General features: G+C 38.1%; 1 protein-coding gene and 1 pseudogene across 1 annotated transcript; both read left to right on the top strand.

The window, feature by feature from the left end:
- Positions 1-33,094: 33,094 nt before the first annotated feature.
- LOC124244173 (S-formylglutathione hydrolase-like) lies at positions 33,095-33,938 on the top strand (annotated as a pseudogene).
- Positions 33,939-55,241: 21,303 nt separating this feature from the next.
- Positions 55,242-65,587, top strand: BET1 (Bet1 golgi vesicular membrane trafficking protein). Its single transcript, XM_046670708.1, has 4 exons — positions 55,242-55,402; positions 59,867-59,991; positions 62,590-62,646; positions 64,397-65,587. The coding sequence occupies exons 1-4, from the start codon at positions 55,384-55,386 to the stop codon at positions 64,550-64,552; spliced, it is 357 nt and encodes a 118-aa protein (XP_046526664.1). The 5' UTR covers positions 55,242-55,383; the 3' UTR covers positions 64,553-65,587.
- Positions 65,588-72,089: the final 6,502 nt, after the last annotated feature.

Raw genomic sequence — 72,089 nt, 5'->3', positions numbered from 1 at the left:
CTTTTTTCTCTAGTTCAGTTAGGTGTGCTTTAAGGTTGCTTATTTGAGATTTTTCTTGTTTGTTAAGATGTGCCTGTATTGCGATGAATTTTCCTCTTAATACAGCTTTTGCTGTATCCCATATGAGTTGGTATGGCATGCTATCATTTTCATTTGTTTCCAGGTATTTTTTTATTTCTTCTTTAATTTCTCAATGATCCATTGCTTGTTCAGTAGTGTGTTGTTTAGTCTCCACATCTTTGTGCCTTTCTCAGCTTTTTTCTTGTAATTAATTTCTAGCCTTATAGCACTATGATCTGAGAAGATGCTTGTTATTATTTCAATTTTTTTAAATTTGTAGAGGCTTACCTTGTTTCCCAACATATGGTCTATCCTAGAGAATGTTCCATGTGCACTTGAGAAGAATGTGTATTCAGCTCCTTCAGGGTGGAGTGATCTATATATGTCTATTAAGTCCAATTGTTTTAGTTTTTCATTCAGCTCCACTATTTCCTTGTTGATTTTCTGTCTGGATGATCTGTCCATTGATGTGAGTGGGGTGTTGAGGTCCCCTACTATTATTGTGTTGTTTTTAACATCTTCCTTTAGGTCTGTTAATAGTTGCTTTATGAATCTTGGTGCTCCTGTGTTGGGTGCATAGATATTTATAAGCGTTATTTCTTCTTGATGAAGTGTCCCTTTGATCATTATATATTGTCCCTCTGTGTCTCTCTTTACCTGTCTTATTTTGAAATCCACTTGGTCTGATATGAGAATTGCAACACCTGCCTTTTTTCCTTGCTATTTGTTTGAAGTATTGTCCTCCACCCCTTCACCCTGAGTCTGTGTTTGTCCTTGGGGCTGAGGTGTGTTTCCTGGAGGCAACAAATTGTTGGATCGTGTTCTTTAATCCATTTTGCCACTCTGTGTCTTTTTATTGGAGAGTTCAATCCGTTCACATTGAGAGTGATTATTGATGCATGTGGAGTTAATGCTGTCAATCTGTCACTCATTATCTTGTTTTCCTGTGTTTCTTTTCCTGTGTGCTTTAGACTACCCATTTAATACTGCAATTTCTTATGCTGGGTTTCTTAGATTTTTCCTTATTTATGATTTGTGACTCTGTTCTGTACTTTATTTTAGTGTCTACCTTGAAGTTTGTATTTAGAATCTCGTGTATAATATAGTCTATTCTCTGGTGGTCTCTTACTTACTCGACCAATACTGATTTAGACCCTTTGCTCTTCCCCTCCTAAATAATTATTTTCATTTTTTATTCCAACTCGTCTTATTAATTTGTAGTTAGAGTGCTAAGATCGTCCTTGCTTTGGTAGTTTCCTTACCTTTACCCTAATGCTATAGTTGAATATTTGCTATCCTGTTCTGGTTCTATCCATCGGTCTCCCTAGTCTGTGGATTGTGTCCCCTTTCTCCCTTTTTTCTTTCTTCAAGTATGAGAGCCTTCTTGAGGATTTCTTGTAATGGGGGGCTTTTAGTTACAAATTCTCTTAACTTTTGTTTGTCTGGAAAAGATTTAATTTCTCCCTCATATCTGAAGGAAATTCTTGCTGGATAGAGTATTCTTGGCTGAAGGTTTTTATCCTTTAAAGCTTTGAATATATCACTCCATTCTCTCCTAGCTTGTAGGGTTTCTGTAGAGAAATCCGCTGACAGTCTGATAGGGGCTCCTTTATAGGTTATTCTCTTTTTTTTCCTTACTTCCCTGAGTATTCTTTCCTTATCATTCCTATTTGCCAACTTTACTATTATGTGCCTTGTGGTGGGTCTTTTTACATTGACAAATCTAGGAGATCTAAAACCCTCCTCTACACACATTTCTCCGTTGATCCCTAGATTTGGGAAGTTCTCTTCAATAATTTCGTTAAGCACACTTTCTGCTCCATTTTCCTTTTCCATATTCTCGGGAATTCCTATGATCCTTATGTTCTTACTCCTCATTGAATCCATTATCTCTCGGAGATTTTTCTCATTTTTTTTTAATTCTTAGTTCTCTTTCTTCCTCTGTCTGGCGCCATTCAGCCTGTCTGTCCTCGATTATGCTGATTTGCTCCTCTGTGTTGTCTACACGGGCATTCAGGGAATCCGTATTCTGTTTTATCTGGTCCATTGTGTTTTTCATCTCAAGTAATTCTGTTTGATTCTTCTTTATGATTTTAATCTCTTTTGTGAAGTAACTCCAGAACTCGGCTTGTTTCTCTCTTTCTCTCTACCTCATTGAGTTTTTTGATTATAGCTGCTCTGAATTCATTATCACTTAGTTTACCTAATTCCAAGTCCTCAGGACTTAATTCTGTGTTTTTATTGTTTTCCTTCTGGTCTGGGGCTTTTATAAATTGCTGGATGGTAGAGGAGTGGTTTTTTCTCATGGTGGTAGAATTCAGTTGCAGTTACAGCCTGTCGCCACTAGATGGGGGTCGAGAGCGGCGTGTTAGCTCTCTGCCTTGGGGCAAGATGGCTGCGCCCACTGGCTTTGCTGGGGGGGAGGGGCTGTTACTCACACGCGCCGGTCTGGGTTCAGATCAGTTCTGTTCTCTGGTCTCCCAAGGCCCTTGATTTATAGGGTCCCCGGAAGGAAGCTTTCCCCCTGTCAGCGGGTCTCCACTGAATCAGCAGCAGGAGTCCCGGATGATCCCCCGGTTCGCGTGGCCCCTCCCCCGCTCCTTCCCGACCCACGCCGCAGCAATCACAGACTCTACGGGAGGGAGCGATGTTCTCTCCTACCGTTCCAGCACCTCCGAGGGTGTAAGGAAGGTTATGATCTCCGCCTTCTTGGTATTGTAGGTCTCTAACAAGCTGGCATTATGTTTATTCTCTGAAATTCAGTTCTTCCAATCTTTTGTTGTATTTTGGAGGGGAGAGAATCCCGGGTCAGCTCACCCCGCCATTTTGCTCCGCCCACCTCAATAGTTGTCCTGAGATACATTCTTTAGTCTCCTTGGAAAGATTCCATTCTCATTTCTCCTGGCCTTTCCAGTTTCAACCCTGTTTCATTGTGCCTTTCCATTCTTGTGGCTTTTACCAGTTCCACCTTCTGGTGTCACCACATGTTTATTGTGCTCTACTTTCTAATTACTTATTTAACATATATCTTATTTAACTTATAGTTATTGAGCAACTACTATGAGCAGGCACTCCTCATAGACAGACAACTGTAAATGAAAATTTACAGCTTTATTTTAACCTCATAGAATTATGGAAAACTTCTAAGGCTACCACAACTTATACTGTGTGCAAACAATTGTGCCAGCCAAATGTTCCAGGAACTTCTATAGGAAGCTACATTAGTTTCCTATGGCTGCTGTAACATATTATCACAACTTGGCAGCTTAAAACAACACAAACTTATTCTCTTACAATTCTAGAGAGCAGAAGTCTGAAGTTAGGTTTACTAGGCTAACGTCAAAATGTAGGCAGGGCAGTTTCCTTCTGAAGACTCTGAGGAGAAAATCTCTTTCCTTGGTTTTTCTAGCTTCTCGGGGGTTACCTGCAATCCTTGGCTTGGGACATCTTTCTTGCAATCTTTCAACCTCCTCCTTCCATCATCACATCTCCTATTTCCTCTTCTAGTCAAATCTCCCTCTGCCCTCCTCGTTTAAGGACATGTGCTTCTGCTTAAAGTCCATTTGGATATCCAAGATAACTTCTTCTGAAGATCCTTAATCACATCTGCAAAATTCCTTTGGCCATATAAAGTATCATTCACCAGTTCCAGGATGCAGACATCTTTGGCGCCATTATTCAGCCTACCATAAATGCCCAAATAAACTTATTTGTGTTTCTGAGTCAGATACCCATGTTCATGCTCAATTGATGCATCAAAAACACAAAGTATAAAATGATTTTAAATCTGCACATTCAAGAGATAAGGAAGTCAATAATGTGTTTCCTCTTTTAAGTAAAAAAGGCAGTCTGAATACAAGCAAGCACCATCATAGCTAAATTATGTAAGGAGCCATTTTTTCTTCAGTACCATTCCAAAGAAAATTTTAAAATGTCAGTGTTACCACAGTTCTCCATCTTCAACCAAAGTTTTGCAATTACCAGAGTGATTATGAAACTTGAAGATTTCTTTCTGGAAAAAAATGTCTCTTGACCTTTTCCTTATTTCTAAGAAAGTATGGTGGTTTTAAACATATCCATGAGTTCTTTAGCATGTCTCCCAGGAAGAAGCAAGCTTTCCCTCCTTTCCATCTCTTTGAACCTGGGTGGACCCTTGTGACCACATTAAAAACAGAAAATGGCAGAAGTGACACTGATACTGACCCTCATATCAGTTTCCCTATATTAAACCCAGCATATATGGGGTTAAAACCAAAACATTCATTCCCTGCTTACTCTCTGGCTTCCTGGCTCCAGAATCCACTATTCTCCATGCAGATAGACACTGCCAAGGACAAGCACCTGGACTGACTATCTCCTCCCTACAAAGAGATACAGGCTGGTGGGAAAGCTGCTGACCAGCAAGGTCACGGACTCCCTCCTCTCTGCAAGTAGTCTCAAGGCCAAAGACAGGTTGGTGGGAAAGCTGCGACCAGCAAGGCCATACGCTCCCCCTCCCCTACCTAAAACCCCAAATAAAAACCCTTCCTTTTAGCTTTTCAGGGAGTTTGGGATTTCAGCATTAGCTGCCCTCTCTCCTTGCTCAGCACTGTGCAATAATAAAATTCCTACTTTCTTCCACTACCCCTGGTGTCAGAGATTGGCTTGCTGTGCAAAGGGTGAGCCAACTCACTTCAGGTTCGATATCAACACTGCATGACTTCTAAGCCTAGGTTAGGAAAAGTCATGCAGATTCTGCCAGTTTTTCCTGGGGCACTCACTTTTAAGCCCTGAGTCACCATTTTAGAAGTGTAACCTGAAACTGCCACACTTGAGTGACCACGTGGAAAGATCACAATGAAATAGAAAGAGATGACTGAGGGACTGCAGCCTTCTAGCCCCAGCTGTCAAGTCCCTCCCAAGACTTCATGTCTTCGAGATGAGGCCTCAGACATTCTGGGCCAGGAGTCTACAAACTAGAACCTGCCAGCCAAAACCAGCCCACTACCTATTTTTGTAAGCAAGCTTTTATTGGAACACAGCCACCCTCTTTCTTTTACGTAATGTCTGTGGCTGTTTTCATGCTATAATGGCAGAGCTGAGTAGTTGTAACAGTCCTATTGGGTTTGCAAAGCCTAGAATATTTGCTATTTGGCCCTTTACAGAAAGCATATGCCAGTCCCTCTTATAGAGTATAGACAAACTCTCCTGATTATGCCCTCTCCAAATTGCCAACCCAAAGAATCTTTGAGCATAATAAATGCTTGTTTTCTACCAGTAAGTTTTGCAGTAATTTGTTGTGCAGCATTAGATAACTGGTACAGTTAGAGTGATATCACGGAAACATTTCTTGGAGTCTTTTTGTTTTTAAATTACATATATGCTCATTTAATATTACTGATTTTGAAAAAAAATCATTCCCATTAACTCATGTCTCTGTCAGCTATCACCTTGTTTCTTTGCTCCCTTCACTGCAAACTCCTTTGAAGGGGGCATCAGCCATCCTGCTCAGCTCATTCCAAGCAGGTTTTTAGTTTTTATCCTTACCACTCTTCCACAATGGCTATTATCAAGGTCATAAGGAATATTTTACCAAAGCCAATGTGTTAGCTTGCTCCACTCTAGAGTTTTTGTTTTTTAAATCTTGGTTGACCACTCTTTCCTTTCTTCTCTAAGTTTCCAAGATCCCCCCACACCTATCTAGTGTTTTACCTGACATGACTTGACATGTTTTTCCTATCTCTCTTTGGCTCTTCCTCTTCTAGTAAGCTTCCCATTGTTTCAAGTCTCCAGAGCTTTCTGCTGAATCCTCATCTCTTCATTATCTACTCTTTCCCTGAGTGATTTCATGAATCTCTGTGGCTCCAGACTTGAATAACCAAGTGTCTACTTAAATTTCCACTGAGGTATTTAATAAGTTCGAAACTTAACATTACCCAAATATAACTATTGAGTTTTGCTATAAAATATGCCCCTCTCAAAACCTCCCTCATCGTATTAAATGGCATCACCATCTACTTAATTGCTCAGGTCAAAATTTTAGTCATCCTTGATTTCTCTCTTTCTTATATACCCAACATTTAATCCATTGGTAAGTCTCAAGATGCTGTTTAAAAAAATACATCTCAGGGCTGGCCCGGTGGCATAGTGGTTAAGTTTGCATGCTCCACTTTGGTGCCCTGAGCTCGCAGGTTTGGATACCAGGCATGGACCTAGTACTAGTTGTCAAACCACGCTGTGGCAGCATCCCACAGGAAATAAAGGAAAATTGACACAGATGTTAGCTCAGTGACAATCTTCCTCAAGCAAAAAGAGGAGGCTTGGCAGCAAATTTTAGCTCAGGGCTAATCTTCCTCATACACACATACAAAATATATATAGATCTATCTATCATCTATCTATCTATCTATCTATCTATCTATCCAGCTATCTATCTATATCTATATCTCAACTCTTATCACATCATCTTCCAGCCACTATCACTTCCCACCTTCAGCTAGTATTGAATTTGTGTTTTTCATTATGCATGCATTATTTATCTTCATGACTAGGATATAAGCTCCTTGGGTGTCTAGAAGAATGCTTGGAACACGAAATATCCTTAGTAAGTATCTTTTGACAAGTGGCTAAATTATAAAGAAATTCAGCCAAAAGAAAAAATTTCTTGAAAAGATAAAAATAAGCATGTGAACAACAACGTCCAAAGAGGCTATTAATTCTGGAGTGGCACATGAGGAGATTTTGAGGCACTGCTTATGACATTCCATTTCTTGAATTAAATGGTGGTTATTACAGTAGATCACTTCAAAATTATTATTTAAACTTACAAATATGTCTTACAGCCATTTGTATGTATCAGGTTTGATCAAATGAAATGACGTTACAGGAGTAGGCAAACTAAGGTAAGGGGCCAAATGCAGTCTGCAGCCTGCTTTTGTGAAGCCCTTTAGCTAAGAATAGCTTTTACATTTTTAAAAGATTGTTAAAAGAAGAAGAAGAGGTGACAGAGACAGTATGTGGCCTACAAAGCCTAAAATATTTGCGATCTGGTCCTTTACAGAAAACATTTGCCACCTACATTAGAATATAGGGTTTTGGTGGATATTTTATTAGATTAAGAACTACTTATAAAATCCATATTTTAAGATTGGAATTTGATGAAGAAGGTAATGAATAAGCAAGTGGCCTGAAGCTCTACAGACCTGATAAAGACAATTCATAAAAAATCCATAAATAATACAAGTACTTGTAATTGACATGACCAGGGTCAATTAAATTTAATGCCAAAGGATATTAAGGAGAGACATAATTGTTGAATATTAAAGACTCGAGAGAAGAAACATTTATGATTCAGTGTTCATTTAATATGAAATTTATGGCATATATTTTAGAATAGAGTAATTTTCCATTTCCTAAGGGGTTTACATATTTTTAACCTTTTCTTTAGTTTGTAGACACAATTTCATACCTTAAGCTTAAATTGCTATTCCATCTCTCAAACTTAAAGACCAATTAAAATATTAAGCATTAAAAATATGAAATTGATTATATGAGGGAAAAACAGGTAAAATATTAATGGAAAGAACATTAAAATGTTTGGGGCTGTATTAAACATTTATTAGCTATAGGTTCAATAAATTAACAGTATTGCTGAAGTTTTTATTGTTGCTGCTATTAAAAGTGAACACCAAAAATAACCATTGCATTAGGTATGAACAAATTAACCTTTCAAATGAACATTATTCCATTTAATGAGTTTTATCTTGCCATCTTGGATATTTACATTAAACATTAACTTTTAGGTAATTTAGTGTACATGGCATAGTAGCTTAAGAATTTGGATAAGTTGACCACTAAAGTTACACTAAGATGCTTTTTACTGTTATTCTAAGCCTACGGCATCTTTTCTTTCAAGTTAAAAGAACACACTATATAAACAAATGTAAACAAATATATTTGTGTGCTTTTTGTACCAGTAAGCTACACTTCTTTTTGCGTCCATTTTATGTGTAGTGACATAAGGCTATTTTGAGGGGGAAGTCCCTCCAACCACCAGAAATTGTACACAGCAGCATAGGTGGAACTGTCAATACCTGCCCGCCTCCAATAATAGGTGAGTACTTGACCTGAGCTAGACAGGGTGGATGGACCCTGATCTCTTGAACAGAATAACTTACAGATGGAAAAGTAATTGGTGCTCAGGAGAGAGTCAGCCTGCTCAGGATGCCTGAGCTCTTCTGCTTTTTCTTCCCTCCTGGCCTGGCCATCAACTTTCTTTAATTTGGTGAGCTATCCTATACCTTGCCAATGGATTCATTTTTGGCCCCTCCCAACACGCACACATCTGGTTGTATCTTGAGTTATCCAGAGCCACTTTCTTTTGTTTGCTATACCCCATCTGAAAAATTCATTTGGGTTCACATGGCATGGAACTACAGCCCAAGGAGAAGTATAATGTTATGAACTGCATTTAAAAGATAAAAGGTGGGGCTGGCTCCGTGGCCGAGAGGTTAAGTTCGCGCACTCCGCTGTGGCGGCCCAGGGATTGGATCCTGGGCGCGGACATGGTACCGCTCGTCAGGCCACGTTGAGGCGGCGTCCCACATCCCACAACTAGAAGGACCTGAAACTAAGATATACAACTATGTACGGGGGATTTGGGAAGATAAAGCAGAAAAAAAAAAGAAAAAGATTGGCAACAGTTGTTAGCTCAGGTGCCAACCTTAAAAAAAAAAAGATAAAAGCTGATAAAAATTGGCACAAATGATTTCCCGGTATCGTAATACATATATTCTCCAGGTTTGTCTCATCTAAGCTGCAAAGACTTTTATACCATGAATGTCTTGTGTTAGTAGTGGGAGATGTTATCCAAATAGTTTCAGGTATATTGATGTTAACCCAGCATTCCAACATGACCACTTGGCTGGAGAAAGTCCTCCCCAGCCCTCTGAGATTTATTTGAATGGTGTGAATTCTCTTAGCTAATGTTGATTCAGGCAGACACCACTGACATAGAGTAAACACTAAGCAACACACCCACTTTATCATAACAAGTGAAAACCGTGTGGTTTGATCATAGCACCTTCCCCTAATATCCAATATAAGCAAATAAAAATTCTTTCTCTAATTTTCCACAGAGCTTTTTCTTTTTAAACTATAAATTTAGGAGATTATAGAGGGGACTAAAAGGTTTGGAAAAAGACTCATCTTTAAGAAACAATAATAGCTCCTATTTAGAATGCTTATTATTACTCATCTAAATCAGCCCTTGCAACAACACAAAGAGAAGGCATTATCTCTGTTACTTGGTGAAAAAACTGAGGCTCAAAGAGGAAAAATTGACTTGCCTGAGGTCACTCCTTATTTATGAAGGGACAGAGCTGAAATTTGAACTGAGGTTTATCTGTCAGCAAAGCCCATGCTTTTCCCCACTACACTATTTAATTTCTATAACACATTTTATACTCTGTTCATCAGTCCATGAAAGAATATCTACAGGGTGCAAGGGAAAAATTGGATACAATTTGTCACACAAAATAGCTTTGTAAAACCAACTCAGATAAGAGACTTGGGTAGTTTGTATTTGAAGAAAATAAAATGATAGCTTTGTAAAAGTTTATATATATATATCATAAATTCCAATCTCTGTTTTCTTAATCTACTGAGAAACCTAGAACTCTCAAGTTGAATGTATATTACTTATGGCTAGTAAGGAGACAAGTTCAGAGATCCAAAAGTAAAACTTGAAAAACACAAACGAATGAAAAACTTTAAGCATTAAAAAGTGAAGGAAAAGTGTCATATTTTTATTTAGTGCTGTCACAAATCCTGATGTGAAAAATGGGCATTAAAAATAGAAATTTCTGGAAACTAGTTTGCACAATTTTGCTCAGTGCAGAATATGGTGAGTGGGTATAGGGAACAGTGTTATGAAAAGCGAATGTAAACTCATGCTATATAAGAAAGAGATGTCCTCTAACGATTAAGGTGAATGAAAATTCAAACCCAGCCTCTGTTAGGTTGTCTTCTACAGGTATGGCTTTCAGGGAAGAGTTCCTGGACCGGCAGGATCAGCATCATCTGGGAACTTGTTAGAAATGAAAATTCTCTGGCAACACTAAACTTATTGGATTAGAAACTCTGGGAGTGGAGCCCAGAAACCTTTATTTTAACAAGACCTCCAGGTGATTCTGATGCATGCTCAAGTTTGAGAACCACTGCTGGAGGTACAAACTGGGTTCTAGATCCTGGATTTCAGGCAGAAGCACGTAAGTCCCTGCTGTCCGATAAGACCCAATGGAACTTTTCATGAAGGTAGAAAGATCTCTGAATAGTGTAGCTTTGATTTCAATATCTCCTTCTGATTTCAACAAGGGATCTCAACAACTGTCTAATTAACATAAGGAGCAAATATTAATCTTGTTCTATACTTGGGTGTGCAAGGAATATTATATATCTTTGTTCATTCGACATCTCACTAAGTTGGCAGGGAATCCAATCAGAGGCCACCTTAGAGCCTCCTCTCCCCACTGTTGTGAAAGAGGGTCTTTGATGGCATCATGGGTGAGGGTTAAGCCTATAAAGCTGGGAAGTATCAGGAAATCCTCTTAGGTTTTCAGTCCACACTGATCACCACTGAGATCCATTGTATCAGCCAGGAGGCCCAATAGGTCTGGCAATTCTGCCATTTTGCTGCAGGCTTGGGGCCCAGCACCACTGCTGAGACTAGGAACGTTTGTTCTAGAGTCTAGCATCTCCAGGAATATCATGCAATCAGACCTTTGAGGTCTTGTTAACACTCTAGGAGATTTCAGGAGGCTGAGAACAAGTTCCCACAACTTTGGGGACCACAGTTTCCATTCCCTTTCCATTCTGAAGGGATTGCTTTCTCTATTCAGGTACCCTCAAAAACATTCTCTACCAAGGCATATGGCAGCATTGCATCAGTGACCCCGAGCTTTCAAAGAAAACTGAAATAGGGGTTGTCTTTAGACACAGCCCCTGATTTCTAAGTTCCAAAAGTCTCAGCATTTATTGGTTCAATAAAAAAGAAAAAAAAGTGATTATGGCCTCTCAAACCAGTCGTTTCTATATGTTACTCAGACACTAGTGTGACTAGAGTTCATACCTTTGTAAACTCTCTCTTTGCTGGCTTCCCAGTCATAGGATTAGGCTTTTCATCCTACTTAAGGCATCTAAAACATAATTGGTAGGTGGTCTTAATAAAAATAATCTTCATACTTCAGTTTTATTTATTGAGCATCTGCTGTGTGGCAGATAGTATACTAGGAGATTTCTATAGTTTCTCTTGTTTACTTTCTCAAAATAGCCATATGAGATACTTCTAGTTTAAGTACTTGAAGCAGCCTGCCCAAGATGACACAACTTTTAGTTGGAGGGAAAGGCACCAGGATTCAGCTCCAGCTCTGCCTCCTCTCTCCAGTACCTGATGGAGATTAGGCTCCTTCCCTATGCGACACTGCCCCTTGCTCCACCCTTCTGAGGGCAACCAACCAACAGAACTCACATTTGGATCAATTGTCCGAGGTGCATCAATTCAGCCAAAGCATCTACTATGTGCCCCTTGGAAGTGAACAAAATGACTGATGAGTAATGTTTCAGATAAAACCTCTCCTTGGCGCTGTATGCTTCCTGCTCTGCCCCTGTGTAATGAGTCAGAAACACATACTGGGGAAATAAAGAATATTAGCTCCTGGAAAAAACTTTAGAAGCTCAAGGTACTCTTCTTCTGAAGTGTGAAGACTGAGCACCACGTATGCCTTCAGACAACACATCCTAATTAACTGGCTGGCTCAAGGGTCCAGACCAAAGAGGCTGTGAATTTGAAATAACTATTGGAGGGGGCTTAAAAAGGCTAGTATAATAAATTCATATTGATAGTAATCTTTATTTAGCATCTGTAAGTATCAGGCCCCATGCTAAGCATTCCAAATATTATCATAGTTAATGCTCTCAAAAACTCGTTGAAGTTGTTTTCTGTTGCCCAGTTATATCTTCTACAAGATGGGTATAATATTATCATCTCCTTTACAGTGTTATTGTGAGGACTAATGAGATGTCAAATGCTCAGGAGTAGACCCAGTACATAATACACACTCAATAAATGTTAGTTATTATTATTTCCTCCCTTCTACAGATGAGAAAACATGGCTTGGCTACACTGAACAAAGTTGCCTAAGGTGGCATGGTAAGTGTGAGCGTGAGATTTGAGCCTCTGATTCTGGGAGCCATGTTGTTAATCCCAGAGCACTCCAGCTTCCCTTTACTTTCTTTAAAAAACCAGGGAACAAGGCTTCTGGATCCCTCCCACCCCACGCTCCCAAAAGTACACTTGGTCCTCTTAGACTTGATTACCTTTGCCTACTGAAAAATTTAAAAAGACCATTTATCGAGAGAGAAAGTACGAAGTTTATTATCAAGAGTGTTAGGAATCAAGATAAACTTTCCTGTGAAAGCCATTGACACTTTCATTAAGGACTGACCTGCCTACTGAAAGGTCCTCTGACGGATGTCTGGCGTGGCTCCTCCAGAAGCCACCCAACTGCCTGCTACAGTAATGTAATCGGGTAACCTTTGTCTGTGACAAGCCCCCGGGCTGTGAATGTTAAAACACAAACAAAAGGAAATGACTTTTTGACTGACATGGCTGTTTGGTGGATTGGCCCCACTGATAAAAATCAGTCAAAACAAATCAGTTTATGCACCAACACATACTCAGAAAGATTGTATTTGGAAATTTCATGGAAGATGTGATCTCTTTTGCTTTTGCTTTTAAAGTCGTTTGTGTCATCTATCTTACGATAAGGGAGAATGTTAAGAAAGAGAGTTGACTATAGTTCTCAGTTTTTAATTACATAAGATCACACTGGGAGTCTGCTAAAAAGCAGCTTCCAGGGTCTCAGGAGCAGAAATTCTGATTCAATAGGTTTAGAATCAAGCCAAAGATTATATGTGTGTGTGTGTGTATATATATATTTGTTATTTTTTAAAAATAGTGCCAGAGGTGTTTCTGGGCCTTGGAGAAATTGGAAGATGAAAAAAAATGGTTGACATAATGTTTTTACATTAATAAAAGTGGGTAGTTAGAATATGAATTTCACATATACTCTTTTGAAGTGAATGACTATTATATATACAGTCTTAGGCAGACTGTATATTTCTAGAGGTGAGCACTGGACTTTTCATTTTATATCTCCAGTGCCCGGTACATGGGGAGTGACATTGCTAAATGAATGAAGGATGGATAAATAGTAATCTTAGGGCCTTGCCTTGTTTTGGTGTCCTAGGTTTGCTTTGCATTCAGTAAATAATCATTAACAGAGGGATTTCATATCTGCACAAACAGTATAAATGGAGGAACAAACTACTCTTTAAATAGTCCCCAAATTACAAACTCCCAGCTTGCGAATACCCTGATGGATGAATCACCCGGGTAGAAGACAGCCCATTACCACTGCTTAGAGATGGCCTTCCTGTCACCGCCATTTAGTTCCACTTCACAGCTACCCTCAGACACCAAACAGCCCCAGACAACAGAACAGCAACTAAGCCCCTAACCTCAAACTCTCTCCACATATTTCCAGAGGTTCTCCTACAGTCCTCCTGTTTGTCCTCCAACGCCTTCCCCTTACTCCACCAGAACTGTTGGGAGGCCCTGGCTGGCGCCCTCGCGGACCTTCTTGTCCTCCTCCTTGTGCAGTTACTTGAATTAGCTCTCAGGATGGCCTTCCTATTTAACGTTACTTTTACTCGCTTCACCGAATCAAGAAAACAGAAGCAATTGAAGACTCTTTCCAAGCCTGGTTCCCTAAGCCAGAGCTGAAACATGGGACAGACTGTGTTCTCAGGGTAGACTTCTCCCCAGCCTTTAGGAGGGCATCATAATGAAAGGAGTGGTGAAGGAATTCACTCCTGAGAAGCTACTCTGAGTGCACATTTGTGATCAAACATGATGGTTTCCTATTCTTCCTCCTCTTAACTTATACCTAAATAATTTCACATAATTTTAGGGGGTAGGAGTAGAGAGGAGAGGGTACCATCTAGCTAGGTATGTACAAGAAGGTTTTCACTGCCCATCTTCTCTTTAATTTGTGGCAACACTTGAGGTAAATATTAGTGTCTTCTTAAATATCAGCAAACTAAATCTCTGAGCATTTAGACAACTTTCCCAAAATGACACTAGTAGCGAGAGGCAGAGGAGAATTTGAATCCCAGCCCGATATGACAGCACATGCGCTCCATCCTCAAACATTTCCTCCCTAGTGGCAGAGAAGAATGAACAGATGACTGCAGGATGTCGGCGATATGCACCAAAGAGGCTCCCTGTCTTAAGTTTTGTGTTTTAAATTCATGCGTATTTTGCATTTTCACAATATATCTGTGTGACTGAAGGTAAAAGAAATTAGTTCCTGAGAACTTCAAGTAAGATGACACTCTAGGAAGATGAACCACTCTTGCCCCTTGGTTTTGAGACCTCTAGCTGATTAGAGGTGTGTGTCACTCAAGGCTGAAGCTTGCCTCCGGTGCTGCTGAATTCGCCTTACTATCCCAACCTAGAAGTGGTCTCAAGTTGAAACTGAAACTTTGGGCCACTAAGTATCAGGGAGAAATAACTCCATTCCCTATGTCAACATAAAATCCTCGCTTTGGTAGACATGCTCAGCATTCAACTCAACAGGTCAATTCATCCAGTTGTCTTTGGATGTGCCTTGTCTGCCATTACACTCAGATGTTGTCCATTAAGTCACTCCTTGATTCAAAGTTCAATGCAATAAATTCTTCTTAGAGACTGCTGTTGAGAAAAAGGTTGATTATCTTAGATAATGAGAAGTATACACTGCAATGCCTCCACCCACCCATCAGCTCTAGACTTCCTGAAGTTCAAGGTAGAAAGTGGAAGAGGACAAGATTTAGCTTATGAAATGCTTAATAAGATATTATATCACAATAGCAAAAGCAAATGTTTTATTTTCATTTTTCTTATGAGTTTTCAGGTCTCAATTTCTAAGTAGAACATTACTTTTAAATAAACGGTATTTTTTTGTGTCTTTTTTCTGTGGTGAACATGGGGATGCAGATATCTTTTCGAGTTACTGTTTTCATTTCCTTCAGATAAATGTCCAGAAGTGGAAATGCTGGATCATATGGTAATTCGATTTTTTTTTTTTGAGGAACCTCCATAATGTTTTCCATAGTGACTGTACCAATTTACATTCTCACCAAAAGTACATGAGGGTTCCCTTTTTCTCCACATCCTTGCCAACGCTTGTTATTTCTTGTCTTTTTGATAATAGCCATTCTAACAGGTGTGAGGTGATATCTCATTGTGGTTATGATTTGCATTTCCTTGATGATTAATGATATTGAGCACCTTTTCACACACCTGTCGGCCATCTGTATGTCTTCTTTGTAAAAATATTCAGATTCTCCACCCAGTTTTAATCAGATTGTTTTTTGCCATTGAGTTATATGAGCTGAGAGGCGTATGTTTTTATAAAACACGTTTAAAAAGTGCTTGGCCTTTTATATAACTCACCGCTTAGGCTCTATCTTCCTGCACCACAGTCTGAAAATTGTCTCCAGAAAAAAGCTTAATGAATATGGGACTCACCTCGTGTGCTCCCTCCCCCAGGATTGTGAGTCTGCTTTGGCTCCAGTCCTATCACTGCAAACAGTGATTTTATAAGTTTTCTCCAGGTTTTATAGTTATTTAAAGTGGGAGGGTAAGTCCAATACCAGCTACTCATCATGACCGAAACCATAAATTTATTTATATGGTCTTAGAGCAACACAAGTAAAAACTTGAATTATTTTTAAATTATCATTTATTGCTAGTCTTCTGACAGAGAAAAACCTCAGGGGTAACTTTAGCATTTCATGGATTTTTCTGAGGATTTATCAATTTAATTAAAATCTTTTTTGAGAATAGTCAGGTGACTTCAATCATCACAGTGAATGATCATTATAAAATAAAGACTAAAAGCTGCCCTGTAATTGAGTTTTTAAAAATTCAGAGTCCATTGTCCTATATAAACAATGTTGACCTTGGCAAGTTTATTTTACCTAAAGTTAACTTAAATTTAATAGACCACTTTTAGGATATATTATCATAATTCTTTGAGACAATAATGTCCCACGTGACAACTGGAAATTAAGAACTTCCATAAACCATTTCTGATCACTACCCCCTAACTAGATTAAATTTCTAGGAGAGAATCCTCCCACTGCCAAATTCATATACCTTCCTATCCACCCAATAACAGAGGAATTATCCCCTTCACCTTGGCAATTAATAGAGGAATCCTTCTCCTTTCTTGTATACCTGCCATCACGGTGATACTGATTCAAACTTAGATGTTTCAAGAGCCATAAGCTTCAGCTCCTATCTATTCCTTAACTTTAAATCCTCCCCAGTTGTGTGTGTGCTTGTGATCTAAAAGAATCTATTACTTTCCTGTTCCTTTCAGGAAGCTTTTTTGTGTGTCTGTATCTATGTAAACATCACATCCAGATGGGCAGAAGGTCATATGGAGTGAGGCAGAAGATCATAGCTATTACAATATATTTCCCCAGTGGAGACCTAGCCTTGGGGTACCCAAACGGGGGTTGGAAACAAATACTCTTTGATCTCATGTCATGTTAGCATGTCCAGTATGTAGCCGATGCCTGTGATCACAGTTTTATGATCTCATTGATAACCAAGATAGAAAACCAATTTTCTGTTTCAACCTGACTCCCAAATTGTCGTTTGAGAGTCACATGAAAATAGTTTTTAGGCTATGTAAAAAATATAGTCAAAACAACAGTTTTTTATCTTGTTTTTGCATGTATTTCTCCTGGTACTTTCCCCCAAAGCATATATCCATCTAACAGGCAGTCCCAGACAGCGCCCTGTATGTGGGGTGAGTGGTGAGTTGCTGGAAGAGAGGAAACTTCTGAGACATTCTCCATTAGTGGAAGTGATTTCTCTTTATGTGCTGGTCGGGAAGAGTTCCGGTTCTCACTCTTTGCTACAGAGAACAAGCATAATAGGACACTTGGGCGGAATGTACCGGAGAGTAAAGAGTAACCAGTAGGTGATCCACTGATCAAGGTGACCTGGGCCACTCACTCAACTACACTGTGGTTTCTTCACGTTCAAATGAGGTCTCTGAGGTCCCTTCCAGCTGTAACTTTTCCCATTCAAAACTTGAATTTGTATATACGATATATGTATTTTGAGTGGAATTCATTTTTCAGATACTATGTCAAGGACTAAGAATAATAGCCTAGTGAGGTTTTTTTTAAGCATAAATATCTAAAATTTTCTCATTTCATACTAGGCCAAATCAAGCCCATCTCCATGCCCAACAGACACATGTGCATGCATGTGTACTCATTCACGGAAAAATGCACATACACACAATAAAACATAAGATCTATATCAGTAATAATCATGACTGGATTATACTGTATTAGTATTAAAGGGTCCCAATGTATAAGCGGTTTAACTAAAAATATGACTAAGAAGAAAATTAATACACAACAGTATAATTAGCATTCTTCAAATTATATATCTACCCTTTGAAGGGAAAGCTAAAATTATCAGGATTTTTTTGATGATTCACAAAGAAATAACCAAATAAAAATAAAAGCTGGATGTGGGTGTGTTCATTTTCTTAAAATTTGATGAGATATATACTTCAGATTTATATTCCTATTTCAAGAAAAAGTTTAAACATTTTTTTAAAAGCTGGAACTCAGACTGCATCTCAATTACATTGATCAGTTATAAGATTTCTGTTCAGAGGCCATTGAAATATCAATGGCATCACAAAATCATATTATAGAAAGAGTTTGTGACATTCCTATTTAGACAGATATGAGAAGGCTATAGATAATGCAACAGAGCAATGAAATTACTCACTTGCAATTGGTAATTATGTTTCATTTATAGAATTATGCAGAGAAACTTAGGGGGTCTTTATCAGAAAGGTAAACATAAAAAAATTGCAGGGGGCCAGCTGAGTGGTTAAATTTCCCTGCACTCTGCTTCAGCAGCCTGAGGTTGGAGGGTTCAGCTCTCGAGTGTGGATCTACTCCACTCGTCAGCCATGCTGCAGAGGCATCCCACATACAAAGTAGAGGAAGATTGGCACAGAGGTTACCTCAGGGCTAACCTTCCTCTAGCAAAAAAAGAGGAGAATTGGCAATAGATGTTAGCTGAGAGTGAATCTTCCTCACCAAAAAAAAAAAAACAAAATTGCAAAGATTTCCACAAAAAATTCTCATTATAGACCATATTGCAAAAGCCCTGCCATACTTTAGCTTAACTAAAATGATTGTGTTTTGGTACTAACTCAAACAAGAAAATATTAAAAGTTTCAAACACTTTGGGCAGAGTCCTTGGCAAATTAAAGAGCCTCTCTGTTGGGCAGCTTCTTTCTTTTTTAAAGAAGGTTTGGAGAGGGGAAAAAGACCCATCAGTAATGTCGAGGCACTGCTTCTGGCCTCTGAAGGGCATTCTACCATGAGTGATAACTCCTGTCATTATCTGTAGGGAACATGGGCAGTGGAAAATTATGCCCACATTCTTTTGAACTCATTTGGGAGAACTATACAAGTCGGAAGTTACTACTAAATAGGCACAATTTAAAATTATGATCTAGAACGCATTCAATGTGGGTCAAACATACCCGTTTCTCAGGCTCCATTGGCCAGTGAGATCCAGACCAGTTTGGGGACTTGAGGTCATCTCTGTAGCTGTCAGCAGAGGTGCGGCTGCCCAGTCTGTAAAGGAACCTTCCTCGTCATCCTTTCTGTGTCTAAGCGTGGCGCAGCAGGGGCTTGGGATTGTTCTGCAAATGGCAAGAGAATGCCTGAGGTTCATTAGGCGGTGAGACATGACTGAGAGCTCATCAGCAGTGGCTAATCACATCTCACACGTGCTGGGAAACGAGAGGCAAGCCTGATGGGCTTGAGGTCCTGAAGCTGAGTTAATACCTGTTGAGACTGGAGGTCTGCAGTGCCTCCTCCTGGCTGGTGAAATGTCCCAAGAGATGCCCTTTGGTGGCTCTTTCACTTTATGCATGTGTATGCAGGAATGTAACAGGCATACGAGGGTTTTTGGTAAGTAGAATAAGTTTGCAAATGATGTCACAATGCAACAATTTTTATTTTGCTTTCCCTGAAGAGTGAGGCGGGGCAGGTCTCTATCATTATGCACAATATACAGAAGAGAAAACTGAGGGTAAGGGAAATCAAGTGACTCAACCAAACATCACAAGCCACAAAAAAAAGAAACTAATTGAAGAGACGATACATTTGCATGTTTATTTTGAAAGTAATGACAATCCCTGAATGCAATTTGATAAGGAGAGTGATCTAGCAGTGTTTCATGAGGATTAGTCTTGTAGCAAAGAAGGAGATTGGAGAGAGAAATTACTACCTATGTAATAAAAACTGGCAGATATTTCTCTTTGAGTAGTTACTATGTTGCAAAACCTCCACTATGGATTTTGCATGTATCGCCTCCATGTAAGCTAAAAGGGAAGTGATATTATTAGCTGCATCAGACAAATAAAGAAATCGTTGGCATAGAGAGACTTTGCAAGGTCACCTATAACTAAATAGCAAAGCCTGGATTCAAAGCCACATCTACAGCTTTCCAGTGGTCATGCTCTAATCTCCAGGGTATATTCCTAGGAAGAGGAAGCGAAGTTGGCCTTGAGTTGCAACCACTTTAAGTCAAGACGTCATCATCATCTGCCTGGAATACTATAGGAACCTCTGACTACTATTTCTGTTTTTACCTCCTACATTAGCTACCTATTACTGCAGAACAAATCATCCCAAATTTTAGTTGCTTAAAATGACAAATGCTATCTCACACCATTTCTGAGGGTCAGGAGTCTGGGAGCCATTAAGCTGGCTTGTTCTGGTTTTGAGTCTTCAGGATGCTGTCAGGGGCTATAATCATCTGAAGGCTTGGGCGGGACTGAAGGATTTGTTCCTAGTTTGGCTCCCTCATATGGCTGTTGGCAGGGCGTCCCAGTTTCTTGCCAGAAGGTCTTAGTTCCTCACAACATGGCAGCTGGCTTCCTTCAGAGCAAATAACTAAAGAGAGTGTGGTGGAGGTCACATTTTTTCTTTGACCTAGCCTTAGAAGTTATACGCTGTCACTTCCATCACGTCTTATTCATAAGGAGTGAATCGCTAAGCCCATTCCACACTCAAGGGAAGAAGAATTAAGCTCCATTTCACGAAGCAAGGAGTAGCAAAGAATTTGTAGACCTACTTTAATACTACAACACTCTCTTCTTTAATAGATTCTAGATACTGCAGTCACAATCTTTTACAAAGAAATCTGTTTGCATCTCTATTCTTATTAACCTTTCAATGGTATCTCATTGATGTGAAGATAAAAACCAAGCATCTTTGGTCCTACTTGATGTAGCCAGTTCCCCCCAGCCCCTTCAACATCATCTCCTGTTTTTCCCCAACTCTCTGTCCTCTGGACACAAGTTCTTGCTTTCAGTTCCTCCGCTATTCCAAATTCCTTTTGGTTCAGGGCCTTTGCACATGCTGTTCCTATAGCCAGAATGATTTTCCTCTTGCTTTCACTTATTCATCATTCACTTCTTGGTCCAAAGGATACTTCCTCAGGAGAGCTTTTCTGACTCACTAGCCTTCATCAGCTCCCCAGCTACAAGTTCTTGTTATAGTCTATACTTCTCATCTATGGAGCTAATCACAGTTTACAATTACTTACTCATCTGATTATTTGGTTATGGCTGTAAGAGTCTGTGTCTATTTTGTTCAGCATTGAATCCTAGTGTGTAACACAGGGTTTGGCTGGTGTTAGCGTGCAGTAAATATATCTGTACTAAATAGGTTAGTAGGAAAAGATGAATCGATAGAACAGATACTTCTGCCTTGAGACCCAAGTTAAAAGAGGTAAGAAAATATATCTTTATCTCTAATTTTAAATAGAGACCAAAAGAAAAACTTACCATAAATCTGCATAAAATGGGATATACCAATGATGAGGATGCAGCAGGGGAAGCACGATTAGAGGAAGACAAGAAAGGGGTACATTTAATCAGGATTCAGCCGCTGGGTCGCGGATCCGGCTAGGTCATTAAAGAGATGCAGTCCTAATTTTAATTGCATGAAACTGGAACAGCCTGGGTTCTGAAACTTTAGAACATATCTGTGCCTCAGGGTGGCTCTTCAGGTAGGAGGCTCATTATTCTTGGAAGTTTTATTCTGATGTTTTGCTCTATCATCTGCCTGCAACCCCGTCACCCATAAACTGATCTTAACAGATGCACATATGGCGGTCTCTGAGCTGCAACCCAGGGCAAGAGCAGCACCTAAAAAGCATCACTTCCCCAGTCTCATCCTCTTCATTAACATGCTAAGGGTGAGGTTCCTGGATCAGAACCATCCTAGGTTTGGGGTTGTCTTTTGCAATAGGAATAGGACCTGCTACTCATTTTGTCAGATCCTTTGTACTCATGGGAGCTAAGGTGCCTTCATTTCAGAGAATCCATATGCAGAGCATTGCAAGTGAGAAACAAAAATAGTTTGTTGGGAAATGAGTTTGGTCCCAAGCAGCACAGCCCTGAGCTGAGAGAGAGGACAGACAAAGCTGCTGCTAAGAATTGAAGCAAGTTCCATTTTCTCTCATTATGGTTTCCCCTGCTTGAGCCCCTTAAAACCTCTTCTACTGTGTCCATACTTGAAACTTTCTAGTGATCTGACTGCGCCTCTCTAATTGGGGGCTTGCAGTTCACCTTATTTTTCATTAAAAAAATTTCATCAGCACTATAGCCTCAGGAGGCCACGTGGACCCTGTTTATAAAGAAGTTTTTGTGTTTATTAGCATTACACAAAGCTCATATTAACATTACACAAAAGCCTCAGAAACTCGCCTAGCCTCAGCAAGCTGTGGTGCCAAACGTGAACACTCGCTGTAACAAGCGAGTCATTGCTAGGGACAGGCCCACAGGGCCCTGAGAGGGCTGTCCTCTCACTCAACACAGGTTATTTGAGTGAGGGGACTTTAAGAGGACATCCCTCCAAAAAGTCACAGCCATTCATTTTGGACTGAGACCGCAGAAAAGACACTCCATTCAAAGTAAAAAATCATGAAGCATCTACTAACCTACAGTGTGCCCAGAATGGTAGGTGATGTATATACGCCGGCCCACGTGCAAAAATGCGAGGGCGTGTGCATGTTCTCTTATTACCCACAATAATTTATGAGGTAGATGTGAGCTCCTTGTCTTACAAAGTCACTAAGGTATAGAGAGATTAATGACTTGCCCAAGGTCCTACAAGTCAATATTCAAAAAGATGCAAAACCTGGTCTATCTAATCTGGAGCCTCTCTTCCTCCTACCAAAATGTGTAGCCTCTGAACATAAATTACGGTTTACACAAAAACCCCTTTGAGAGTTTCATCCAAAACTAGGCCAGTGGAGTAGCGCAAAGAGGGCAAAGGGCTGGCAGACCTGGGTTTGGGCTCCGTGTCTGTGTCGGCATCACACAAGGTTACCTCGTGGGTTACCTGCTGGGTGGGTTTCTTCATGGGGATTAGGCTGGCCACCCTGCTGGAGGAAGACTGAGCACAAGGTATGCATCAAGCAACCAATATGTCAAGAACTAAGAAGAAATAATGTTCCACAAGGGTAAGCACAGCAAGAAGAAAACCAAATTAATTTCAGTTGCTGCCAGAGGAAAAAAAGACATTTCAGCAATTGATGCCAAACGCCGACTGTTATGAGACAGAGCACAAGAGCAAGTGACCTCAGGTTAAACCTGACCAGACTGATTAATAGAAACCAGCCTGTAATTGCCTACTAATAGCAGCTGCCCGAGAGGCACTGGAATGTGCGTAAGGAAGTCTCAGTTCCACTCAGCCCAAGCATTTCTCGGCACCTGAAAAGGAAGAACAGATTTTGTGACTCTATTAAATATATTTAACTATTGTTTTTAATTACTGCACTTGAAGGTGGTTGATTACATATGCTTCTTAGTCTTTTCCTCCCTCTCACACAATAGGTATGTAATAAATATTGAAGCAAAGAGAGAATGAAATGCAAGTAAGCAATGAGAGTGCAACCGGTTCACCCTATTCTGCCTCCGGAGGCAGAGGGAAGCGCATCTCACGAAGACAGGAGAGAAAGATTTTTACCAGTAAGGTGTAAAATGAGACATAAATGGGTGTCTGATTAGCCCAACATGCACCCAAAATTTGGGAAGGTAGAAATCAATTTCTCAAATATTCCTGGCTAAACTGAAGATTGACTTTTCACACTGTTTCTCTGTTTGAATCAAATAAAATTAATTTTTGAGTTAGTCATTCCCATAAATCATCTGCCTATAATTAAAATAACTGGTACATAGTTACTTATAAGTCAGAATAAACTCTTCCTTCATATTCAATCTGCTAGTTGTACGCTGGGAGACCATACACAAATATCTGACCTCAGTCTCATTCTGAGAAACAAGATCCTGGAGGCAGTTAGTGCAGAGCAAAGCAGCAAGTTTTGATTAGCATAGCTGTTATTTTAAGGAGTCTAAATCCATTTAAGTTTGTTCCAAATGTGGGTTTGCCTTAGGAAAGACTCAGAAAATTTTGTGATTTTAAACCAAGTTGGTGAACTATGGCCCAAGGGCCAAATGTAGCCTCCTTCACCTGCTTTTATAAATAAAGCTTTATTGGAACACAATGACATCCACTTGTTCATGTGGTATCTATGTCTGCTTTCAAGCTACAAGGGCAGAGTTGAGTAGTTTCAAGAGAGACCTACAATGCTGAATATTTTTACTATTTAGTGCTTTATGGAAAAAGTTTGTCCACTTGTGCCCTAAACTATGCCCAATTCTCGTTTAAATTCTATCACATAAACCCAATCAAGTCAACAATCCTCATTAAGATCCTATGATGGGTAAGCTGGCAAACTCACCACTTCCTGCGTAATCCCAGGTAGAACCTTTCCCAGGAATATCAACCAAAAGAGTAGAAATAACAAAGCTGGCTGCTTGCACAGCCCAGAGTTTCAGGGGCGTGGCCAAGATCACAATCTTTCAAGCAGCAAATATGACCTCATGGCCCCTCTCCCATGGCTGTCAGTGTTTTGGGTAAGAGGGGACATGTGAGGTCCAGATCATGCTATGACACAGCTGACATTCTGCCTGGATAAAAAAGACTTATAAGAAACTAACACCCAGAAGATTTAAAGTTCAGAATTAGCCTTGACAACAACCTATTTAGATTTCGGCAGGGCATCTTTGTTTACAGTTATGTGAAGCCATTCCTACTTAAATTCTTCTGGTAGTATAAGTTAGTAATAAAAATATACAAGATACATAAATTACTAATTATGTGTGATATCAAGAGGGCATGCAAACATGTTTGGCCCAGTCTATCAGTAAAGGTCCGGAACTGAAAGAGGAAGATGACAAAAAGCCCAGGCACATTAAGATCAATAGGGTGATCATCGGGCACGTTTCTGCCCTCGTCCACCGCACGCATCAGTATTTAGAGCCCCAGAAAGCTTGCTTTTTGAATGATACCTTGGTTACCAGGAAATTGATTACACCTAAGCAGGATATGATCAATACTTCATTTGATATTTGTCATTGTGCTATGAAAACATTTCTCTATAATGTTTTGATTGCACATTTATGAGAAGATAAGGGCTCTTGTGAGTTCTCTCAGAAAAAAGAAATGGACGTTTAAAACTTGGCAAGTTTTCGAACAGTAAGTATTCCATAAGGGTTCATGACATTTCCATGAAGCTGTCTGTAACACATCACCTATCAATTTCTTTGACAATATCTACACCAAAACATCCCAAAGGTGGTCAGAGGTGAAGGCTCTGAGGTCTAATTAACCTTCAAGTGTCAATTTTCAAATTTACTCCAGCCTGAGGATTCTAGGAAATTTCATATGTTCATTAATTCAACAAATATTTGTCAATTTTAAGGAATGTTAAGGATACAAAAATGAGTACGAACATGTCCTTGCCTCCAATACCTCGAATTATATTTCTGTCATAAGAGAGTGCTAGTTTGAGCTTGGTGGGCTAGAAAAGCCCTAACAAAAATTATTCAGAGCTTTTCTCTGGTAAATAAAATCTAGCCCGTTAGAAAATCATTTCCTAGGTGAAAAGGATTTTGCTAGAAGGAAAGATTTTGTATGCTGTCTTGAAATGGTTGTAGTTTTTTAAACTCATCTTCCTGTTACACTCAAGTTTTAAAATTTTAAACAAAAATATTTTAAATCTTATTGATTTTAAGTAGTTCAGCCTATTTAATGTAAGAGTTTAACACTATTTTTAAAAAGAATATGGAGCTGTTAATGACCTTTGATAATTTTGAAAGATCAAAGCTTTTAAAAATAGTAATGTTGTGTCTATTGTGTTATTTAAAGATAAAAAGTGAAAAGCAAAATTCTACAGCCCCTAAATGCAATTGGATCTTGGAACAGAAAAAGGTCATTAGTGAAATAACTAAGGAAATTTGAATGAAGTCTGTAGTTTAATTAATAGCATTGTGCCAATGTTAATTTTTTAGTTTTAATAAACATACCATGGTTATATAAAACATTAACATTAGGGGAGGCTGGATAGCAGAGTATATGGGAACTCTTGGTTCTATTTTTGCAACTCCTTGGTAAATCTAAAATTATTTTAAAACAAAACTACTAAAGAATAATGCATATCCCAAGTCATAGTTCAAAGCTATTTAGCTTTTCTCACATCTTAGTATAGATGTAAGAGAACTCAAATAGGAGCATCTGAAATTGGCTAAATAGATAAGGCATTATCAGGACTTATTTTTTCCTAAGTAAGAGCACAGAAATATGGACTTCCAGTGGCTCTTTCAAATGTGAAATGTACCACTCTGCTATGAGATTTGGAGGCAAAAGCATATAATTCTTGGTGAAAGTAGAACTGGCAGGATCTTAGGTTTATTCCAGTGCTTCTCAATTTATCCATCAATATATCCCTTATGGCCAGAGAGTTAAGGTGCACTCCAGAGCATGTGGAGGTTTGCCAGAAGCAACACACCTACGGGTAGAAACTATCTAGACAGTCTCAGGTTTAACTTCAAAAATTCATGTAATACTTTATGTTTGATATTATTTACTTATCAAACTGTTTTCCCAAAGTTCTTGTAAAACAGTTGCTTCAAAAACAAAAACAGATGCTCTCATTTCTTAAAAATATATTAGCTTTGGGGCCAGCCCCTAGTTGTTAAGTTTGCCACTCTGCTTCAGTGGCCGGGTTTTGTTCCTGGGCTTGGACCTACACCACTTGTCGGTGGCCATGCTGTGGTGGCAACTCACATATGTAAGAGAGGAAGATTGGCATGGATGTTAGCTCAGGGCAAAACTTCCTCAGGAAAAAAAAAAAATTAGCTGATTATACCATGTTGATCCGGGGTATCATTTAATCCTTGACACACCGCTATGAAATTTGATGAGGGGTTCGGGGAGAGGGGTGGACTGTAATCTCAGATGGATGGAGTTCCTGGCCTAATAGCATTGATGCAATTTGCTCAAGATCTCTACCACCTGAGTGAAGACCAATCACTACTGCTTGTGCATGTGAGTCTTGAGCATGTGGAATGCTACTCTCACTTTTCCAGCCACAGAATCCTTCAGTTGGGGAAGTTTTCATCCCAGATAATTCCTGAGGACTTTCCCTTTTTAAATTCCCTGCTTTTTTTGTTTGTTCTCTCATCCCCTGTCTTTTCCCCATATGGAGATAGGAAGAACCTTTTTCAATATATCAAATTCAGTCCATTTAGCAATCCAGAGGACTGGCATGCATTCTAAGTGCCTTTTCTTTCAACTTATTACTTTGATAAGACAGTTGTAACAGAGTCTGAAACACTGAATGGGAATCTGTGCCCTTCAGGGGCCCACTGCTGTCAGGCTTATAAAGCACAAGGTGAAGTGCATTCAATGGGATGACTTCAGGCAGTAAAGATCAGAGCGCAACTCTCAGGTGAGAAATTCCACCCCCAAATCCATTTACATAATGAAAGGCAGGCCAGTTTGAATTATTTAGATAATCCCCCATTTATGGATTGGATTAGCTTAATCGCTTGAGCTGACATTTATTACTCCGATACTATTTCCATAATCATTCAGGAAGTTCAAGGTTTGCCTGTTTTTCTCTTTATTTCCAGTTGATGACCAAAATCAGTATGGTAAAAACTGTTTTACCTAGTATTTTATCAATTAATTAGAACTGCAAAACAATGTATACTGATGTAAATTTTAATTAATCTGAGGAACTAAAAACCGTAAATATTAAATTGCATATCCATGTTCTAAAAATTGGAATGGGAAATTTAACACCCTATGTTTCTGTATATGGTTAATTTTGTAACCACAGCTCCAAAAGGCATGTTTTTTTCTTTTTTCCTTAGGGAGGCAATAAAAAAAAATCAAGTCAGCCTGTCTGGAAAAAAAAAAAAAAAACCTAAGAGTTTTAGCCAATTCTAACCAGTTCCTGGATAAGTCTGGGAATAACACCAAATCTGATCCTCATATCTCAAGCTTCCAAGAAACTTTATACAGATGCATTCAGTAGGGGCATGTTAATAAAAGTCATGAAAGAGGTGTTGGTAATGTGGCAGTATGACATTTTAGAATTGTCATTTATCTCCTCTTTTGTCACAAAGTAAGAGTGGTTCCTCTATTTTTCCACTGTGCCCTTTTGAATTCACTTCTAAACATCTTTTAGAAATTGGAAAATGTGTTTGCGAAGTTTATAATTTACTTGTTTTCATGGGTTATAAGTTTAAACTAGAATTGTCTTTCCTACATGATATTATTCTAATCCTAGCACATAGTTGAAAGGAAATTGCTGGATTTACCTATCCCCAGTATTCACAGAATATTAATGCATTGGATTTTTCTCCTCTGTGTTTCTCTTGAGTTCTTAGGAAAAGCAATACGAATTTTAATCAGACCTCATCATAGAGGAGGTATGAAAAATTTTCAACATTTTATGCTATTTGGTAGAGTTTATTCTTTTGCCTGGTATAATATCTAAAATTGCATTTGGAAGACATAAACTCACAACAAAAATCTCTCACTTTGATTTTTAATAGTCATGCTACAAAAGGCAACAGTGTACCTTCTGGAAGCTGAAGGTGGGAAAAATTATTCCAGTGACAGAAAATTGAAGCTAAACCATAAGACATCAACCTTGATTTTGTAGTCCAGACATTCCTTCTCCCCTCTGCCACCCAAATATCCCTCATTATATTAGTCAGGGTTCTCCATAAAACACAGAACATTATACACACATACGGAGGGAGAGAGAATAAGAAAATGGCTCACATGCTTATGGAGTCTGAGAAGTCCCAAGATCTGCAGGTGGCAAGCTGGAGGCTCAAGAGATCCAGTGAACCAGGAGAGCTGAAGGCAGGAGAAGTGGATGTCCCAGCTCAAAGACAGTCAAGCAGAGGGAATGAATTCTCCCTTACTCTGCTTTTTGTTCTATTTAGGCCTTCAACAGATTGGATGAGGCCCACCCACATTGAGGAAGGCAATCTGCTTCACTCAGTCTAGGGAGTCAAATGTTAATCTCATCCAGAAACAGCCTCACAGACAGACCCAGAATAATGTTTAATCAGATATCTGGGCACCACATGGTCCAGTCAATTTGACTTATAAAATTAACCATCACACTAATCAAATCATGATAGGATGTTGTCATCGGATAGCTTACAAGCTACCTTGGTATTCAGACTCAGAAGAGTTCTAATGGGAGGCAATTTGTACGTCAAATTGTAGCATCTGTAATTTCTATTGTGTGGCGTACTTCCCTTCTCCCATACTCTGATTCTTTGGAAAACACTCATTGTATGTTTCTGATGGGATATGAGTCATGCTTCAGCAATCCCAGTATGCCATTCCCTGGACACACTGAGTAGAAAGAGACAGCACATGATGCAAGCAGGGCCAATGGGATTGATACACAGCTCTGGGGAAGGGTGTTGTCAAACTAGGATGGTGTGAAGTTGTGGTTGCAAGTGGCCATCTCCAGCCACATGGAGGAAGCTGTCTGTAACGAAAAGTAACGAGACCATCATGCAGAGAGGAAGAGACAAACAGAAACATGATGCGGAGGGTAGGAGAGACTGTTAAAGGGAAGATTTGAAACTCTAGATCCAGTTGTGCCTGAAGTTTTCATTCCTGGACTTTCTGTTTGTTCATTTGGATTCTAACCAAGAGAACTCTAATACAAACTATGCTCCTATGTTAAATAATCGTTCTTTTTATTGATGGTCCTACCTGGATACTGAAGAGTGTCTGTTATTTGGGTATATTGTCCTCGTTGACCAAGTGTACAGCTTTGCGGAGGGATCATTAGAGCCGTGGAAGAGGATTAGGATACTTCACCTTCTAGCTGAACCATCCTGGAGAACAGTGGGAAGGCAATGTTAGGACAGATGACCCTCCTGAGAGTAAGTCATAGGATCGTAGGAAGGCTAAGTCTGTAACTAACTTTGCCTGAATTATAGACATTTAAAAGCCGTAAGTCAATGGATACTACATTCAAACTACAAGAGGAATGACACAGGATCATTCCATGACAAGTAGCAGTTCTAGGACACAAAATACTAACTAGATTTCCAGTAAGGCTCTTCCCTACAAGAGGTCTAAAAGAGCAACACAGATCCTCTTCAAAGTGTGATGAGAGATAAAACGCAAAATATGATCAGAGGCAAAAAAACCCTCAGGCACTGTCAAGACGCCCTGTGAACATAGGCCTCTGCTAACCTCTGACAAATCAGTGAACCTGTGATTTCACGGATATTTACTACATGAGAGCTGAGGCTGCATGTTTAGCAAGCAAAGCTGTTTTGATAGTTCTTTTGCTAATTAAGAATGAAAATAGGGGTTCTGAAAGGCATAGAATGGCATCTGGGTCCCAGGGATGGGTCACTGCCTCTTGCCTCCTGCCCCCTGCCCCACATACCCTGCATCGCAGCATGGCCTTCCATTCCAGCACATCTTTCCCAATGTCCTAATGTAACATCACACGACACAATGTCCTGTGAATGGGGGATGGGTTGGATTATACTTGTCAGAAATTTAACAGAACAAGAAACCAGAAAAAACATAAAAATAGCTGTATAATCTGGAGGGGGAAAGTCATATTCTATTCTGTCCTGGTAGAAAAACTGAAAAATATTCTCAAGATAGAAATTAAAGATAAAGGAAAATGAGGAATCTCACTTCATGGAGTGACCAACTTCTCATTACAGATTATGCCCTGTCTCATCCTTTTCAAATTTTTCCATGTCTCTGCCCAGAAGGTCCCTGCGTAGCCACAGTAAGGAAGTCAAAGCTTTTCTATCCTCTAGGTGATCCAAGTTAGTATAATATACTGACACAAAAAGGGACATTATTATAAGTCAGATTTTGGCCCAAAATTTTTTTCTCTCATTCACATATTTTCTTGGATCCTCTGGATTCACAGAATAACTAACCAAAACGCTGAGTCTCTCAGCCTTATCTTTCAAACAGAACTAGCAAAATGAGCAATAATAATCCCACCTTCTACCTGTTCATTGCAGCTCAGCTCCCTGTATACAGATAGGTCCCATGTTGAACAGCTGCCTTCTCCCATGAGCTCTTCAGACACAGTGCCAAACTATGGCATTCACTCTTTCCAGTGAGGTCCCTCAGCAAAACCACAGGCCCTTACCACCCATAAAATCTACTAGACTATGGCATTGAAGGAATGCTTTTTTAGGGATTCACTACAAGTGATTTTAGGGGAGATTTCTTCTGAAAACAGGAGGGCTTAGCTCCAAAAGACTTTGCCTTCCTTTTTGTAAACCTTCTCAGAATTTTCCTGTGGAAATAATCCATATAGATTTAATGTTCTCAGCATTTACTCATATTTGTGGATTTCCTTCCAACACCCACACACGTTTCCCACATCCTGCTTCTCTTGAGAAGTAGAATACTCTAGGTCTGCTCAGTGTGGAGCATAATGGAATAATTGTTTCACAGTTGCCACAAACTCTGCTTTCAAGTGAGTCCTCCAGACTCTGCCCCTCAACTGTGTAGTACTTTCTGCTCTCCTGTGGTCCAACCAGACTCTGAGATTCTTGCCGTCTTTTTACACGGCCGGGTGTCCAGGCCCTGGCCTCTACCATGTATGGCTCTTCTTTCTCCTTTCTTGTACTTTCCGATTGCTTCTTATGCTGTGTGTTCTGATCATTTGCCAGCTTATCACGCTTGGTTGAATTCTAAGCCTCTCCAGAGTGAAACCAATGGACGTGATCTGTCTTTTATCACAGAAGATAAATTATTTTTGCCTTAGCGTCAAATGTCTTAAATCAATAGCTACTTCAGAAACCCAAAGGGATAGAGGTAAAAACCTAAGCCAAAACCAACCGAACAACCAACAAAAAACCCAGAAACACTGTTACGAATAGCAATGCAAGGATCAAAATGTTGACCCTTTCTTATATTCCCCATATATTTGAATCCAGTTTGTTTTCTTGCAAAAGGTGGTGGAGCTTTTCACACTTAGTGGAATTTAATTCTAAGCTATTACAGTCACTGTTACCAAACATTGTAAATCCTGCTTTATGGCTTATATACATTATTTCATTTGATATTCATAACTACTTACACAGACCCAAGACAAATATTCCTTTGTTCAACAAAATATGCACTGATAACTCCTGATAGGCCAGAAGAAGGGACAGTGATAAAAGGCCAACAATTTGTGATGCTCTATGGAAAACAGATCATAGGGTGCAAGAGGGGCTATGGGTAGAAGTTAGAAAGCTGTTATGGTGTAGCTGTGAAATGATTGTGGGGTGGTATTAGCAGTAGTGGTGGAGGAAGAGAGGAGAGGCAGATTTGAGAGATATTTAGGATGTAAAATCAATAGTCTATGTTAATGGATTGGATTTTGGGTTTGGGCAGGATATAATTTCCAAAATGTGAGGTGTCAAAGAACTCCTAGGTTTCTGGATGTGTTAACTGGATGGATGAAATTAGAAATTAGAAATCATGAAATTAGAAAACAGTGGAAGAGAACATGTAGGGGAAGTAGATCATGAATTTGGTTTTAGACAATTGAGTTTGAGGCACACCCGAATTATCCCAGAGGAGATATCAGGTAGGCAGTTAGATATGCAGGTCTGGAAGACAGAGGAGTGGTCTGTGCTGGAAAAACAAACACAGGAGCTGTCAGTGTATAGCTGTTGACATCACGAAAATAATTGTGGTCATCTAGTGTGAAGCTGTAGAATGATGAGTCCCTCGGAAAGTGTTTCCAGGAGGAGAAAGTATCAAAAGAGACTGAGGAGAAATGACCATAGAGCTAGCAGGCATCTGGGGAGATTACAAAAAAACAGACGCTATAAATATAAAAGAAGAAAGGAAAATGTGGCTAATGATACTGAGAAGTCACATAAGACCTTTTTATATTTATGGACTTGGACTTAAACACTGTTTTTTTGTGACATAAGTTTCAGAAATCTAGAAGGGACAGATGAAGAGTGGAGTGGCTCAAGTACCAACATGCCAGGCAACTTCCAAGTGCTTTACAGACATAGTCTTATTAATCCTCACAGTTCCTCTTACAGATGAAGAAACTAAAGTTCAGAGAAGACAGACGAACTGACCTGCCCAAGCTCATGCAATTCTGTGCGGCAGCAGAGCTAGAACTCAACACCCGATGTTAAGGATATCTGCTTGAGTTTTGTTGTTGATGATTTTTTTTTTAACTAAAGATGAAATGGTTCTTTCCAAACATGAAAGTGGAATAAATTTACACGTCGCTTTTGAAATATTCAAAACAAGGAAATGAAGCACCATAGTCTTTATTTTAAGATGTACTGTTTCATTTTATCAATACATGAATGTATTCTTAAAAGATTATTATACAAGTCTTCTCTTTCTGCCGCGGCTGTCGAGAGTAACCCTAACACTGCAACTGATCAGCATAGGCTGGAACATTTCGCTGAGAAGAGCACCACAGTGGAGAAGAATGGCATTGAAACAGATTTCCAGCGACAAGTGCTTTGGGGGATTGCAGAAAGTTTTGGACATGACAGTGTTGAACTGAAGTGCAAATGAAATTTGCAGTCTATTTACCACCAAAGGCAGAAACTGGAAAATGCCCTGCATTATACTGGCTGTCTGGTTTAACTTGCACAGAGCAAAATTTTATATCAAAATCTGGTTATCATCAGGCTGCATCAGAACATGGCCTTGTTATCATTGCTCCAGATACCAGCCCTTGTGGCTGCAATATTAAAGGAGAAGATGAGAGCTGGGACTTTGGCACTGGTGCTGGGTTTTATGTGGATGCCACTGAAGATCCTTGGGAAACTAACTATAGGATGTACTCTTATGTAACAGAGGAGCTTCCCCAACTCATAAATGCCAATTTTCCAGTGGACCCCCAAAGGATGTCTATTTTTGGCCACTCCCTGGGAGGCCATGAGGCTCTGACTTGTGCTTTGAAGAATCCTGGAAAATACAAATCTGTGTTGGCATTTGCTCCAATTTGCAACCCAGTGCTCTGTGCTTGGGGCAAAAAAGCCTTTAGTGGATATTTGGGAACAGATCAAAACAAATTGAAGGCTTATGATGCTACCCATCTTGTGAAGGCCTATCCAGATTCTCAGCTGGACATACTAATTGATCAAGGAAAAGAGGACCGGTTTCTTTCAGATGGACAGTTACTACCTGGTAACTTCATAGCTGCCTGTACAGAAAAAATCCCTGTTGTTTTTAGATTACAAGAGGGTTATGATCACAGCAACTACTTCATCGAAACCTTTATTGCTGACCACATCAGATATCATGCAAAGTACCTGAACGCATGAAAACATCAGATACGAGAGTCTTTTCGAGATTATAAAATTGTAATAAACATAATTGCAGGGGGAAAAGATTTCAAAACATTAGATTTCATAATGCTAAAAATGCTTCATTCAGCAGTTGAATCATCTTCTGATATATGAAACCTGATTCTGATTTAAAAAGTTATTTTACCGGTGTTCATAAAATATTTAATACTTCACAGCTTTTTTGAGGTCATTTGGAAATCATTGTTATATTGACCTCAGGTCAAAGAATATGAATGTAATCCCATTCAAATCATAGAACACAAACTCTGGAGCAGAGGGTTTAAAAGTAATTTAGCCTAAACTCCTCACCTTGCCAGACTTCATACTATGAAGGCATAGACTATCTCCATCGTGTTCTTCTTGTGTATATCTCTAGTGTCTAGCAACTGCTTGGCTTCTAGTAGGCATTTAATTAACTATTTCTTATTTCTTGAATAAGGAGGTAGGCTCAGGAAGGTTAAGTGAATTCTCCATCAATATATGGTAAATATAGTTGTTTGTGGGACAGCTAAGATTAGAAGTCAGATCTCTTAAACCCAATCCAGTGATGTTTCTCTTCTTATCTACTTGGGTCTTATATATTGAGCCAAATAAATTTGTGGACATTGTTTTATGAGCATCTCTCAAGAGACAAGAATTAAAAATTAAATAAGATTCAATCTGATTATAGCTAGATAAGAAAACGTTTCATATGTTACTATAAACAAAGATTTTTTTCCTTTAGTTACGCACAGAAATTTAGCTCGATGACCACGCCAAGAAGAGTAACCATTACAAAAGTAATCATTACAAGAAAGAAATTTGTAAATACCAAACTGTGTTCCTTTAAGAACATAATTGACCAACTTTTGAAACATAAATAAAATCTGGTTTAAAAAAAAAGATTATTATAAAAGCACCTGCACCCTGCCCCATCCTCACCCCATTTCTACTCTGCAATCACTTTGAACCTTTTCAGCTGTGTGGTTGCTCCTGGTTATGTTGGATTTATTTTCATATTTCCAAATAATATGCTTATATTACTGTTTCTGAATTTTTTGGATACTAACCGTGCACTTCCTGTTAGAGTAGAAATAGCCCAATTACACACACACACCCCACCTTCTCTTCCTAGCCAATATAATTATATCATGATTTCAGTTATAGGAAATCATGTTATACATTAATGTAACTTTGTAAATATTGTTCAGAGACAGATGTTGCATTATGTTTATATTTTTTCTTGAGTTAATAATTGCCTTGTTTTAACTTGCATGCTTTTTTGTACAGGTATTCTTAATTTTCCACCCTAATTACTTCCTTAGAGTCACCATGAGCCAATAACTAGTTGTTTCAAATGCTCAAATTTGTTACTTAAGCCCTCCCATTTCCCAGAGTTTTCACGCCTACTTATGTTTTTACTCTCCCTCCACCCATTTTCTGTCTTCCGGTTTCCTCTGGAGGTTCACTCTTCTCGTAGGCTCTGGCCCCATCCTCTTTCAGAGGAACCTATTCTCAGAGGATAGAAAGCAGCCTGATACCTGTCCCAGGTCACAGAGACTGAGTGCTGGATCCCTTGACCATGAAATATTAGATCTTGCTCCCTGAAGAAGGCAGGTGAATAAAGGACAGAGAGATCCAATCTGCACCCTGAAATCAGCCTAAGAGGCCAACATGTGTCACTGTGTGTGTTGGGAAGTTGCCTCATCAGTCTCATAAGCACTGGCACATTGATTTAAGACAATGACTTTCCATGAGGACCCTCCCTCCAAAGACTGGTGCCACAGTCATTCTCAGTCACAAAAACATTCTGAAGTGAAGGCTGATTTCAAAACAATCTACAAACTCTATACATTATTAATCTTACATTAAACTAAAACATTTCTTAAAATGTAATTTATGTTCAGTAAGTTGTTTTTCCCGGTTGTTAAAGCACATTATTAAATATTTTATAGGCAATTACTGTCACTATGTCAGAAATACAATAACATCAGGGATTTTTATATTCATTCTGAGGAAAATAATTATGCAGTAGATTGTAGAGCAAAGCAAACTGGTTTACAGTCACTATTTATTTTTGAAAGGACTATTGTTGTTTTAGAAAAAATCAGGCAATCCTAAATATGTACAATTGAAAACTAGACTCTTAAATATATTAATTGTATTGCTCAAGACACCTGCCACTTGCTAAAATATTGATCTAAGCTGGATTTTATAAAGGGCCATATTATCTTGCTCTAAAGACAATGACAGCCTCTGGTTAAGAATGGCACATAGACCACAAAGCAGTAAGTGATGACTCTTGACATTTTGAGATCTCTACTGGTCAAATTCCACTGACAAAAGTTCCCTGGCCTACCCATTTGGCTAGGTCAGTTATCCTCAAAGTAAGGTCCTATCACCATCAGCAGCAAAATCACTTAAGAATTTGCTGGAAATGCAAATTCTTAGGCCCCACTCCAAACCTGCTAAGTCAGAAATTCTGTCAGTGGGGCCTAAAGCAATCTGGCCTAACGTGGTCGTTCTCAAATGCTTGTGTGCATCAGATTCACCTGGACGCCCATTGCTGGGGTGAGCTGTAATTCAGCAGTTCCAGGTGATGCTGATGCTGCTAGGCAGGCCATTACACTTTGAGAACCAATGACCTAGAAAAATGAAACACCCTGTGAACTAAATGGGTTACTAAATGGAACGTGACTATCTTTGTTCTATGATTTTCTTGGGGGGAATTTATCTGGTTTCCTTTTCTGGATGTATGAGTATGTAGGGAAGAGAAGGGAAGAGTCAATCCCTGAACACACGTTTATTGGCATCTACTCCGTGGCAGGCACGAGAAAGACAAGGACCATACCCTTGGAGTTTACTTAACAGAAGGATAAAACAATAAACAATTTTAGTTATGGTTGTTTTACAAGATTTAAAGTGCTAGGAAAAAAAAGTGCTGCAGTAAAAAAAAATGTATCTAAGAGGGGAACCTGACTTTCTGTGGAAATCAGGTAGTAATTTTCAGCTTGCAATCTGAAGGGTGATGCATTAGTTTTCTATTGCTGCCGTAACAAATTACACAAACGCAGTGGCTTCAACAACACAAATGTGTGGTCTTACAATTCTGCAGGAAAAATCCGACGCTGATTCCACAGGATAAAATCAAAGCATCAGCAGGGCTCTATTCTTCCTTGGAATCTCTAAGAGAGAATCTGTTTTCTGGACCTTTCCAGTTTCCAGAGGCTGCTCTCATCCTTGGCTCATGGTCCCCTTCCTCCATCGTCAGTGCCAGCAACACTGTATCTCTCTATGCCCTCCATCAGAGTCACATCATCCTCTGACTGACTCTCCTCTTCTTCCGCCCTCTTCCACTCTTGAGGACATTTCTGATTACATTGGGCCCACCTGGATAATCCAGGCATATTAAAATCAGCTGATTAGCAACTGTAAGTATCTGCAACCTGATTACCCCTTAGCATGTCCACATTCATAGGTTCTGGAGATTAGGACACTGACATATTTAATAGATAGCATTCTGCTTACTGTAGATGATGTGAATTTAGCAGAGTTAAAAGAAGAGAAAGAACATTCTGAACACGTGTGGTTCCATAAACACTGTATGTGGAGAACAGGGAATGACAGGAGCCTGACATTTAAAAAGGTGAACAAACTCCAATGTGACCTGAATGAGAAGGTGAGAGAGAATACAGTAACAGAGGAGGATGGTGATTAGGAGGTAGGGTCCCCAGAAGAAACACATTTGCAAACAGATTAATTAAAAATATGATTTTGGCAAAGGAGATGAACAAAAGCAAAACTAAGTCACCAGAAATATGCTAGAGTCATACGAAAGCAAATGTTTCCCAAAACTTTTATCTAAGTAACATGCAGACATATCCAACCCTCCATTTTAAAGTGAATGTTTTGCTTTGTAGTAATGATTCCTGTGTTTCTGGTAGTGCTTAAACTTATACTTGGGTTTCCAAGATTTCCGCCAGAAATATCTACAGAAGAAAGGTCTGTTCTTGAAAGCTACATAACAGATAGAGAACTTTTAGTAGGAGAAAGAAAGGTTTCCATGTTATCTTTCTTACCCATGCAAACTAGTGTTTATCTCTATTTGATATGATAATAATTATTAAAGGATAATTTATCATTATTAGCAAATGTTACTTGGAATTTGCAGTGCAGAAATATTACTTTCTTTCTGGTATGTAAAATGTCCTGAGAGACACTCAGGAAGATCATTAGTACATAAGATAATTCGTCTGTTTCACTCTTGGGAAGGGCCCTGGAAACGACTACTGCTCTGAGTCTAAATGCAGATCTCTGTGCTGAAGCAGCCTGAAACTCCCTACATTACCTGCAAAGTTATCCATGTAAGTCCATTTCCCGTGTTCTTTGATGGGGGAAAAGGAGATTGTGGCTTTAATCAAAGAATTATCTGACTTAAAAAAGGATGAGATTTTCCGGGCAGTGAAACTATCCTGTGTGATGCTATAATGGCGGAAGCAGATGATTATACATTTGTCCAACCTGTAGAATGTACCTCACCAAGAGTGAGCCCTAATCTAATTATAGACGTCAGGCGATGACAGGTTCAAAGAGACATAAAAATGAAAGCAGGAATACCCTCATGACTGAAAATCACTGTTCACATTTTGATAAATATATTTCCAGATTCTTTCTGTCTGTCTCTCTCTAAACACACATGTGTACACACAGACACACAATGCATATAAATAATGTATATATTTATATATGAATGAATAATTTTCATAAAAAAGAATAATACTCAAAATGTGTTATAAACATATAATTTTGTGATACTAGGACAATTTATATAATGGTTAATCTCACTGATATTCTTTTTCTTTTGGTATTTTTTTATAATGATGAAATGAACATTATGGCGCTTACATCCTTTTACACTCATTTTCTCCTTGGGAAAAGTATCAGGGTGTTATTTCTGCCTCAAAGCATATAATCATTTAAAATTTTGATGCATATTGCCCAACTGTTCGTCATACAGGTTTTATTGATTTACATTTCCATCAACAGTACATTTCTCTCATCAGTCAGCCCTAGACACTTTCATTTGAAATTTCTTGTGCTAATCTTGCAGGCTATATATTATGCCCCATTGTTAATAATGATATTAACATCAGTAGTTAATTTGAACATCAGTAATTAGTCTGAACACTATTATTAATTTATAATACGTTCTTTAGAGAATGGCTTTTATCCTAATATTTGTTGAAATATTTCTCTTATTTATTGAATTTTAAAACATTTCAGATTAGAATTTATATATTTTAGCAATATATATTTTCAGTTTATAATTTTTAACCTTGGGTATTATCTAGTATACACTAAATTATTGTAACAACTAGACCTCTGAATTCATAATGGCCCAATTCAATGAAGTAGTTTTTTTTTTTGAGGAAGATTAGCCCTGAGCTAACATCTGCTGCCAATCCTCCGTTTTTTTTTTTTTTTTTTTTTTTTTTTTGCGGAGGAAGACTGGCCCTGAGCTAACATCCATGCCCATCTTCCTCTACTTTATATATGGGATGCCTACCACAGCATGGCTTACCAAGCAGTGCTATGTCCGCACCCAGGACCCGGGATCCGAACCAGCAAACCCCTGGCTGCTGAAGCAGAACGTGTGCACTTAACTGCTGCACCACCTGGCTGGCCCCTCAATGAAGTAGTTTTGAGGCCCAGATACCTTTGCTCTTGTAACTTTACTTTCTACTCCCACTTTATCATCATCTACATCCAGCTGGAGGTGGGAAGAGTTTACATACAGCATGGAGGAATCAGGCCTGCCTTTTATAAGCCTTGGCCCAGAAGTTAACATACATTACTTTCACTCATAGTTCACTGGCTATACCTAGTAGTAAATGGGACAGGGAAATTTACTCCCTGGCTGGGTTGTTACTTCCCATCTACAACTGTCTACTATAGAAAGGATGAACAAAATTCAGGGGACAGGTACATTTTCTGACATAAGTTGTTTGAGATGTTTGGGCAGGCAAAGGTTTTCAAGTTTTATGAAGTTAAATCAATCATTCTTTTTCCTTGCAAAATACTTTTTGATTCACTGGCTGAGGGGCACGGAGACTGAGCAGAAAGCGGTAGCCTAGAACTTGCAACAATCTTCTCATTAGGCTGTGGAGACAGAAATTGGAATTCAGAGCTTCCAAGAGAACCAGGACTTGCAGGACCAAGACCCCAGAAAAAAGAGACCTGCAGAGAAAAGAGCCAATCTTCTGAATATAATCTGCCATCAATGCATTTGCTGACCCCTAACCAGGGCAAGTGTGGTGAGAAGCTCTGAGAAACCATGCAGAAAGCAGCTTCTCAAAAGCTAAACATTTAAGCAGAGAATGTAGTGATTAGACGGTGCCAGGAAGACAGAATTTTGAGCTCACCAAGGAGGAATGACCCAGGCCCAGGAGAAATGAGAGCCTGAAGGAGCTATGCTCCAGGACTAAGGGCAGATCAAAAATAGAATAGTACAACTGGATATAACTGCCTACCGGAATAAAATTAAATCTCTGGAAAAAAATTGTATCTGGCAATTCCACTTAAAATCTCTCTGTATCTGTTTATGACTAGAGTGATAAACCAGTTACAGGAAACCTGGAATGATTCAATGTTTCTTCCTCTCCTCCTTTCATCTTTTAGTTTTACTTGGAACACTGAAAAAAGGCTGGCTCACTGCCTTGGAGTTGTAAGGTTGTTTTTTATTAATTAAATAAACTTTTTTTCAGAGAGTACGATTTGTTTGTACTGCCATGAGTTAATCAGCCTCTGTGGGATGTTAGAAAAATGTTTTTCTTTCTTTCTTTTTATCTTTTGTGAGTCATGGAAATCCTACAATTCTGGAATAGTCGGTGGTTTGCGTTTGACTTGGCTTTCGTTACAAACTGGAATTTTTACAAATGAAGAATTTACTATTGCCATTTAAAAACAAATTGTAGAACAAGAAATTAATTTAAGTATTTAATATGAAAATATAGTCCCATTCCTTTATTTTAATGTAAATATAACTGGGGGCAAAAATACATTCTACTTCTCAACTGTACATGCTCCATACTTGCTTTCTGTCATTAACACTAAATGTGCTAATTTCCTTGTTTTTAGATCACATTTTTAACTTAAAAAACTCATTTTTGTTACTCTCTGTGAATAACTTCTGTTTAAATTTTTTAGGAAAAATCTAAAGAGGGAAAAGGCCAAAAATGCTAAAACTTTTTATGCTTCTAACAGACAAGAAGGGACTAAGCCTGCCTGTAGAAGGTGTTTTGTAGGGAAAAAAATAAACTTCTCATTAGATATTAGTAAATCTGCTTTATTTCTCAAGCAAAATGGGTTTTTAAGAAATATAATGTGAGATTCCAGAAATGGAGGGTGAAGCAAAAATAGTATAAGTCCTTTCTGCCATTGTATTGCCATCCTATCGTATTTCAGCTTGTGGGGGGCATGTTATAATTAAATTGTGTGTGTATGTGTGAGTGAGTGTGCAGAAAGCAAGGGTCTAATTTAAAATTTAGGCTCCTTAGTGGCATCAAAACAAGTTCTCTGGTCTGGAATAGAATCCACTCCCCCCAACCCCAACACACACACACAGAAATTAGAGCATCCATTCATCCAGCTAAAATTAGCTGGGCATTTATATAAACATTACAAACATGTTTAAAAGTGGACTAAATCCTATGGGACATGGGGGAGAAAACAACTACTTTTGTTCTATGTTTTTGCCTTAAGGATATTCAAGAAATAGTTTTTTCTATCTTGTAGTTATTTGAAACATTTCATAATTGGTCCTAAAAGAACTTAGACTCACCATAAAGTAGAGAAAATAGATACATTTTAAACGCTGGATTTCTGATATTTGGATTTTAAAAGTTAAGCCTAGTTTGCTAACTTCATTCTGATACAAAAATAACAGAACTATTTCAGAAACTTGTGGTGGATCAGTTTCAGAATAGTTTCATTTTATCTGTACAGATTTCAATTTTATGACTATTTTACTTTTCAAGTGTATACTAGATTTGCTCTGTCTTCATACTAACTTATTCTATTTTAATTTTTAATGAGACTCTCATCTGTTTACCTAAATCTTCGATGCTTCAGGCCCATGCATATTTCAAAGTAGAGCTCATTTTGTGCTTTAAAAGCATTGAACAGACCAGAAAATGCAACATTCTTTATACTGAGAAGGCAAATGCTGAATTTTTGTTTTTTCAATAAAAACAATTCAAATTTTATGAAGTGGCATTACATATACCCTACAATTCAATTAAGAGTTAATAGAGATGTTAAGAAATAAGACCAATGTTGGAAAACAAAGAGAAAAAAGATAATATAAGTAGACCCACAGGTGATTCAGATATCGAACTCATACATTAATAATCCATAATGAATATTTTCAAGAAAATAGGTGAAATATCACCAGAACCCAATGGCTTCACCAATGAATTCTTTCAAATGGTAAAGAATTAGCCCAACATAACTTTGATTCTAAAACCTGACAAGCCATTAGAAGAAAGGAAAATTATAGGCAAATTTTTCTCATGAATAAAGATATCTAAACCTTTCACAAATATCAAATCAATGTAAATAGTATATAAAAAATAATACTAATACTATCATGATCAAATTGAGTTTATTCTGGGATTGCAGAGTTGGTTTAACATTTGAAAACAGTTAATTCACCACATAAAATAAGATTTTAAAAGTTGATCATCTCAATAGATTCAGAGAAAAGAATTTGATAAAATCCCGCAGCCATTAATGATAAAAAAAAAAAAAAAAACCCTCTTGGCAAACTAAGAATATAAACTTCTTTGTCTGACAAAGTTTTATAAAAAGTATCTAAGAAAACAGTATACTTGATTTTATAATACTGAAAGTTTTCACCTTGATTTTGGAAATAAGTTCACCACTGTTCAACAAGTCCTAGCCAGTACAGTAAAGATAAAAAAAAAAAAAAACAAACAGGAAAAGAAATAAGAAGACTAGGGATTGTAGATGAAGAAATAAAACTGTCCACTTTTTCTAGACAACTTTGCTTGAATCAGTGAATAATCTATAAAAATTTACATTAATTTCATTTTTATATACCAGCGACAGTTGGAAAATGAAATTCTTAAGAAAGATATCATTTACAATAACGTCAAAAATATCGTTACATAGGAATACATCTAGCAAACATTTTGTAAGATTTCTACACAAACTATAGAATATTATTGTGAGAAACTGAGGAAACCCAACATAATTAGAGAAATACATAGTGTTTAAGAATTGGAAAGCTCCATGTTGCAAAGATATCATTGCACCCCTAATGCAATATCTGTCAAAACACCAATAGGATTTTTAAAGTGAAACTTGACAAATTGTTTCTAAAAGTTATATGGAAATGAAAAGGGGGCTAGTTATGACATTCTTGAAGAAAAAGAGCATTGTAAGAGGACTTGTTCTACTGAATATTAAGTCTTATCATAAAGCTATTTAAGACAGTATGTTGCTGGTGCAAGGATACAAGAATAGACCAATGGATTAAGTAGAGAGCTTATGGAAAGGTAACAGATATAGAGGTATTGATTTATGAGAAAGGATTAGGGGAAAGGACAGTATTTCCAATAATAATGATAACGGAAAAATTGGGAAAAATGCAGGAAAAAAATGCCACTTTGTTCCTATCTCATACCATACACAAAATTAATTACAGTTAATGTATAGATATAAATGTGAATGACAGAGCACTAATAATTCAGAGTGCTGGAAAGATTCAGATATCTACTACATTGTTCCTCAAAAGTGTGACTAGTGAAGATTATAAACAGCCACCACGTGTGGGGTATCACCAGCTAGATGACTTCAGGGAAGCTAAAACTCAACTCTTCACACCTCCCCCCAGTAAATCATGGAGAATTCATTAAATGCCATTAAATAGTGAGGAGATAAGATTAGAAATCTGGAAATTTTAATCCAGTGTACTTGAGGGGAGTGGACCTGAAAGCAAGAAAGTTCAAAAGTCCAGCAAGATCTGAGGTTTTTTTGAAATGTATAATAATATTTTTAGTTTTAGAATGGAAATAAAGGGGCAAATCAAAAAGATCTTTCAAAAGGGCTTGGCAGCTGGGTTGATATTCTGGACAAAGTGGGGAAAAGTCAAAATGACCCAGAGGTTTTGAGCCTTAATGATATCATTAACAAGGATAGAAAATCAGGAAGGCAAGCTGCTTTGGGAGAGAGGATTATTGAGTTTGAGATGATGGTGGCATATCCAAACAGAAATACTAAAAAAAATGGTAGAAATAAGTCATTGGAAGCAAAGAAAGGGCCAGGCCTAGAGTGATGGTGTATGATGTCAGTAGTGTCTGTGGATGCACATAGCCGCTCACTGTCTGTCCCAATTCTCTCACATCCATTCATAGAGTTACAATTGTGCTGTCATCTGCATAAGCAGATCACTGGGCTGGTTTTGGAACAGAGGGGAAAGGACAAGTGCTGATATTAACAGAGACTGACAACTGCTGAGGGCTGCCTGTGAGTAATTCTTAAATCACACAGAATTTTGAGCAAAATTTTGAACTAACCTTGTCTTAGGATCTTCTAGATAAAGAGGTGTTTCAATAGACTCTGGCAAGCCACTCTATTGTTTCACTAGCATTATAATCTGTCAGGCACTTTCTTTCTTAGTGAAGTTAACCCTCACTCACTAGAATATTAGTAGGGTATGATGCCACACCTCAGGACACATTGACTTAACTTCGTCAGTTGGGCTAAAGAAGGACACCAATCATCTGGTCTGGAAGAAAATCCTCTTCATAACTCCTCTTTTCCTATTCTCTCTAGTGCAGGCATAAGGCACCAGATAAATATTCACAGCCATGCATGATGGATGTCATTGGCCACCATCCCTCTAATGGATTGCACCTGGATGCAAAAAAAAAAGTCATTCTTTAATGGAATGAAGTTTTAAATGATCCAGATTTCAGAGGAGTGCATAATCATGAATATTTATAGAAAACATTATCATTTAAAAACATCTTTTTCTCTTTTCAAAGCTTTCTAATTGAGCTATAAAAATTCATGCTAGCCTAGAATTAGGCACACATGCTAAGTGCCCAAAGAGCCGCATTAACACTGTAATAAAGCTTGGGGGGATGGGACTGTGGGGAAAATTCTCTATCCCCCACTCCTAGGAAATCAATTTTCTAATTTTCTCTGTAAGAAGTCTTATTTCTGTATAACTCCTTGCTAATAGTCACTGATCAAAGCACCTTTTTGAACTTGAGGCCTATTTAAGAGAATTTTAGGGAAAAAACAAGTACTTTGGCAAGAGAAGAAATCAAATTCATAGTGTCCCATCTAGCAATAAACAGCTTTTATAGGTGTGTAGACAATGAAGCAAAGATGACATTTACTTTATAACTTCAAAGAGTGTAAATTATGACTTCATTTTTTATGCCAGAAAGTCTTCCTATAGAAAAGAACCCAAAAACCTGCTACAGAAGAATTTAAAATTAATGAAATGCTTTACTTCATTAAAATGTGGGCATTTGGTTTGATTTCAGAATTCCTGTTGATAATGAATGGGCTCCTAAAGAGGTATGAGGGAATGGGGACCGTCCCTCTGTAGACAGTCTGTGTGGAAGTCACAACTGTCTCGACCTCCACTACAGGGAATGTCAGAGAACTCAGTGTGCTTCAGAGAAGATCAGGTCTTCATCCTTGCCTCCTGAGAGATGGGCTTCTAATCCCAATAAAGAAAATTCAATAACATAAAATAAACAGGAGTGAAGGTACAGGGCCAAACTCACCTGGGTTAGGAGCCTTAATCACTGCCTTTACTAACAAACCAGAACTTTCATGGCCAGTTTATGATAGAGATAAAGTCCCCAGTGATGTGAGTCAGCGCATAGCCTTTACTTTTCTAAGTGATTCCATGAAATCTGTTTATTGCTCAAAACAGAGACCAGGAGCTTTTATGCAAATACTCAAACCGTACACATGCTTTAATGTACCAATAAATAATATTTTCCTCTACCCCTGCCACCACTTCTTAGAGATCTGCTGTGCCCAAAGTCCTGGAACCCCCATCACTCAGTGTCAACTGATTGGACCTGCCAGGGATGGACACCTTACTCACGTTTGACCAATCAGGTTTTCTCTTCCAGGAAGCTGGAATTGGGACACTGCCTGAGACAGATTGCTACAGGGATCAAACTGGAGAGTCAGAGATACATAGGGCTGAGGCTTTCATTCGGGGACAGTCATGGGAATCTAATCTTCAGAGAGAATAAATTAGATGAGAGATGCAGAGGGGAGACATCACATAGCCCCACAGAGACAATATTAGCTGCTTGAGGCTTTCCACAAAGAAGCTGGGCTTTATTTTGTGCGATTGGGTTCCACAATGTCTACTTTGAAATTCCCTCTCTTTCTTTCTATCATCTATATCTATCTACTTGTCTGCTTTAAACGCAAAAAACTACAAAGCCCTGCAAAAAAAACATAACATTATGCCAACTTGACTCATTGTTAACTTTAGTGTTCATTTAAAAATTATCTTGTAAGGTAATTTGTGAGTTACTCTGATTTCCAGAGTATTTCTGAGCATGAACAATTGTCAATTATTTATAGTCAATTACATGTGTTACTCTCAGCCTGAGTAACTCATGTTAAAATAAATTACAAAATCTGTTTGAAACTTTTATACATATAAAATGTTTATTTAATGCAAATTTTTTTTGCATTTTAATATTGGAATTAACATTGAATTTGAATATTTTTGAGGCAGATGAAGCCTCCCAAAATAAGAGATTCTAAGGCCTATGACACTCTTAAAACTTCCCTTAAGGTTTCAAGGGCTGCTTAGCTGGTGTGGTGTCACATGAAGAACGCCAGGCCTGAAATGACATTTGGATTGTAGCACCCATGCATAGTAGGCATTTTCCATGGAGCTGGAAGAGCCATTTGCCCCCACTCATAGGCTTTCTCATCTTTAACACAAGAGGGTTGGGTGAACTGATATTGAAAGTCCCTTCCAGTCTCCAGATAATAGATTCCACATGTTTCCACTAACTCGCTCACATATTCTGGGAAAATTTTGTTGATTTTTGAATTATTTGCCCAAAAGCAGTACGTCCTAAACTCTACTTAGAGCCTGATCACTATCTCTGTGAGAAGAATTTGACTCTTCGCAAGAGAAACAGTTGAGATAAATAAAATTTAGTCCTGTTTCACTAGATATGATAATGATTAATGAGCTTTGACGATTACCATAGACCTGCATACCCAAATAAGCCCCCTTTACTGTCTACACCTTCCAAATTGCACACTTTCATCTTCACACTTACAAACAAACACAAAAAAAATCTGCTATCTTATACCTCCTTCCCTTTGAGGTTCCCTTGTTTTTATGCTCTTATTTTTTTTGCATCTCTTGAGATCTGATTTCAATCGTGTACTCATATCTCCAGGAGGAAACATTGTAGACCTCCAGCTGTGTCCCACTTATGGAACCCTTAGTCGTCCTTCTTCGTTATGGCAAATAATTTCTTTCATAAAGGCAGCCTTTCATTTAGTCAATAGTAGTGTTTTCTTCAGGGATACCTGTTCCATTGCGGTTCTTCAACTTGAGTTATAGTTTCCAAAAACACTCTGTGGCAAATGGCGTTCACATTTTTGTCCTGATGGGCTAGCCTAGTCCACAGAGAGAAGGCTGTGGTGGACACCATGCTGCTCCAGGATTGAAGGACTTAATCCCCCACCCACTGGGAGCGTTGCCTGCTTCACAGCCTTCTTCTGTCAGGCCGCTTGGGGAATTGTCTTTAGCTGCAGAGTCATGTAGCCTATGGTCATATCCGCTTCCCAAGCCAGCCATATCCAATTAATGGTCAATTTGGGATAACTTTAAAGGGTCATGTCAGTTTCAGAGCTTACTCTATCAGCAGGGTGACCGTATCACAGCGCAACTTTCTTTGTGTTCTCAGTTCCTCCCTTCTCCAACAGTAGATGATCTTAACAGCATCTCCAAAGAACTTCCTGCAAATTAGTTTCAGAGTTTCCCAGGGAACCTAACCAGAAGTGTGTTACAAAGTGAAACATCATTTGACATCTTTTGTAGAGCAGATTGGGGAAAGCTGAAAAATAACATAGTTTTAATTATGGTCATGATGATGGGCAGAGCACAATCTTTCAATTTACAACATTAAGATTGCCATTTTATAGTGAACAGCACTACTCATCGTTATCATCCACCATTTCACCTGCTACAGTCTGCTAAGATTTCTTCAAGAAAGTCATGATAGTGTTATGTCCCGAGGCTGATTTAATTGGTCCGAGGTGAGGCCCAAGTCTCGCTAAGTTTCTTCTTCTCTTTTTTCTTAAACTTTTGAATTGATTATTATGTACTCCACGTTGACACAAGAAGAAGCATAATTCTGGATTTCTTTTTAGCAAACTTTCTAATGTAATATAACATACATACAAAACGTACGTGAATTATGAGTACACAGCTTAATGACTTTTCACAAGGTTAATACTCTAACACACCAAAAATACATAGTACATTACCAATGTCCCAGAAGCTCCCTCTGCCACCTCCTAATTATCCTAAAAGTAACATACTCCCTGACTTTTAACGTGAAAGTTAATTTTGCTTGTCTTTGAACTATATATCAATGAAGTCATACATTCTAAATGCACTTGTTTCCATTTAGTTTCTTTCAGTGAATATTATATTTGTGGGAGTCATCTATGCCGTTGTATGTTGTATGAGGTTTTTCATTCTCATTTCATAAAATCTAATGTATGCATTTACTACAATTTATTTATCCATTTCTTCTGTGGATGGACAACTGCTTTGTTTTTGGTTTGTAGTTTTTACACATGGTGCCACTATGACCATTCTTTTGTTGTGTTTATGTACACATTTCTGTTAGTATATGCCTAGGAACAGAAGTTCATAGACGTATGTGTGTATTTCAATTTTAGTAGATATTGTCGAACAGTTATCCAGGATGGTTAAACAATTTACACATCCATCAGCATCATTTGAGAGTTCTGGTTGCTCCACATCCACATCTTTATCAACACTTAGCATTATATGTGTGTGTGTATGCAAATGTATGTAAATATATAGCATTTTGGAGCAGGTCTAGTATTATCTCATTGTGGGTTTTTATTTGCATTGTTCTGATGTCGAGCAACATTTCAAATATAGACATTGGCCATTTGGATGGCCTCTTTTGTGAAGAGCTTTTCATGTTCTTTGCCCCTTTTTCTATTGAGTTGATTGTCTTTTCTCTTTTAATTTGCAGGAGTTCTTTATATATTCTCCATATAAGTCCTTTGTCAGATACATGTACTGCAAATATCATATTCCATTCAGCAACTTGCCTTTTCACTTTTTTAATGATGTTGTTTAATGAACACGAGTTCTTATTTTTAACGTAGCGAAACTTATCAAAATTTCCTCTTTTGGTTAATGCTTTTTGTGTCCTGTTTAAGAAACTCTTTTTATTCCAAAGATACATATCTCTTTTTCTTAAGGTTTTATTTTACCTTTCATTTTAGTTCTATAAGTCATCTCAAATTAACTTTGTATAAGAAAGAGGTGGGGTAATTATTCTTTTTATCATATGAATATACAATCGAGTTAGTGCCATTTGTTGAAAAAATTACCTTTCCTCCATTGTACTGCAGTATTACTTTTGCATACGTCAAGTGGCCACATAGAACGTGCAGTCAACGTTGGGCCTGTTGATGTAGACGCACTATAAAGCAAATCAAGAAGAGGAAGTCAGCACAAATCAGTCACAGGAAAAAACTACTGAAAGCATAAATAAAATTTAAAGGAAATACCAGACTTGATCCTCCTGGAACACGGGTGTTCAACAACAATGATGATTAAATCATTTTAATGCTATCTAGTGCTCTGAAACTGTTAAATTCAGTCTACAAAAACAAAAAGAACCAAATATTGAAGATATAAAAATTTGACCATCTCAGTTGACTGTGGGGATGGTTAATAATAGACAACGTGACAAACTGGATCTTTTGGGCTCTGGCAACAGAGTACTTCTGTGTCAATAAACTAAGGCAAACGCAGATGAGAAACTTGGGTACATCTGTGACACAGTCTTGGCCCAATTTTAGAAATCAAGAGTAGTGAGAACGTGTGCTATAAAGCAGAAAAATTAGTAAATGTCTCCTACGTAAAAACTAATAGCATATTTCAACACTTGAACAACTTATTGAAATGTTTTGTCTCTCATATATGCATAACTAATCTGGACTACTGGGAACAAACAAGTCAGTGAGTGGAATAATAACATGTCTGTCAAACTGTCTAACTGTGCTGTGCAAATAACACTAAGTTGTGTACTTCATTTTTCCTTTCGTACTTTGAATGTATCAATATGATAATTCAGTATACTTCTTGCATAATAAATGCTATTAAAATAAAATGACTATGAACTTGACTAAATTAATCTTGAATGACAGGTAGTGCAGACCCTTTTAAAATGTACAACACCCATATTTTCTAAGCAATGGAAATTAAATCTATTATCTTTAAAATGATGTTTTAGAAATGTCAAAGATGTCTCTAAAATTGGAATATTAAGAGGGCAGGCTATACAAAGTGCCCATTTTGAAATTTATCTCCATTGTAGGTCCAAATATTCAGGAAAAAAAATATCAAAGCTGCTGATTAACCGACATTAAGGAAGGAATCATTTCCCAGAATGAGGTCTTAGTAATGCATCAGAATTGCTGGAAGACTGAAACATCTTGGAGTGAAACACAAGAAAAGCCTTCAGCCCTGCAATTGCACCCCATCACTCAGGTCTGCGGGGATCACGCCCCTATTGAGGCAATTTTTTTACTGTCTGTACGTGCCAAGTCACAAGAATTTCACTCATCTGTGGCTCATTAATCACTTACAGGAGACAGAAACCAATTTGGTGGGTGGTTTGGGATAACTGTGCAACTTACAACCTCTTTCTTTCCTTCGTCTTTCCTCTTTCTCCGGCTATGATACGTATACTCTATTTTCTTGCTTCCCTGTGAATTTCACTGCTCAATTATTTCACCTTGATCAATCTCTCCCTGTGGATATATGTATTCTATATATTCACTCATTCTCTTCCTCTTGCTGTACCAATTATGGCCGCATTACCCTGGAAAATTTCAGATTCATGGGTGTACAATCTTTGCATTTGCATAGGACCCCTTGCTAGAAGAGCATCATGCTTGGTTTAATGCTCTGTGGTCATTGCCTTAAAATTCCTAATTTTATCTTTGAACTTGTGTTTTGTAAATGAAGTATAATGGAACAATGGAGCACGCATATGAGCAGAGGAGAGACATGCAGTATGCATGTTTATTGTTTCTTGCCACCCCATTCACATGTCACATTTGCGATGCCCCATGAGCACAGAATTCCAGTGGATCCATAATGCATGGGAGTTCAGCAAAACTCAAAGTGAGTACAAGGTAAGTGTGTTTAGTCTGTAACTGAGTAAGTTCAAGTACTGACAGCCCTGAAAGGCCACATGTCCTTCTTGAACCAAAACTTCTGCAGAACCCTATCATATTCTTCCTTACTCCACTTATTTCCTTGTGTTAGCCAGTTGTATTGAAAATGTTGACACAGAATGAAAGCAAAAATAGGGCAACACATGGTTCCTTTTATTTTCTATCTCTCCTAAGTCATCAGTAAGCTAAAAGTAAAGCGTTGGTAGAATATCAAGATGTGGCGTGTATTAAGATGTGGAATAAAATGGTGAGTTAGTTTTATGCAGTGTTTCCACAAAATACATATTTTTGTATGAGCTATGAAATACAAATTGTAAGATTTTGTTGATTTTGCATATGAGTTAAATGCTCGTAGGTTTGCATTTAAAACGGTCATTGCATACTAAGAAGACAAAGTGCAAAATTCATGCTAATTATTTAAAATTTTATTTTTCCTTACTTAGAAGTGAATTAAATAGCAAATAAAATACCATGAAAAATTGGTGTGGGGGAGATCATGACAAGAGAAAAAAGCTTTATCTTTTAGTTCCTTTAACTGCACCTTTTTTTCCTGCTTTTTGAAGGAGGGGTATTGCATTTCCATTTTGCACTGGGTTCCACAGATCATGTGCCTGGCTCTGCTGAAGACTTTTCATTTGGAATTTCGTGCCTCATGTTTACTAATTATGGCTGAGAAGCATTGAGTCAGTGCTAGTAATACTCCTAAATTACGGTAAGGGAAGATCAAATTGGTGAGTCTGAAAACTCCTCGAAAATTTTCTTTGCATTCTCAAGAACTTTTAAAACTAGTTCTTTCCCAAACAAGAATAACCAAATAACTTCTAAAAATTCTATTTCTTCTTTAATGATATTGCTTCATTTTATCATGAGAATTACAAAATTATTTTTTTCTACTGGTTTTCATTGAAAATATACAGTATTTCAGCTGTGCTATGGGTTACATAGACTTTGGCCACCACAGGAACCACAACGACCATGCTTTTTCTGGGCTGCGTTGGGAACTTTACCATCATTTCACTCTTTAGGAGAAAGGTGTTATAAGTGCCAAATAACTTACTTACAAACTAACTTTCGTTCCATAGCCTGTTTGTAAGTCAAGAGCTATTTGATTTTAGTTTACATTTTCTTAAAGTTCAAACACGAAGCTTAATACACGGAATGTGTTTCATGATAGGAAAATTTGCTAACGTTTACTTAGCCAGTTTCAAGAGCTTGGTGTGCTGTTTTCCCTTGGATTGGCCCTAGAATTTGGTCAGGAAGAGGCAGGATTAATGGGCAGGAAGCAGACAAACAGGAAAAAGAAAGTTTCAAATTTTGCATCCAGATTCAGACATTTCCTGCTCATATTCTTGCTTCTGTAATTACTACAAGGAATACTTATTTTAGGTCGTTTTTGGTCGTTCATTTCCTGGAGACTCCCAAAGATTAGATGTTTTCTAGGAGATTATCCTATGAAAATAGAGAAAAATTCTGTTATTCATCTACAAGAATTTTACTGGTCTTCAATCAGTAAGAAGAGTTAGGGATTTTAATTTAATTAATTTTTTTTTTTTGAGGAAGATTAGCCCTGAGCTAACTGCTGCCAATCCTCCTCTTTTTGCCAAGGAGGACTGGCCCTGAGCTCACATCCGTTCCCATCTTCCTCCACTTTATATGTGGGACGCCCACCACACCATGGCTTGACAAGTGGTGCCATGTCCACACCTGGGATCCGAACCAGCGAACCCGGGCCGTCAAATCGGAACATGTGCACTTAACTGCTGCGCCACCGGGCCATCCTCAGGGGTTGTAATTTTTAAACGAAAAGAAAAATAGAAAATAACAAAAATGAAAAGAAATCTCTCTAGTCTCTACGTCAACTGTGGTCACGTTTAATAATTATTCTGTGTATTAAAACCATTTTTTTCCACCTCATATTTTGAATGGAAATCTTCTCAGATGAGATCATCCTAATTTGAGGCTGGCAACAGTAGCAATAAACAACTATTTGGGTTTTTAGGTCACAAGCTCAATATAAACCAGTTTTGCCTGTTGAGTTATATTCTTGGTACACTTTATTACTTTATTTTTTCCTTTTAACTATATTTTATTCTTCTATCTCCCTACCATGTAAGGGAAGTAGTTTAGATTTTTATTTTTTTTTCCTTTTTCTCCCCAAAGCCCCCAGGTACATAGTTGTGTATTCCCAGTTGTGGGTCCTTCTAGTTGTGGCATGTGGGACACTGCCCCAGCATGGTTCAATGAGCGGTGGCATGTCCGTGCTCAGGATTCGAACCCACAAACCCTGGGCCACCCGCCGTGGAGCACGCAAACTTAACCACTCAGCCACGGGGCGGGCCCCTAAGCGAAGTAGTTTGGAAGAGGATAAGTACGTATGTAATTTAAATGGTCTGTTTTGGTAAATTTATCATTAGAATTTTTTTTAAATTACATTTATATGAGAAAGTCTTTCTTAAGATTATTTTTCTATGTTTTGATTATAGAATGTGTGTACTTTTTACAAAAGAAGGGACTGTCACAGATTGTAAATTAAAAGGGAAGCCTTACCATCATTTCTCTTATTGAACCTTCTGTGCTTGTTTGCAAAAATTGTCCCTGATGCAATCTTCATTTAATTCCATTGCTTTTAGAGAAGGATGGTTTCATTTTTACGAGACTGTTTTTCTCTCAAAATGCTATTGGATTAAGCTTATTTCCCAGGTTAACAAATTTAATTAAAAGTTGTTTTCGTGTGTATTTTACAAAAACAACTTTAAGGCAGACTTACCTGCCACTACTATAGTCAACGTTCATATTAGGAAACAATGAGGGAACACAATGATCAGAGACTGCATTTTAAGAAATCTCTAGTACGGAGTTATTCCACTGTCATACAGCAGCAACGACAAAACCGCAAACTCCCAGTGTTTCAGCATCTACTGTATATCTGATTTTTTTAAACCGTTATTTCTTTAATTCTCATGATAAACCATGTGTGATAAAATGAAATTCTGGGAATAACCCGGATTCCAGTACCACTTTCCCCCTGCCAACAAGCTTTTAAACCCTAAGATTGACACATTGCCATGTGTAAATAGTATTTCAGTTAAGCTTTGTGTAAACTGAAAAGGTCTAAGTGGGAGAGAGTTTAAGGGCCCTTCTGTCCCTTAACAACTAATAAGCCTTAGTTCTTCCTAGAAATGCAACCAACCAATCCAGTAAGAGGGAACTAACTCGTTAGTGCCTCCGAAGAGATCCCATCCCTTTCATTGACTGCTTAATCCGAGCAGGAGTCCTACTCTAAAGGACCTGAGTGAGCTGGCACAAATCGGTTCCCCTCTTCCTTCCCTTCTGTGGGTCTCAGATTACTCATGTGTGAGATCAGAAACTTGAGTAAAGTTTTCTTTGACTTGCCCTGAACTGACTCGGAGTGAGAGGAAAGTGAGAGGCGGAATCAGGAAAGATAGCTCAATCATCCTCTCATGGTCTGGGAAGAGTAGATCTACTGAGTTAAACCTGAGACGACAAGCTGAGAGAAAGGTCCAGGGTCAGCGTGCCCAGCAGCTGAGATCGGACCGAGCGCCCGAGCCGAAGTCGCCATTGCGCTCACCCCTCTCCCGGAAGCCCCGCCCGCTCCTGGAGAGCTAGGTTGACGCCACGCCCCTGCCCACTCCCTGCATCGGCAGCGAACTACATATCCCAGAATGCCACTCAAGCCGCCTTGCAGGGCGCCAGTAAGCGCCTGGGTGACACCATCAGTCTGCGCGATGTTTAGACTCCACTGATGTCGTGGCGCTTTAGGGGAAGAAGTTGGTGTTTTGCCGGGCCCTGGTCCTGAAGACGTGGTCCGCGTGGCCCCTGGCCCCTTCCTACCCACCCCTCCACCCGCCTTTTCCCTCCCTCTTCTGGCAGGATGAGGCGTGCAGGCCTGGGTAAGAAGAGGGATGAGATTCGAAGTTCAGGGGCCCTAGAACCGGCCGTGCTGGGCCCGGGGGCGCGGGAGGAAATCGGACCGGACTTGTGTCACTGGAATCTGGGACAGAAAGCCGGGTGTATGGAGGGGTCTTTGGAGGCGTTGCCAAGTGGAAACACACCATTTTTCCCAGATCCTAGGGGTTTCCTTAAGTTTGGTTCATTCCCAAGTTTGGATGGTAGCTTTAGAGAGAGTGGTGGAGGACTGGGGGTGGGGTATGTACGGATGCTAACTCAATGGTAGAGTTTTTTTAGTGTCATTGACTCTAACCGTGATATGGAAACTGCTGAGTTCCCGAAGTCCAGTTTCGGTTCTCTTTGTCTCCTGGCCTTGGATGTTAGTTTCTTCAGAAGCGAAATTTGAAGAGGGAGTGTTGCAAGTGAAGCACACTAACGATAATCCTGTTAGTCTGGTGACAGTGAGTTACAAAGGTAAATGTACGTGTTCTTACTGTGGTATGTAACATCGAGGTCAAAGGTCAGTTTACCCAGAGCGTTTCTTGTCTGAGCCTTATGCCACTGTCAAGGCAGTAGAATGTTGTAATGCTTGGTGATTTAGGCTTTGTTCTTCATCTTTTGGCTTAGGAAGTAGATTCACCAAGCAGCAGGAATAAATTACGCACAAGGACTTTTAATGGGCTATTATAATACACCACTATTAAAACAGCATATTCTGGTTCTGAGGCTCTCTATTAAGAGATGATTTTAATTTTTTTTAATTTTTTTAATTTTTTAATTTTTTTTTTATTTAAAGATTTTATTTTTTCCTTTTTCTCCCCAAAGCCCCCCAGTACATAGTTGTATATTTCTCGTTGTGGGTTCTTCTAGTTGTGGCACGTGGGACGCTGCCTCAGCGTGGTCTGACGAGCAGTGCCATGTCCGCGCCCAGGACTCGAACCTGAGAAACACTGGGACGCCTGCAGCGGAGCGCGCGAACCTAACCACTCGGCCACGGGGCCAGCCCCTATTAAGAGATGATTTTAAAAAAAGAAAAAAAACTCTGCTAAATCAGCATACAGAATACCTGAGAAAATATACGAAATATTTGAAAAACAATAATGTTCTCTTTTTCAGTTTAAGATGGAAAAAGAAAAAAAGTTTTTCAGAAGTGTCAAATATTTAAAGTTAGTGAAAGTTGCCAGTAACTCTAGACTTGTACATTGATTAATAAATTGTAGTATGAGAAACAACTTTTGAAAAATGTAGTTTTTATGAATACTTGGATCATAGAAAGTTGGTCAGGTAAATTGTAGAAAAAAAAAATCTTGAGCGAGTTTAGTTTTATATGCTTAAATGTTTTTCCTTTTTATCCTTGTCAGTGACAACAAATATTTATTGTGTGCTTGAGTAAGCTCTAGGTCTGCAGTTGTTTGTGGCCCGCTTTGTGCTCCCCAAAGCTTCCAGTCTAGTTGGGAAGCAGGAACATGTACGAAGATAAATTATAGTACAAGGTGGTAGCTCTACATCCAAATGCCAAATAAGTTCTACAGATAGTGAAAGTCTTGGGGACTGCAGAACACTGTGTACTTGGAACTTGAACTAGAGCTTGAATAGTAGAAGGTGGGAAAGGTAAGTTCAAGTTGGAAGGATGACTCCCCTCCCCCGCAAAAAGATTGTAGGACTGGAATTATGAATGATATGTTTAAGAGCTTATGATTAAGTAGGTTTGATTGAAGTAAGAGGCATGGAACCAGAACCATGCTGTGAGATCTTTGGGTCCCAGGCCAGGGAGTTTGGATCTCATCAATAGGCCCTTTGAATGTTTTTGTGCAGCAGCGTTATGGGAAAGGGCCTTGAGAAGTGGTGGTTCTCAGCACTGACTACATTGGAGTACATTGGAATCACCTGAAGAGCTTTTAGGGTGTTAATACCTGGACCCCAGCCCAGACTAATTCAATTAGAATCTCTAGGGTAGAATCTTTTTTTTTTTGAAGCTCCCCTGTAGTTGACAGGCAAGGTGAATACTTCAGTGTCTGTTGCTGTCATTTACATTGGGGTGATGTGACCAGAGCTTTTTTTTAAGTATCAGCGTGTATTAACCTGGAATTTTAAACTTGAGATCTTTGGTACTCACCAGCTTTCCTACAACTTTTCATAGCAGTAATTCACACAAAAAGAAGTAGTTAAGTTTGGAATAGCAACTCCTAGCATCTTTTTGATTTTTTCTTTTTATATTGGGAATGAGTGATGGCGTGAGGGAAGATTAACTCGTTAACAGAAGAAATGTGCATTGGAAGATTTCTGGGCAATAAATAAAATGAGAATTTCACTTCTAATAAATACAGCAGTATGGAAGAACTCTAAAATTAAAATTAAGATAGGCAAAAGAACAAAACAAAGGGAACGAAGTGAGTAGCCGTTAATTTAGAAATGAACTCCTTAGTGAAGTTGTCAAGTGATTGAATTCAACCAGTCGGTAATTACTTATTGGGTGAATGTTATAAATTCAGAACCTTAGTCACATAAAATAAGAAGACATTTTCCTTTTCTCTAAGAATTTTTGTCCTTACTAGAGTTTGTACAGAGCATCATTGATTAGTTAGTGAGAATGCAGTTTTTAAATGATTGTTTTCATTGTTTGATGGGGGAAAGTATGCCTAGTCACTTGAGTTCTTAACTTTTATAATAGCACATTTGGAGAGCTTTATGGATAGTGTGTCAGCAGTTGAGGGAAAATTTGGGGAATGCAGCTTTCTCCTTTGGAACCTACTTGTTTAACATTTTATTGTGGTTTTGTGGTGTTGGAGATTGTGTAAGTGTCTGCTGCATAAAAAGCGCTCATTAGGAACGGGACGTAGAAGAAGTATGAGACACTGTCTGCTTTCAGAGAAGCTTATGATTTCATTCTTGACAAAGGCAGGCACCTTCAAAGGTGAATATCAGTGAATTCAGATTCTTTTCGTTGATAATTTAGTTACAAGTATTTATTGAGTGTGCCTTACTCTGTGTGTGTGGACACGTTTGTGGGGGATATATAGCCATGAATGAAACAAATTTAGTTTCTGCCCTTGGAGTGTAGTCTAGAGTGTGCTATTAGTGTCTTGTACAGCCAGCACTATCAGAACTCAAAGGAGAGAGTTTTGCTTTTCAGAGAAAGTGAGATTTGTGCTGTCTTGACACCTTCACCATCCTTCATGTACCAGTGCTGACTGCCACTTCCTGTCCTTCCCTTTTGTCACTGCCGCTCCATTTACTCTTTGAGTGTGTGGAGACCTCTAGTTTCTGTATTATCCCTTTCCTCCGTATTCTCAGGCCTCTATTGAAACAGCTTCAATCCCTGTTCTATCTTGTCCCCATAATCCGTATCTTCAACCACTCATGGCAAGCAATCTCAGCCTCTTGGGGCTCTGTGCTTCTGCAGCCCCAGCGCTATAAAACCCCAACTCTTGATCAGTCCAACTACCCAGCTTCTCATGGGCTAACTCAGGCTGATGGGCTCTCCTGCAAGAAAATCACACGTCCCGGAGGACTGAAACCACTGCGCTGTACTGCCTCAGCCAAGATTATTTTATCCCCCGGTAATCCTATGTAGTCCTAGGCACTTTCCTCCATTATTCTCTTTATTGTTTAGTCCAAATGATCACCATTCTTCAAAAAACAGCCTTTTCTCTTCTTTTACTGAGAAAATTGATGGTATCAATTGTTTAAAAAAATTGTAGTTAAATAGCACCCTCATCTATGCTTTCCTCTCTCCAACCCCCAGCACGTTTATATATGTGTTCATTGTCCGAGGCTCACTCCACCTGTTTGACTACCTGATAAATATCAAGTACTATATTAGGCAGTGGCCAGGACTGTGTTATTGTATTCTCAATGCTATTCACTAGATGATAAGCTCTAGAAAGTAGCACCTAGAAAGAATAATGGATCTGACACATGGTAGTTTCTCAAATATTTGTTGAAGAATGAATGAATCCCCCTCATAACTTTTAGTTAATGTTCTCCATAAGTTTTTCCAGCTCTCCTTTGTTTAAGGGAAAGATGCCAGAGAGCTCATGGCAGATGCCTCCCTCTGCCATGAGCTCCTTCCTGCTAGAGTCTCCTTTTTCTCCCTTTCCCTTCAGACCCAGGCTTCTTCAATGGGTAGTTGCTGTTACTGCTTTTAGATCTTTTTTCACATGTGTAGTTCTGTGGAGCAGGGAATGTGTCCTGAATGTCCTTGTATAGCAGTGCCTATTTTAGTGTCTTGTGGGCAATCAATAAACAATCAATAAATGTGTATTGAAATGAGTTGAATATTCTTTGCTTAAGAGAGGGTATTAGAAAGAATTGTTGTGATCTCTATTTGGTATTAATTTTTAAAATTCATTGGAAGCATATGTGGTCTGCAACGCCCTCCAGGGGTCTTTTTTGGTTCTTTCCTATCAGAGTTTCAAAAGTGGCTTGCTTTTGCTACAACTGTGCTTGTAACTCTGACGTTGCAGGTGAAGGAGTACCTCCTGGCAACTATGGGAACTATGGCTACACTAATAGCGGGTATAATGCCTGTGAAGAAGAGAACGAGAGGCTCACTGAGAGTCTGAGAAGCAAAGTAACTGCTATAAAATCTGTAAGTAGATGACAGATAGTGTATACTTTTCAATACATATGTATTGCGTACTTAGAAACTATATACTTTTATTGGCATCATACTAAGAAATTCAGTTACCCAGATAGTGTAGTTTGCTGAGGTCAAGGTGCACTCAAAGTTTAGACATGATTTGAGTAGATAGTTAGAAAATGTGGCCAATCAAAACATATGGTGCATTTGCTTATGTTTTTAAACTCCAGCTGATGTTTGTGGTTAAATCTGAAATGCGGTATGTTGTCTGTAGTAATGTCTCAGAGCAGTCCATCTTCCACCCCAGGCAGCTCTTCTGAGTTTTTCTTCTTCTAGTCTCTTAAGCTACAAATCTCAGTCTTGCATGTTTCTGTCTTTGTACCCCATGTCAGTCACTGAGTCTGGTGCTTCTCTCTTTCTACTGCTTCTCTTTCTACTTTTCCCTGATTTTCTTAGGTGAACTATTAGGAAAGCCTCTTAAGCTATCTGTTCCTAATTTTTTGCATCTTCTGGTCTGAGCTACATCCTGTCACCACAGTCATCGTTTTTTTTTTTTTTTGGTGAGGAATATTGGCTCTGAGCTAACATCTGTTGCCAATCTTCCTCTTTTTTTTTTCTCCCCAAAGCCCCAGTACATAGTTGTATATCCTAGATGTAAGTCATTCTAGTTCTTCCATGAGGGATCCTGCCACAGCATGGCTTGATTGGTGATGCCTAAGTCTATACCCTGGATCTGAACTGGCAAAGCCCCGGCTGCCAAAGCAGAGTTAATGAACTTAACCACTCAGCCACGGGCCGGCCCCCATAGTCATCTTTTAAGAATATTTTTAAATTGCATCCTACACTCCCAGAAGTCTTCAGCATCCTTCCATGATATAAGAAATAAAGTTCACACTCTGTAGCTTGATCGTATAGGTCTTTCATAGATTGTCCACAGCTTTTCAGACCTTACCTCTTGCGCTTCCAGAATGTGTATATGCTTCCTGCCAGACAAATTGGAGTACTCTATGTGCCCTAAGCATCCTGTCACTTTCCCACTCCCGTGTCTTTGATCATACTGTCCCTTTGCCTTAGGCGTCCTCTTGCTCTGTAGATTGGCTGAAGTCTGAAAGGCTCCACTTCATTGCATCCCTTCCCTCCTCCAACTTTTACCTGATTACCACATCAAAAGTAACATTTTTTTCCTTATGAGCATAACACCATTTGTGTCATTTCTTTACCAGAATGTGGGGATTTCTATTTTTGTACTTATTTTTATATTCTTCACAGCACGTAGCGTAATTCCTTATCAGTGGTATTGAGTTAATATGTATTAAATGAAGGAATTTTTTAAAAATGATATTAACAGTGTATGTGATAGCTTCTGCATTATAATAAGCATGCTATACACTTACACAGCATTCATTAGAAGCTCATGTCACAAAAATTTAATTGATATTTCATTAGTTTTTGGAAAATAGAAATGTTTTTCAGCCTGGAAACCATTATATTCTGAAAAGAGTATTGTTTTCAAAGTCATACTAAATTAAAAGGAATTGATCTATGAACTAAGAAATATTATATAATGTTAATAATTTAGAAAATATAACATTTAGAGGGAATTAAGAATTAAAAGATTGTTTTAAACTCCAGTGTTGATAATTTAGGCTGCTTGTTAGACGAAAGGTTTTTCCTGGAAATTTTTTTCTTTGGCATGAATGACAGCTGTAGAAAGCGGTTGGGTGATTGGGGCTATCTGGCTTTATACTTGCTTTATTATCTCTGAATTGTTAAATTTGGGATAAAAGCTCATATTCTGGTCTATAGAATTCTAGTAGGGTTTTGTCTCAAGATTACCCCATATGCTTTCCACACAAAATAAGTTGAGAATAGTGTTGGCAGTGATTTGCCGAGATCTTCAGTAGTTGGTTGTGTTTATTCAGATATCTTGGGAGTGCAGCCTTTGATGAATTTATCATGTAAAATATTAAATAGGTTTTGGTTGAATAGCAGCCGTAATAACTTATAGTATCTCTTTTAGGCTCAACTTGTTTTCTGCATAGCTCCAGGATGTGGATGACACTAACTTATAAATTTATTTTCCAATTTATTATCATATTTTAAAGGAAAAATACTTTTACAATCTAAAGAAATAATCAATTTAGGCATATATTCAAGCTAATGTAACATTTTATTAGGAAAATATTAAATACTTATATCTGGATTTGAATTGATAATATGAGTACATGTATACCTCTTTTAAAATGTAGAGAAGGAAACATACAGATAAATGCTGTTGTATGAATAATATAAAGAGAGAAAAAGCATACAAGAATAAGAGAACCAGAGAGAAGTATGTACCAAAATTAAAAGATGGAATTGAACATTAAGATGAAATCAAAATGAAGAGCAGGGAAACAGTATCCATAGTTGGGAAGGAGTAGAAATTCTAAATTAATTTTCCATTAATTTAGGTGGGAAAAGTATCAGAAGAAGAAAGTATATTTTATATTTCTGGAATACAGTTTTATTTGAGAAAATATATATGCTTAGAATGGAGTTATTTTTACTTTATAACACTTAAATAACTTTATATGAGTAATAATGTGTATGTTTTCTTTTTTATAGCTTTCCATTGAAATAGGCCATGAAGTTAAACAGCAAAATAAATTATTAGCTGAAATGGTAAGTGGTTATGATTTTAACTTTAAGAAATTTGACCTAATATTCTCAAATTTAGTCTGTAAATTAGGAATAATATCATTTTAACTTGTATTCATTTTGCAGCAGATCTAGAGATCTTAAGTCTTGCATTCCTATCCATTTGTTTCTAATTGGTTTGGAATAACTGTAAGGTTTATTTTTGCCATAGTTTTACATTTTTCATCTTGCTTAACATACATAAGTAGGAGGAGGCAGTGGAAGCCAATGTATCGTTAATCCTGTGTTTAGAAACACTGTGGAAGACTCAGGACAAATGACTCTTCTGTGGTTCTTAGAGATCTCAATAGATATAGACTACCAAGCAATGGAAAAGCACTTTATATCCAACCAACCAAATGTCTCTCACTTAACATAAACCTGTTTCTTCTGCTGGATCTCCTAAGGGTCGCTTCTGAACAAATCAATAAGATTTGAAGAGCGTAATATCCCAAAGCCTTTTCTCTCTAGTCTAAACAAGCTCAGCAGCATGTGCCTTTCCTTGTTAGAGCCTCTTTCCATTCTTTCATGTTTGTTTTGGATGTCTGACTTCTCCAGACCTTCTCTGATTTCTCCACGTGCGTTTAAAATTGTACTGTTCAAAAATGAATACAGCATTGAAAGCCAGTTCTTAGGAAGGTTGTGAGTTAGAATCACCTGGGGAACCTTCTGAAAATATTTATGCCTGGTTCTTACTCTAAATAGACTGATTCAGAATTTCGGGAGGAAGGACCTTGGTGTATGAATTTTGAAAAAAACAGCCCAGGTGATTTGGATGCATCACCGTGGTGAAGAACGATAGATCTTAAGTCTTTGAGCCACACTGAGCCTGAGCTATACAGAGGCTGTCGCTATCCTGGGGCCTGTACATCTCAGGATATTGAGATTTCTATGAAAGTGCAGTATTTCTAATCCGTACCAAGTCCTCTCATCTTAAGGACTTTTCCCACTGTATTTTAGTTTGGTAGTTTTTCCCAGTCCATATTTGTAGTCTTTGCCACACTTTACCACCTCTATATCGTATTCTTTTAAGTTTTAATAGACTATATATAGTCATGTGTTGCTTAACAACAGATAGGTTCTGAGACATGCACGTTGTTAGGCAATTTGGTAGCTGTGTGAACATCATAGAGTGCACTTCCACAAACCTAGATGGTCTATCCTGCTACACACCAGGCTATATGGTACTAATCCCATGGGACCACGGTCACATCTGGTCAGTCATTGACCAAAACAACATTATGCAGCGCATGATTGTACTTCAAGGTCAGCTGTCTAAATAAAAACATCTGGAAAGTAAAAGTACTGCTACCCATATTAAATTTTGGATGAATTACTGTACTGGGAAGCAACCAACCATTTGACCTTGGAGAGCCATGCCCCCAGAAAAAGTGGGAAAAAACCTGTATGATAGTAGACAGATTTCTTACCTTTTTTGCTAATGTCTTTAATCCACATAATTGGAATAAGACTTAAATAGTTTGGGATTTTGAATTACTGTGGGGCTGAAAGAAATGTTTATTGGATAATGAAAGAGCTTTTTGTTCATTGAGAGAATTACTCTGTTTTGCATGGAGTAATCAGGCTGATTACCCAAATTATAAACAGCCTCCTGATTTGATTAAATACTAAAAATGCCATTAAAAATATATTCTAATAACAATATATTCCGTTACTTAAATATGCATATGTAGAATATTCAAATCTATTACATTTTATGTTTTTCTTCTCATAGGATTCACAGTTTGATTCTACAACTGGATTTCTAGGTAAAACTATGGGAAAACTGAAGACTTTATCCAGAGGGAGCCAAACAAAACTGCTGTGCTATTTAATGCTATTTTCATTGTTTGTCTTTTTTGTCATTTATTGGATTATTAAACTGAGGTGATGCAAGTAAGTGTGGGTTTGGAATTTGTTCCAACTTAATGGCTTGGAGTACCACTTCAGTAAAAAATCACCATCAAAACATTCCTAATTTTCAAGTACTATGGCTTTTTCCATTGCAGATGACTGAATTTTACTTGTTTTCTAAATTGTGTTAGATAATACAGTGCTCTTTGAATACTATCGCTTAACAGTTCGTTTTTTGCCCCTATTTTCAGGGGTATTGAGATGGCCTGAAGTCAGTCTGGCCTTCACAATTTTTTCTGTTGTTTGCTGTCAGATTAAATAGCAGTATAATACTCTGTTGTTACCATAAATATAGGTTTATGTCTCATATAAAGAAACCTAGTGGGAGAATAACAGAAGGCCTGGGGAGCCTGAGGCTGAGCTCTTGAGGCACTGCACAGGTTTGTGAGGGAGCGCTAAATGTATTTGCTTGAACTGTCATCAACCCTGATGATCTATGCCCCTTTCCTCCTTCCGTTTGGTTAAAATCGTAGGCCAATTTCTCTATACCTACAGTTTTCCTAATAATTTTTGATATGACTCCTCTTCTCCCTCTGCCTAAGGACCTCATTCTTTAATAAAGCTTGTTATTTTGTCATATTTCTAGTAGGGCCCAAAACAAATGTGTACCAATATAGTTGTTGTTTTATATTAACTTTATACATATCATTGACTTGGCTTAGAATAGGTTTATGATTTTAGCTACTTAGGTAGGCCATTTGGTTATCGTTTGTGACAGAATAATGTGAAGCTAAAGTAATTGCTAAGCTCTGAATGGAAATAAAATGCTCAAGAAAATTAATTGCTTCTGCTTTTTTATGTGCTCAAAATAGATATCGAAAGTACTCAGGCATTGAACTTGGGGTTAAGAGTATTGTTGCTTTAATCCAATGTATTTGCTTATAGAAAGCAAAATAAAGGTGGACTGTTGAGTAGCAAGAAATATTAAAATGTTCTTAAATACTCTGTATTGCTACTGTTTTGGAATTTGCCCATTTATGGGCTCCAAAAATAAATTTTTTAGTGAAATGTGTGAATCGACTGTTGCTTCTTTCTTTAAGTCTCTTACATTCTTTTACGTACAATCTGAGAAATGGTCCTGAAAACTCAGATTCCAAAGAAAATCAGGAAAAGTTAACATTTGTACTTATTTCAGAACTTGCTTCAAACAAATGAGATAAATCAAGACTTTAGTTTCAAAAAATCTCTGTTTTATATTTTTAGTTATAAATCTCTTATCTTTGATTTTACTGAGCTTGTAGTCATTTTTGCTCTGCTCTAATTATCCATCAATTTCCGTTCTCTCTTTTCTGGCTCATTTGGGCCTCTACTTGACAGATGGAAACGCCAGCATTGAGAGAGTTTAAGTGACTTAGCAGGGCACTTACAGCTGACGGGCCTGAGGTGTGACGTGAGGGACACTGGTTTGAGTTAGACAACCTGGGCTCGTCTCCATTCCTTCACTTGCTCAGTGTTTTGGGGCCTGTTTCTTTATTAAATCATCTATTTCATGGGATTGTTGTAAAAGATAGGTAATATACTGGAAAGAGCTGACGCATGATAATCACTCAATAAATGTTAGTTCTCCTTATGATTAACAGATGTGTCAGGAAAGAGACGTATTGTAAGGGCAACACCCTAAGTTGGTGTCAGGCTTTGAAGTGATCTTGTGACCTCCAAGTGGAAGTTTCTATCAGACGATTTGATTCATTTTTCAAGAATTATTTAACTGTGTACTCTGTGCCAATTACATGACATCAGAGCTCAGGGAAGACTCAGAAATCATTGTCAATAATTAAAACTGCAAAAAAGGGAAAAACAGATGGCCAAAGAAGAATGACTGGAAAATGGAAACGAGAGAATCAACATTGGAAATAGATGAGACCAGAGCCTTAGGAAAGCCAATGATGGCAAGAGAAGGATGAATTTCAAGATTAAAGTTTGGCTATTATGTGAAAGTACTTTGTAAAGTATTAAAACACTATTTAAATGTTGGATATTAGTATCAAGGAGATGAAGATTTCAGGAGAAGTGATTTGGGGTGATGTAAAAGTGATTCTTATCACTGCATTGTTCAACATTTCTTATTTTATAGTACTTTTTAAGAACTGCGTAAAGCAGGACCCTAACCAACATTTCTTACCACCCACTCTCGTCACTGCCTTTGCTCAGATTCCTGGCAGGCAGGGAACTCCTCTAAAAGGGCCTGTTCCTGCCCCATCAGGATCCCTCTGCTAGCATCCTTTCTTCCTTCTGTTTCGGGACCCCTAGGAAAAAGTACTCTCAGAAATAAAATTTTGGGGAAGCATCAAATATGGAAAAATTCTGATCCTTTATAATCCTTTACAAGCTCATTGCTAACTCTGAGAAGGACTTTATTGCTACAGGTGTCTGGGAAATTGATTAAAATAACTGAAGAGGCAAAATATTCACATTGTAGTTTTTATTCAAACAACATGAGACTTGGGGATGTTTAGGTGGTGGGTGACACACTATAAATCCTATATTTTAAATGATAAAGCAGATTCAGAAAACAATTTATAAAAATCCCAAGTGTCCAAATTTTTCTGCAAAATATCTGATAACTTCATTTCACTAGGAGTTGGTTCTCGGAAGTGTACCAACACGTTTGCAAATAATAGAAAATATCACTTATCTGCACCATCCCTTACAGATACCAGGCATAGGTCTCTACAATGAGGAAAGGGAGAATTATACATATTATGGACAGAATTTGAATTAGCATGCAAATTAATTCTTGGATCCTAGTCGAGCAGAGATTAATTGTTAAACCTGAAACAAATATGCAACATTTTAAGCATCAGAATTTTGGAGCAGAAAACCCTAGCACCTGCACCCATAGAAAGCTTCTGGTTTTATAAAATAATTTTCCTAATTTTTCAATGTTCTTAAATTTCAAATTATGTGTATTGAATTTGCTTCCTTGTAGAGAAAGTGGAAAAAGCGCTTGATAATTTGGGTTCATTCAGTCTGTAAATAACTTCATCAGGCCATACTGATGAACAAACTTTGCCTAAATATTTACTGGGAAGCCGAATTCCATCGTTGCTGAGACTGAAAGCTATGGAGTCACACCACCTGAGCATAAATCCTGACTCCACTACTTACATGATTTTGGGCTGATAACCTCTTCACCTTAGTTTTGTTGTAAAAGAGGAATAAAAATTGTATATAGGTAGCAGTAATACACTCATAAGGTTATTGAGATAAATGATATTGTAAAGAACTTATAATGGAGTCCTGGTGCTCGATGGTAGTTGCTGCCTTTGTGGTTCGGTGGTCGGGGCACGTGGGAATTCTAATCCGTCACACTAGCCCACGATGTTGCTGATAAAATTTCGGCTGCTTTCTCCTCCCTCCCCTGTCCTCCCCACATTTACCATCCTGCCAGGGATGAAAGCAGCTGTTCATCTTTCCTAGGAAGAGTTCATCGTTTTCTGGAATTTAATTACTTAGGTTTCTTTGCAGCCTCAGCAATCTGGTGGGATTTTTTTAAAGACCTATGATTTTTTAGTCTATCTGGCTTGTTCGAATTATTAGAATGAGAGCAACAGACTTTTCAACTTCCTGGAAACAGAAGTTTGAAGGGAGAGAAACAGAAATTTCATTTGTAGATGTTTGAGAGACAGTTACTAAACATTCTATCTCCTTTTGCTTTTTCTGTAGTTGTATATATATATTTTTAATTTTTTTATTTTTAAATATTGGCAAGTGACCTAACATCTGTTGCCAATCTTTTCTTCTTCTCCTCTTCCTCCTCCCCCTCCTCCTCCTCCTTCTTCCCAAAGCCCCCAATACATAGTTGTATATTCTAGTTGTAGGTCCCTCTGGTTGCGCTATGTGGGATGCCGCTCCAGCATGGCCTGATGAGAGGTGCCATGTCAGCACCCAGGATCCAAACTGGTGAGACCCTGGGCTGCAGAAGCTGAGCGCGTGAACTTAACCACTCAGCCGTGGGGCCAGCACCTATAGTTATATTTTTAACTTTATTTTGTTTTGAGACTTACTGACACAATGTGAGGTAAGGGCCACAAATGATTTTAATTTACAAAATGCCAACCAGTTATTCTCACAGCAAATATTAAATAAATTTTTTCCTCTCTCTCTATATTGTCGTAGTATAGGATAGGGTCTTTTCTTGGTAAATGTATTTTGTTCCATCCAATTTTTTTTATCCTTGAACCAGTACTACACTATTTTAATTATTGGAGTTTCATAGTGTTTTAACAGCCAACAGATATCTATTCATTCTTTCTGATGAACTTCAATATACTTTGATAATATTTTAATAAAGCATAGTGAATTTTGATAAGATCCACATTAATCTTTTATAATCTTTTCTGAAAAAAACCTCTAAAATGTTTCCCTAATTGGAAGGTTGGATTTTGACTCCAAGCAAATTTCTTATTTCCTTTCATAATATGTTTATATTTGGGGGATTAGTGGTAAATCAGCTCTCTGGGGCGGGGTGGATGGGGAGTGGAGCTGTGATTTGTAGTAATTTCTTATTTCTGTGTTGTAAATATTCCCACCACACTTGATTTGAAGCTACTAATGCGACATCACTGAATACAGAGTTGGAAAATATGTACCATCAGCTCCATCAGCTGGTACAAACCAGCTCTAGTACCCCACTGGTTTGTTGATAATAAATATTCTTTTAAAAGATGTGGAAATTATTTGTTTTGTAAATGAGAACCTTTCACTTAAATTTTACTAGAAAAATTCAGGCAACATGAAATTAAATTGATAAATTTACTTGAGAATAATATTTTTCAATGGCAGTGGACACTTTGATCATTTTTACATTTTGCATACGTCAACTTTTTCCTCAATCTGTTTGGGTAAATGCATACTACATTTATTGATCCATCTTCTGATAGTTCAAATAGTATGTATGAATCATACATAAAAAACGTGGCTGATTATTGTTATTCTCCATGCTTTTCCCTGCAGTTAAATGTTCAGAGTGCGAGGATTGTTCTGTAAATTTTATAAAGCTTTTTTTTCTTTAGAGACAGATTGGCTTGTAAAGTTTATCTTAGCTGAGGAGTTAACTGACTGGGTCTCGTCTTTTTGTCCTTTTAGAAGAATTTTTCACAAGCCTTTGAAGCACTAGCATATAAACTGAAGAGATTTGCAAAGTGCCAAGGCTGGGTCTTAGATAATCTTTCCTTACTCTCCCAAATGAACAGAAAGAAAGACACAAAATGTTTTTGACAAAAACATCATTCACATACTACATGTGAGATTCTAAAGTTCACATAAGCTTAGTTAATTATTTATAACTTTAATAGCTAGAGGATAATGCAAAATACAACCATACTATCCATTGTAAATGTAAGTATTCTACAAAATTTCTTTGATCCTTACAAAGAAAAACTAGTTTCATTTTTTTTACTAATTATCAACTTTGCTAACATCAAGTATCGATATTATACTATTGTATAAAAAATCGTTCCAACTATGCTTTTTCAAAAATCCACAATCACAGAGTGATTCACGTGAAAGTAGACAGCCGAATCTGACTTTATCAGTATTTATGGCTTCTCTCATGACTACAATGAATTTGGAAATGAGTAGAAAAAACAGTATAACTGAAAAAATAAAAGTCCAGATATTAATAAAAACAAATGTTAATATTTAATGAAAAACTTCGTTAGGTCATCAATCTATATTTTATGACAGATATTTATAATTATTCCTTTCTCCTCAACTTTATCTCATTAATTAATAAATAGTCCTATAAGCTGATAATTTGTTAAGCTTTCTGCACAATTTAGTAATGCACTGGCTTTAAAGCAGATCAGTTCTTATATTTCATGAAAATGGAGCATAAGTGTTCTGTGAGAGAACCTGTGTTTCAGAAAAGTTATTAGAATGAAATGCTTTAGTGTACTTATAGACAGATTTAATGTTTAGTGTCTTCCTAAAGTCTCCTTTTAAAATATTTTAGTTTCACATGAATGTATATTTATATTTTAATTATTTAAACATTATTTAAAAAATTTTAAAAGGCAAGTTGAGTTTGTTTTGTTTGCACACACATACACACACACATCCGGGAAGAACAAATCTGGCGATTTTTGTTAAAGAAATCCATGCTATGATTAAAATTCCTTCAATAATTAGTGGATTATTTTCCAGGTTATTGCTTAAAAGAAGAGCAAATTTCTGAATGGTTTATTCTGGTGTGCTCCCTTAAACTCTCTTTGCCTTGTGTGCATTTACTTATGACTAAATACATTTAATTCTAAACTATTTCTAAAATGGTTTCTAGAATTCACAGAGAGCTTTTTAAGCAAGATCAATGGGGAGACAGAACATTCTTTTTATTGATTACACACTGTTTCATCTACAAAATGACCTCTTTTTCGAAGGCTCAGCAGAAACTGAGCCCCGAGGACATGGTATATTTATGACTCTAGCAGAAAACTGAAAAACCACAAAAATTTTCTTTGAAATCACAACCTGGGTCACGCAGAGGAAGTGGCAATGCCAGGCTCCTCACTGTGAAGTTCTTCGCAGGTGAGATCAGGCAAATTGCGCTGGTTGATGCAAAACTTCATTCGCCTGCTCCTTCACACAGAGCATGTCTGAACCCGCTGTCAGGAGGGGTTAGCAACCCGCCTTCAGGCTAGCGGCTCAGTTCTCTTATCAAACTTTTCAAATTTTAATTTATTTTTTAAAAGTGTAAACTACAAAACTATTTCATAAAACAAAAGCATTCTAATATTTAAAGGATTCTGTCATTTTAATATACTTGCTTAAATTCTTTGTACATTCGTAGGTCCTAGAATAAATCACCAGGAGGTTCTCATGTTGTAAGGTTTAATAGAGGTTAAATACATGTGTGAGAAAGTGAAAAGAAAGGAAGAATATGTATTATGGAGAGGAGGCGGGTGGAGAGAGAGAGAGAAAGAGGAAAACTTCAATCACTTTTGTATTTCTATCATCTTCAGCTTAAATTATATTAAACATTTTTGGAGGATGTAGGCATTCTAAGGGTAGGCAGCATAAAAATTTTATACGTTGGGGCCCACCTGTGGTGTGGTGGTTAAGTTCAGCAGGCTCTGCTTTTGTGGCTGGTTCCCAGTTGTGATCCCAGGTGGACCTACTCCGCTCATCAGCCATGCTGTGGAGGTAACCCACATAAAAAGTGGAGGAAGATTGGCAGAGATGTTAGCTCAGGGCCAATCTTCCTCAAGCAAAAACAGAGGAAGACTGGCAACAGATGTTAGCTCAGGGCTAATCCTCCTCAAGCACAAAAAGAGGAAGATTGGCAACCGATGTTACTTCAGGGATAGTCTTCCTCAGGAAAAAAAAAATTATATGTTAAGCAGTTTCCCTTTTTATTGAGTGCACGAATGTTGCTTTTTTAAATATATAGTTTTGCTTTTGTTTCTAGTAATAGAATGATATATGTTTTCAGGAAATTTAACTAATTTCCAATTAGACAACTCCTACTGGTACTAATCTATGTCAGGGAAATTCAAAACGGTTTATTTTTTCAT

This window comes from Equus quagga, chromosome 8, assembly GCF_021613505.1.
Source record: "Equus quagga isolate Etosha38 chromosome 8, UCLA_HA_Equagga_1.0, whole genome shotgun sequence".
NCBI lineage: Eukaryota > Metazoa > Chordata > Mammalia > Perissodactyla > Equidae > Equus > Equus quagga.
The sequence above is the reverse complement of the archived record's forward strand: the minus strand, read 5'-3'. Positions and strand labels throughout refer to the sequence as shown.

Coding starts and splice junctions, on each gene's coding strand:
- BET1 (XM_046670708.1), top strand. Junction 59,992..62,589: donor AAGTAACTGCTATAAAATCT/GTAAGTAGATGA, acceptor TCTTTTTTATAG/CTTTCCATTGAAATAGGCCA. Junction 62,647..64,396: donor ATAAATTATTAGCTGAAATG/GTAAGTGGTTAT, acceptor TTCTTCTCATAG/GATTCACAGTTTGATTCTAC.